Source organism: Olea europaea, chromosome 6, assembly GCF_002742605.1.
Source record: "Olea europaea var. sylvestris chromosome 6, O_europaea_v1, whole genome shotgun sequence".
In the NCBI taxonomy this organism is placed as follows: Eukaryota; Viridiplantae; Streptophyta; class Magnoliopsida; order Lamiales; family Oleaceae; genus Olea; species Olea europaea.
This window is the reverse complement of record NC_036242.1, coordinates 20359087-20430775: the sequence shown is the minus strand read 5'-3', so window position 1 is coordinate 20430775 and position 71689 is coordinate 20359087. Positions and strand designations below refer to the sequence as shown.

General features: G+C 36.1%; 4 protein-coding genes across 10 annotated transcripts; 2 read left to right on the top strand and 2 right to left on the bottom strand.

Moving 5' to 3' along the window:
* Positions 1–16281: 16281 nt before the first annotated feature.
* Positions 16282–32272, top strand: LOC111396120 (ADP-ribosylation factor GTPase-activating protein AGD3-like). 4 transcript variants are annotated; one of them, XM_023022430.1, is made up of 20 exons: positions 16282–16300; positions 16687–16893; positions 17845–17921; positions 18498–18598; positions 20403–20473; positions 21645–21707; positions 22635–22679; positions 23334–23399; positions 23493–23540; positions 23635–23730; positions 23815–23856; positions 28275–28490; positions 28613–28744; positions 28843–29067; positions 29235–29321; positions 29416–29751; positions 30240–30385; positions 30499–30592; positions 31220–31677; positions 31858–32272. In XM_023022430.1, exons 2-20 carry the CDS (start codon positions 16849–16851, stop codon positions 31970–31972), a joined length of 2463 nt encoding a protein of 820 aa, XP_022878198.1. In that variant the 5' UTR covers positions 16282–16300; positions 16687–16848; the 3' UTR covers positions 31973–32272. The 4 variants fall into 4 exon arrangements, with proteins under 4 accessions (XP_022878198.1, XP_022878199.1, XP_022878196.1 ...); XM_023022431.1 differs by lacking the exon at positions 16282–16300 and adding an exon at positions 16320–16470 and having other exon boundaries at positions 30508–30592; XM_023022428.1 differs by lacking the exon at positions 16282–16300 and adding an exon at positions 16320–16470.
* Positions 32273–35851: 3579 nt separating this feature from the next.
* On the bottom strand, positions 35852–39295 carry LOC111395261 (protein FAR1-RELATED SEQUENCE 5-like). Its single transcript, XM_023021246.1, has 5 exons — positions 39267–39295; positions 39147–39209; positions 37983–38076; positions 37807–37882; positions 35852–37485 (listed from the first exon to the last, which is right to left on the bottom strand). The coding sequence occupies exons 1-5, from the start codon at positions 39293–39295 to the stop codon at positions 35852–35854; spliced, it is 1896 nt and encodes a 631-aa protein (XP_022877014.1).
* Positions 39296–39766: 471 nt separating this feature from the next.
* On the top strand, positions 39767–42213 carry LOC111395260 (inactive leucine-rich repeat receptor-like protein kinase CORYNE). Its single transcript, XM_023021245.1, has 5 exons — positions 39767–39868; positions 40467–40606; positions 40830–41187; positions 41309–41436; positions 42060–42213. Exons 1-5 carry the CDS (start codon positions 39767–39769, stop codon positions 42211–42213), a joined length of 882 nt encoding a protein of 293 aa, XP_022877013.1.
* Positions 42214–61740: 19527 nt separating this feature from the next.
* On the bottom strand, positions 61741–63840 carry LOC111396118. 4 transcript variants are annotated; one of them, XM_023022423.1, is made up of 8 exons: positions 63433–63840; positions 63190–63307; positions 62991–63108; positions 62839–62906; positions 62581–62691; positions 62357–62449; positions 62141–62247; positions 61741–61990 (listed from the first exon to the last, which is right to left on the bottom strand). In XM_023022423.1, the coding sequence occupies exons 2-8, from the start codon at positions 63279–63281 to the stop codon at positions 61851–61853; spliced, it is 729 nt and encodes a 242-aa protein (XP_022878191.1). In that variant the 5' UTR covers positions 63282–63307; positions 63433–63840; the 3' UTR covers positions 61741–61850. The 4 variants fall into 4 exon arrangements, with proteins under 4 accessions (XP_022878191.1, XP_022878192.1, XP_022878193.1 ...); XM_023022424.1 differs by having other exon boundaries at positions 62839–62882; XM_023022425.1 differs by having other exon boundaries at positions 62839–62852.
* Between the last annotated feature and the right edge of the window lie 7849 nt (positions 63841–71689).

Below are 71689 nucleotides of genomic sequence, written 5' to 3'. Positions count from 1 at the left end.
CTTTAATTGGACAATAAAAGGGTTAAATGGGCCAAGATTCAAAGCTATCCAATAGAAAAATATATATCAGTCGTGAACAACATTAATTTCTTAAACTACTTCCAATGTTTACATCATAGCCTGGGACCTCTGAATTGGTTGTTGATAATCAATTCACCAATGATCGAGGCCTGTAAAATTATATTCCTACATTTACATCATAGCCCAGATTCATTGGGTATTAAAACCTAGCAAAACTTACGATAAGTTTATTCATTAGTCAATTAATGTGTCAGGTCCACATTGTTTAGCATAAACTTTGAACCGATGCATCATAGATCATTATTATTAATGATTCATAGAATATGTTCGCTTGTAAAAAATCGTAATTTGTGGATAGAACTATTACTCTGGCATACCCTTTGATACGTGTAAGTTTGATACTTATTTAGGTCATTAAAATTGAATATTTAGACGTTTATTCAAATAAATTACTACTTAATTCGTTTAAATATCGATTATTGTAGGAAAAACTTGAATTTGGATGCAATTGTAGTGAAAATAAGTGAAATTGAAGCTTAAAATGAGTCTTTTCAGAGTTTGGAACCAGAGTGTAAATACTCAAAGTTGACTCAAATCTCACATTGAAAAATGTGAAGAATGAATTAGACGAGAATAGAAGACAACGGACAAAAATTGCAGGAAAAGGACTAAATCAACTCTCAAAGAAGTTAAGGGACAATATAACTTTCTTTCTTTTTTTTTTATAACCATGGGTGTTTGGGCCAGCTTGCGCGCACCTCAACTAATCCCACGGGACTCTGAAATTTATAGCCGGATACTCACCTCAGTCGTTCTGAGGGGACTTGAACTGGTGACCATTGGGGAGTAAACCCAAAGCCTGACCACTGAGCTACCTTTCAGGGTTCAGGGACAATATAACTAAACTTGCGCATGATGTAAATGGGAATGCACATGCAAAACCTAAGGCCAAATTTGTTGAACCATGCATGAGCATGGAGTACTTTCCTGGAAGACGAGAACTTTCGTTCTATGATTGAAACTCCTTTTGGAAACTATCTTTAGACAATTTTTTGATCTAAACTCGACACTTATAAATACTGGACATTTCTTATAACCTTAGGGAACCTCTCATATCATATAATTTATGAAATATTGTAATCAAAGAATGGCAAACCATCATTCTTTTAGGAAAATCAAGAGTCAAGCTATAAGAATTCACTCATTTGAAGGTTCAACCTTGAGTTTTGGGCAAAGAAGAAGAAAGTGCAATTGAAGACAATCAAGAAACTGTCGAGAGATTCAAGAACTTCAAAATTTTTCATATTTTTCTTAATTCATCAAAATCCAAGTGAAATTCTACAAAACATTTGGCCACCTAATATGTATTTATTCTTGAATGATTGTTTAAGGCTTTGCAATTACTTGATCATTCATTGAATTAGTGTGTGAATTTTAATTTTATTATTATTGAGAGAGACAATAAGATAGATAACACATTATAACAATTTTGTGAGGTCCGATAGATGATAGAGATATACCTTTGTGCCTTACATAATTTAGTAGACGTTCTAAAATTTTTAGTTCATGATCTCTTTGCATCTTTCATAAAGATATAAAAATGTCACGTGATAGATTTAATTCTACTCGAGAGAGATTATTAAATAATTTAAAAACATTTATCAACAAGAATGAATATATATTGTCATGATGTCGATTTGCATTAAATTAGAATAATAAGAGGATTCGAAGTTTTAATAAATATTCAACCTAAGTTTACAAAAAGCTTTCACAATTAGCTCATTAAAATATTTAGTTTAAATAGTTATTTAGTATAATTTCTTTATACAAACTTAAGTATTCGATTGGAGTTAATATTAATTGATTTTAAATTAAAACATAGTTTTCGTGGGATGCTTATCTTATATACTGGGTACTTGCAAGATTTCATACGATCACCCTCCAAAAAAGATTCGAACACAAGTTAATAAGCTTCACTTTTACTACTTGAATTAGACTTGATCTCATCAAATTCAGATTTGAATTCATTAAAATATGAATACAAAATCACGAGTTCTTGAGAGAGAGAAAAAAATTACTAGAGGAAAGTGAACTCATTAATAAACAGTAAAATAAGTACGGTTAAGGAGAGAATCAATCTTTCAAAATTGTCTTTCAGAATTGGATTGGTGAAGGCGTCTTGCAGAGTTGAGAATCATAAAATTCTATTAGATATTAAATATTAAAAATATTAAAACATAAATAATCATTATTTATGTTTGGATAGTTACCTCAAAATGTGCCAAATATTTTCATCCCAATTTAAATATGAAACAAAAGAAACTTTGTTAACCAATTACCAAATTAGATATAACTCCGTGCTTGATTTTTGCTATTGGAAATGTTCTGAATGTGGTAGCAATAGCAAAAGATGCGAGAAAATGTCATAATTAAGTGTTTATGTGGAAGAGATCTTCTCGAAAAGTTTTTTTTTAAGAAATGTAAACATAAAAAGTAAGAAATGTAAACAGAAAAAGTTGAAAAAAAATATGAGAAACGTGAAAAATGATTTTCTTTAAAATATGTAGTTGAAAATGAGTTTGGAAAAAAAAAGATTTTCGAAAAACCACTCCCACACAAGGGCTAAACTGGTGACCAATTAAATTGAAGACTTTCCTTGGGCACACGAATTTGGGGCAATGTTGAAAGCAATTGTTTATTCTAAATTGATATGTTATTTCTCTTTTATGGACTTGACTTGAGGGTCTTATCGTGAGTTATACAAGGAGTAAAAATTGGTAGAAGCAATAAAACTTTAATGATTTTTTCTCTAGGATACTCGTTGCTGTTTGATGAGGGAAGCTTATACGTTATTGTAACAGTTTTTCATATAGTGAAAATTTTTGAAATTTAATATATATATATATAGATATATATATCCATCCCCTTTTTAAATATTTGATGAGAAATTGCCGCAAGACACCTCCAAAGATCCATTGCATGTTCCAGTTTGGCCCATTGCAAGAGCTAGATCCAAGAAGATCAAAGAAGTACTTAATGGGCTGATTCAAGAGACTCGGCTGATTCTGAAACGGCGCATTCGAAGCTTGGCCCAGAGGGAGATGAAGACATATTAAATTTAAGGGAACATCGCATAAATCCTCCATTTCAAAATCACATTTCAAAATTAACAAATTTCTAAAAATCTTTCAAAAATTATGTGATAATTAAATTTATTAAATATTAATTATAGTATAGTATAATTAATTTACTTATCCACCCTACCTCACCTCCAACCCCACCCACCCATCACATCAAACCGTTCTATTTCTCTCTCCACCCCACCCCACCTCTCGCAACTTCTTTAGCGACGGCTCCGACAACAATTCCGGCGACTGCTACGATGACAATTTTGACGATCGCTCTGGAGACGATCCGTGGACCTCCCAACGATGCTCCAACAGCTGTTCGACGAATATTCCGATGACCGATCACCTTTCCAGTGACTACATTTTTCTTCTTTTTTGGCTATAACCTGTTATCAGTTCCATTAGATCTGTGACTAGTTCTATTGAATCTGTGACCTAATTAAGTGGGATGAATATGCATATGATCAATTTCAATATTAAGAAATAAAGTTTGAAATTTCACGTGTTATTTGTGACCATACTTGTGTTATATGTGACCAATTCATTGACTTATGTTATTTGAAAATCACCGTGACCAACTTTGACTTTGATGTAACTAATTGTGATCAAATTTGTATTCATTGTGACTTTCTGTGACCAAATCAATCTCAAGTCACAATCAATACAAAATTGGTAACAAACAGTCACAACCAAATCTCGAACAGAAAAAACCAACTTTCCAACTACCACAGCAGATATGTTCGGAAAAATAATAACCACCACCACTACTAACATCTTTAACTCAAATTGATGACCATAAATACTACATTCACCTCAAATCCACAACAATCATCACTACTATAACTTCCACCAACCCTTCAAAAAACACCAACCAGCACTACCACACTTTTCTCGTGAAATTCCGATGAGAGAAATGGTAGGTGGTCGGAATCTAGAGGGTAGGCGGAAAGAAGACGCAGATCTGATTTTTGGGTAAGAGAGTGCCGAACTAACTTTTGGGGGAAGAAATAGAGTGTGTGGATTAAAAATTGATACAAGATCTGGGGTAAATTAATACGAGATCTGTGACCAAGTTTGTATTCAATGTGACTGTCTATGACCAGATCAATTTTAAGTCACAACACAATCAACACAAAATAGGTCACAAACAGTCACAAGCAGATCTCAATCAGAAAAAACCAGATCTCCAACCACCACAACAGATCAGTTCAAAAAAATAATAACCACCACCACTACTAACATCTTTAACTCAAATCCACAACAACAATTATTACTACCATAACTTTCACCAACACCTTGAAAAAAAACACCAACTGATTGAATCAAAATTAGAAGAACAGGCACACACAATCGAATCAAAATTTTGGTTCGATTAATAGAAACCCACGACTGCAGTTGTGGCGAAATGGGGTGGTAAAGTCATGGTTGTAGATTTGTCATGATGGGTCCCATCAATGGCGCCTGACTTTGACATTTTTGATATTTGTAATTTAGAAATCTTCCATTTTTATCAATCCTTGGAAGACGCTAGAGAAGGAAGAGAGACAGAAAAAATTTAATTTGAGTGAGTGGATGGTTTTGGCTGGGGAAGTTATAAAATATTTTCTATTATTAACTATGTATTAATTAATTTAATAAGTTCTAATTACCACCTGATTTGTGAAATAAAAATTAATTCTCTTTATTTCTGAAAACTATTGTTTAAAAGTAGATTTCTAGGTAATTTTCTCTAAAGGATTGGGCATAATTTCCTTAACAAATGGCATGGATTAAAGGCTGGTTATTGCTTGATTTGAACATAGAATTAGAAGGAGAAAGTGGCTAATTACTTTCCAATCTCAGACCAATTAAGTGGCAGATTGACTTACTTATTTCAAACATTCCTTAAAATATTCCTTAAACGTGATTTCCTCGACCATTTCAGTCTCTTATTGGCATGGAGGAGTTGCTAAATTTCATACCAAATTTAGTGTTAATTTAGGCGTCTATTTTTAGTCCTTTTTATCTACTTTCCTATTGTCAAGATTCCTTTCGTTATAGTGGACGTGTAGGGCTGATTGTAGTCTTATTTTCGTTATATAATAGTATGCACACTTTGTAATAAAGAGACATTGAATTGATCTCAAATAGAATGTGAGGTTGCTTCACTTTTGGTTCTTCGGAGAACTTGTGAACTTATCAAGGATTTCTCCTTGTGGCGTTCGAATCTTAAACCTTTGTTTATGATTTTTTCTATTCAATCTAATTTTTACTTCCTTGGAAACGAAATCCCAATTGTGTTGTTGAGTCCCATCATGTGTTGGATGAGTTTCACATCGTTTGGTATCAGAGCAAGGTTCAAAAATCAGGTCTACTATCCTTTATCTTTTGTTAACATCCTATCTTGATCCATTTGTGTCCATTGTTCATTGGGCTTTGGGTTAATTGATAAGTTTGTGTTCAATTATCAAGTTCAATCTTCTTATTCCATTTTGAGGTTATATTTTCCTTGTTAATTACTATTTTGTATTCAACACCAAAAAAAAAAAAAAAAAGACATCAAAAAAGGAAAAAAAGAAAAAGAAAAAAAAGAGACGTAATGCTGAGGCAACTAATATCGTCAAAGTTATACTTTGCTTGAATTGTGATCTTTGTAGCATCGATTCTCTAAAAATAAAAAAATAAAAAAAAATCTGATATCTATCCTTTGCCGTTGATTCATTGTCCTTTCCTTTGATTAGCGATTTTTATAAATTCTATATTTTCTTTGAATTAATTGTTCTAATATTTTCTTCTCATAGTTGGTATTGGTTTAATAATAAAAGTTGGGTTTTCTTGATCGAGTTTATTAGTTTGATAAAGAACTGAAAAGGGAAAGCTATGAGTGGAAAAAGGCAAGAGAATGAAGACTAATTTTGAAAAAAGCCAATTCAAGAGTGAAACAAGAGCGTCAGTGACATAATTTGAGTGCAAACATGTAAGAGAGTGTTGTGAGGATGTATTTTTAACATTTTTTTTCAACATTTTCAAGAAATTCCTTCCTAGGATGGCACACCAAACCAAGAAGGATGAGAGGGGCAATTCTTTACGTTACAAGCTATACAACAACATTTTGAATGCATGAACATGTTGTTTAATTAGATTCAAGATCGAATGGATAGGCAATTCCTACTTTGCAAGAGAGGCATCCCGGTAGAGTCCCTAATTATTGAAGGCATGAGAGGTGTTCGCCTGGGGATGGTTTTGATGTTGACTACAGGGAGGAGCTTGAAGATAAGGAGGATCATACCTCATTAAATGATGAGGGGAGACTCATGCCAAAGAGAAGGAAGGCGTGGTAGAGGTTTCCAAGGAAGTCTGAGAAAGAGGGACAGATTTAACAAGAAACTAGAAAACATCAAAATGAAGATACTATCATTCTAAGAAAAAATGATCCTGAAGCATACTTGGAATGATAGAAGAAAACGGAGTTGGTCTTTGAGTGCCATAACTACTCCGAGGGAAAATGTCAAAGCTTGCTGTCATTGAGTTTATTGATTATGCTATAATATGGTGGGATCAACCTGTGATGAATAGAAAGAGGAACCATGAGAGGCCTATCGGGACATGGGGAGAAATGAAGGCCATAGTGAGGAGACGGTTTATTCCTAGTTAGTACTATAGGGACTTACATCAATAATTACAAAGTCTTATTCAAGGCTGTTGGAGCATGAATGATTACTACAAAGAAATGGAGATCTCCATGATTCGAGCTAATGTAGAGGAGGATAGAGAAGCTATGATGGCAAGATCTTTGTATGGGCTAAACTGGGACATTGCTAATGTGGTGGAATTGTAACATTATGTGGAATTGGAATATATGGTGCACGAGACAACAAAGGTGGAATGACAGCATAAGAGAAATGGAATCGAACATCCCAAAATATGAGCTAATCTACTCCATGGAAGATAACTTAGAAGAATGATAAAAGGGGTTGTCTTTAAAAACAAAATCAAACCACCGAAGAGAACATATAAAGTGCTAAGTGTCAACAAAGGTAAAATCGAACCCTAAGCTTATGATTGTGATATTAAGTGTTTTCGTTGTTTGGGAATAGGTCATGTTGCTTTACAATGTCCAAATAAGAGAACCATGATTGCACGTGCTAATGGAAAGGTAGAAACTAAAAGTGATAATGGTGATGAAAAAATGCCACCACTTGAGGACACTTGTGACGAAGAAGTGGAGTATGATTTCCTTGACCATTTCAGTCTATTATTGGCATGGAAGAGTTGCTAAATTTAAGACCCTAATTAGTGTTAATTTATGGTTCTATTTTTAGTCCTTTTTTATCTACTTTCCTATTATTGAACCAAGTTAGTCTCTTTTCTTTATAGTAAACGTTCAGGGCATGCTACTATATCTTTGAGAAAAGATGTTGAATATGGTACTACTTTCTAGATACGTGAATCATGAATTTACTGTTTAGAAATTGACTTTAGAACTTATTTTTTTGATTTAAAATAGAGAGGGAACGTGCTAATCTACATTGTATCGTCATGTTAGCTCGAGACTTATATTCTTTGTAATAATCTAACGAAAATATAAGTGAAGTTAAGAAATGAGTTTGTAAATTAAAATAAAGCATTTGCAGTTAAATACTTTGAAATAACCGATATTTGAAGTTATATTTTTTCAAAGCTCACAGGGAGTTTTAGTTTTATTTCAACTAACTAACACTCTATTAACAATATAGCAAGCGATGTTAAAAACTTCGACCAAAAAGTACTTTGGCATGTTATTTTCATTTAACATGATCCAAGTCATTTCTTGTAATGTGCGATTCTTCCTTTCTACTACACCATTTTATTGAGGAGTTCTAAGAGCTGAGAAATTATATTCATATCCATTTTCATTACAAAAATTATTTAAAACGATGTTATCAAATTTTCTACCATAATCACTTCTAATAGTTGTAATAGAGTGTCATTTTTCATTTTGAACCTTTTTATAAAGATGTTTAAATACATTTAAAGTTTCATCTTTTAGATTTGAAAAGAGAACCCAAGTAAATCTAAAAAAATCCTCAACAATAACGAAAGCATAATGTTTTACACCTAAACTAGCAGTTCTAGAAGGTCCTAAGAGATCTATGTGGAGTAAATGAAGTGGTTTTGTAGTCATAGAATATAGTTTAGGTTTAAAAGAGCTTTTTCACTTGTTTATCAAATTGACATGAGTTACAAATTTTATCTTTAAGAAACTTTTTAGTTAACCTTTGACAAGATAATTCTTGGAGATTTTGGAAAGAAGATTCATGTTAACATGATCTAATCGTCTATGCTACAACCAAGTATCCTCATTTAAACTTGATAAATATTTTTGATTACTTTCAAATTCATTATTTATGATATAAACATCTTTGCTTCGGCTCCCTATAAACATTACCTCGTTTGATATAGCATCCTTAATAGGACATTTAGAATAATCGAATTTAATATAATATTCTTTATCACATAATTAACTAATACTAAGCAAATGATGTTAGAGATTATCCACCAGTAGCACATTTTTAATAGAAGAAGAATGATTACCAATGTTTCAAATTCCAATAATTTTTCCTTTTGCATTGTCTCCAAATGTGACATGGCCTTCATTATTCTTTTTGAAATTTGATAGTAGCATTCTATATATGATCATGTGTTTTGAGCATCCACTATTCAAGAACCATTTGTTTTTCTTCTTCTTTGTTACATACAAAAAATAATTTAATTTTTGATCTTTGGTACCCGTATAAGTTTGGATCCTAGTTTTGATGGATTCTCGAATCCATTTGCTTTTACTTTTAAAGTGTAGCCTCTTTTTGGTTAGATAATTATAAGCAATATGTCTATTTTTGTTGCAAAAGCTACATGTCGTTTTTGAAGGAGTGATATTTGAAGTTTTGACGAATAGATTTTTGAAAGAATTTCGTTTCAAAAATGTTTATATTCAATTCATCCTTTATCAAAAACACACTTTTGATCACCAAGCATTAAATCAAAATTTCTTCTTACCTTGAGTAAATTTACAAATAATTTTAGTTAAATTTTCAACCTTTTCTTTTGAGTTTCTAATACTTCTTCATTTTACTTTTGCTTCTTTTTAACAATAGAGTGATTTAGAGCAAGCTTCTCAAATTCCTCAAAAATTCCATCACAGGAGGTAGATAAATCATCGTATGAACATATTTCAATAGAGTTTACTCATCTTCAATCGCCACGAAGCACATATTGACAATTTCTTCATGACTATCATTTTCATCGTGATCATCATCATAGCTCTTATCCCATATTGCTTGTAATACCTTTTTCTTGATATTTCTCTTCTTTTTTGGGTACTCAGCTCTATTGTGATCAAGTTTGTCACAATCATAGCAAATGATTTTCTTGTTTCGTTTTTCCCCATTTTATTCTTTCTTTAGGAATCTTCGATTACTTTGAAAACCTCTCCATTTTTTGACAAGAAGAACTAGATCATCGAGATTTTTATCACTCATATTTTCACTTGTAGTTCCTTCTTCAATTGCCGATTTAAAAGCAATTGGGCGTTTAGGAGGCTCATTTGTTTCCTTTTTGCTTTTCTTTGTTTTCTCAATAGTTTTTGCGTTGTTGAGCTAGTATGTCATCAAGGTTCCATAAAGTTCTTCCAAAAGATATGTGTTGATATATTTGGTATTCTCTATCAATATCCTTAATGAGCTCCAATCTTCCAATAGCAACCTAAGCATTTTAGTTACAAGCTCACAATTAGAAAATTTGCAATTAAAGCTTTTGAGGCCATTAACAATATCAGTGAAAATAAGTAATCATGTCAACAACAGGTTCATCTTGTTTCATAAAGAAGTTTTCAAATTCTTTAACCAAGAGATTAATTTTGGTTTCCTTTACTTTACTAGTGCTGCCAACATGAATAACTTTTAATGCATGTCAAATATCATATACGGAATCACATGTGCTAATACGACTAAATTCGTTTCTATCTAATGCATAATAAAGGAGATTTTTTGCTCTACCATTCAAGGATAATTTTCTTTTATCATCTTCGTCATGTTTCTCTCTAGGTTTTGAAATGGTTTGTTCGGCTTTGCCATCAACTTTAATAATTTTAGTAGGTACATAAAGACCATATTCAATAACTACCCAAATATTGTAATTGATTCATTGAATTTAAATCATCATCATAGCTTTTTCATTTATTATAATGCGTGCCATCAAAGAAAAGAGGTTGATTTGTAGAATGCTCCTCAAGATTTTGAAGGTTGTGTTAGCCACTTCTCAATATTGTGAAATCTTTTACGAATGAGTACCTTCCTCTGATACCAACTGAAAGTCCAAGAATAGCTAACCAATGGAGTGGTAAATTGGTTTTGAAAACTTTTACGAAGATTTATTCAAAATTACACAAATTGAGAATGAATAAGTCAATGAAAAATACACAAGTATGAAAGCAATAAGGAAAAAGAGATTATGCAAACAATGTAATTGTAGATGTTCGATTCCAACCAATGATTTACGTCTTCCATTTTCAAGCTCTCCTTCACAAAGAAAGGTATTTTCACTAAATTTTGATTGACTTATGGTAAAATCCAAACATTTACAATGCTTTTGGTAACTTACAAACAAGGAGCATCGAATCTTATATAATATAGAGCTTTTCGGGACTTCAATATGACCCAAAGATTTAAAGAGAACTGATTTTACAATTTGAGACTTCTATCTTAATAAATGATATAATCAAAATTAAGTACAAAGAAAAAAATAGGCTAACACTTTAATAAACAGCAATGAATAAAGCTCTCAAGTTTTAGGTGATAAAAACTTTAATGAGAAAAATGATTTTCGAAGGTTGATTCAATTAAAAGTTTTTCAGAGTAAGAGAATTGATAAAGATGAACAAGATATATTGATTTAATTTAGCTCAAAAGTATTTCACTTAAAGTGCTCTCAAAAGTGTATAATGAATGCAGAGTGAAATTATATTTATCGTAGTCAAAATGTTAAACTTTCTGACCAATCGGACAACTCATTCGGATGTCTGCTTTTTGAAAAGACGGTCAAACTAGCTGTTGTACGTCAGAATTCAAAATAGTTAAAAAAGTGATCAATGGGCAAACCAAACGTCCGCTGACTCACCCGGACATCCGCTTAGACAAATTTTCCAGAATTTTTCTTTCTTGGTTGTTTTGAAAAATGTAGGCTTTTGAATGACCATTTTCAATTTATTTTCAAGGCAAGTGATATTGTAAAAAGTTTATATATCAAGTTGAAATTTTTTAAAAATAATAATTTTATGCAAGTAATGTTATGAAGTGATTTTTTCTCGTGCATGAAAATTCGTTCTTTGAGCTTTTAACGATTCATTGCTAAATATTAAAACATTTTACTTTTACATACAAATTCAAAATGTCTTAAGTCTAATATCTTCGATGTTTGACTGTTAAAGTTATTTTTCTTCGAGTGATTTGTTTCCATCTCGATTTTTGTTGATCGTACAATTTGAATCTTTTGGTAGTAATTTTTTGTCTCTAATTGGCAATTTTACAACAATAGCTATGAAAACTTGAATTCAATTTGTTAGAGATAAAAATAATTTTTTGGTTATAATCAAAATATGAANCTTCAAAATTACCTCTACACTTTAGAGAATAGCAGAGCATACTACATCAGCTTTAGCATTAATAGCATTGCAAGGCCTCGAATATAAGACCACTTCGAAGCCAACAGCCTCCAACAAAATGCCTCAACTGATGCTCCTTTATCTTTTCCACAAGTTGAGTTTTCACATAGCTTCGAATAGCACCCTCTATAAGTACCTCAAACAATTCATAATGATTCTACTTTCAAATTCTAATTATAATATAAGTATTGATATTTAGACTTGGGGGACTATTGTGATGTCTAAATGATTACCTGTCCAACAAAATTTTCTATACAAGTCCATGCAATACATTAATGATCATGTAGAGACTTAGGGACTATTGTTACGCCTCACAATTGAAGCTCCAATCAAAGTCTACGCCACAGACCATGTAGAATGTAAAGTCAACAATCAGTCAGAAAACAAGCTAAAAAATGGAGCCGATGCTTCCTGCCCCTGAAGTTTCTCACATTGTTGGCCAAAGCTCCCTCTGAATTAGCCAAAACCATCCCTCCATCTGAAGCTCCCTTTAGTTGAAGCCCTTACTATCTTTTAAAAGATATGTAGGCAATTTTTAGGAATGACAGATGTAATGTTTGTAATAATATAAATGTTAGAACTGTCGACCTAGGATGTAGGATAACTGACACTCAATATATTAAATACGTAACAGACTGAGTGATGTGAAATCAGTCTGTGAGATGTAGCCATGTGGTACCAATTCAACGGCAACCATCTCAATTGGAACCTTATAAATGAGGATCTCTTTTAATATTTGTTCTTAATATATCTCTATATACTTAAAACTACACTCAATTTCTCCTCTCAATGATTCCACACTTATTGACTTGAGTTTAGTTTGTTTTCACTTTGGTTGAATTATTCAAAATTGTATGCTTATGTTAAACCGCTCTTGATCGTATTGTCGGTGCTCAAACTTTTTTGTCTTGTGTCCTCAAGTATCTCCTGCGTTAATAAACATTGTTCATCTCTATCTGGATTTTCGATCAAAACACATCGAAACTTGCTTGTGTATACATGAGTGCGCCTCCACATCCGTTGTCCACGTAATCACTACAATGCGGGTTCAACAGTCTTCACACCCTATTTTTTGAGAGTTGTTCCTTCAGTGTTTACGTTTATGCATAAGATGAAAGGCCCAAGCAATGTTATTAAAACTGGCCTTGCCCGGCTGGTTCAACCGATAAAACTGGGAACTGAGCACAAAGCAGGCCAATTATATGATATAAATCGGATATATCACAAATTGTTAAAAATTCACTAAACCGCCCGGTTGAACCGCTAACTGGTGAACCGGTAACACTTATAACTGATTTTCAGGTTTGTTAATTTATATTTTTCAAACTTACTTATTGGTTTCTCAAGTATCTTCCGTGTTCATAAACATCGTCCATCTCCATTTGGATTTCCGATCAAAACATGTTGAAACTTGCTTGTGTAAATGTGAGTGCGGCTCAACATCTGTTGTCCACGTAATCACTACAATGTGGGTTCAACAATCTTCACACCCTATTTTTTGAGAGTTGTTCATTTATTGTTTATGTTTACGCATAAGATGAAAGGCCTACGCAATGTTATTAAAATCACCTGGCCTCACCGGTTCAATCGGTAGCATCGGGAACCGGGCCCAAAGCCAAGCCAATTACATGTTATAAATTGAATATATCACACTATTAAAAGTTCACTAAACCTCGCGGTTGAACCGTTAACCGATGAATCGATAACAGTTATAACCAGTTTTTATGTTTGTTAATTTATATTTTAAACTTACTGGTTTTTCAAACTTACCTATTGGGCCTTGCAACAAAGTGAAAGCCCCTTTCATCAAACAACAACTGTTGGTTGGTTTTAATTTTTTATACTAGCACCTTTCCTCAGGTTATATTCAAACTTCCAAAGTGGGATATACGTTATGCCCAAAAAAAAAAAAAATAAAAATAAAAATAAAAATTCCAAATGCCTGTTGGCTTTTAGATTTTTAATTTGATTTTGGGTCTAACAAATATAGAAATTTCCACTTCAAATTTTTTTATTTATCCAATTTTCCAATTTAACTTAAAATTAAAAATTAGCACAATAATTTTAGATATTATTTTCAATAAGCTCATTTAACAAAGCAAATTATTTCAATATAAGGGTTAGTTCTTGAAGTGTCGATACTAATTGTATAGTAATAAATCTAATTAAAAAAATTGATTTGTGTTTAATTTGTATTAATAGTATGAAAATTAAAAAATATATTCTAGATTCTGGATCCTTAACTTTTTTCTCGGGTCAATGTACGGGTAGATTTTCAAAACATTGGGCCAAGCCCACCCTTGAGAGTTCAGTGATCAAATTTTATCAGGAAAATTGCAAATTTGTGTGCGTTAAAAGTGAAAAAAGCATCCCTCTCATTTGCATTTGGTGTCCCCATGGCTTCCACTTTTCCCTTCTTTCTTTCATCACTTTCTCTTTTTCTGCCCTTTTGTGTCTGATTTAATATTATTAAGTCAGTGACAGTGAGGCTTTTCTTGTGTCTACAAACTTTCAGGTTTATTATTTGTTATCTCCCATCATTTTGTCTAAAAAATTCTACCAATTAAGATTAATCCAGTTTAAGAAATTGAAATGGCTAGTGGTCAAAAAGTGGCCAGGCCATACCTCCTTGATTGATATAGATTCCAAGGCAATGCTGGGATTACTTAATTAATCCTTTTTTTTTTTTTTTTTTTTTTGACAATACAAACTTTGGAATCTATCTTTCTCGAACCAGATCTATCATTTATCTTCTATCAATCTTAATTTTGGGTATATTACTTTTACTATCACGACTAAAATATGGACCAATAACTTCTTCGTATAGATTTTCGCAACTTTCTATATAGAAAAAAAAATGAATGAATATTATCTTTCTTAATTCGAACATATCCACCATTCATTTGGCAAATGGTATTTCTTCCTTTACAAAATATGACTTTATACTTTGAGTCAATAAATACCTAAAAATCTCACGACAAAAAATATTTCTCACGAATATGATTTTATTTTTACAGTTTCATCTCGGTATCATATTTTTTTCTATTTTTTTTCTTGTAGAAGATAGATTATTTCACAAGTCAAAATACTCTAAACTCAATTGTGGTAAGAACATTATGTTCTTGTTTGGTTTAGCTAAAAAAAATAAAAATAAAAATAAATAAAAATTGATAAATATATATGCTAAAGCCAACTATTAATTTTAACCCCATATTTTATGGGATACACAACTTTTACGCGTGATTAAAATGTAGATGAAAGTTTTTGATATATGTGTAGAATATTTTATTATGCGAATGTGTGATTGTAAATGAATATGTAGAAAAATAAATTTGAAAATAATGGTTGTGAAACATTGGCTAACCTTGACTATACAATGCCTATATTTGATTTTAATAAATTTAGATAAAAATTGTTGAAATGTGTGATTGAAAAATTATGAACCCATAAAATGTGTAATAAAAATTAATTGTTAAGTTGGATTCAAATTAAAAAATTTTGTATCAAAAAGGGGCTTAGTCAAACTTCACGAATCCCTCCCCCGTCCCGTCCCGTCCCAATTGATAGATATTTGATTTTATTCATTTAGGTGCAGTAATGTAAGACAAAATATTGAAATCACGTGACTAGGTTGTTAGAAATTATTTTTTTAACATTTTAGTACTCTTTTTAAATTATTTATTTATTTAGGTTGATTTAATATTAAATGGAGGAAAATGAGTTGATTGGTTGATGAAGGCAATAAGAATGTTGTTAGGGAGGGACCCTTGAAAACTTATCAAAATTATATAAAGACCTGTCCCCTCCTTATATTTCACCTATCAAAATTCTTCTCTGTATGCGAACTTAGAATCATTCCGTTGTTTGATTTCAGAAATAATTTTTTTTTCTCTATTTTATTTTCACATATACGTTTTTTAATAAAATAATATTATACTCAAACTCAAAACTTTTTCTCACATCCTAATTACATATTTTCCATTAATCTACTATTTCAAATTACATTTTACACCAAAAAATGGGGTTCAAACATGCTCCATAACATTACGAAATAAGTGGAAATATCTAAAGACTGAACAATAATACAAGAAAACAAATTTTTTTTAGTCCATAAATTTTGAAACTCATTTATAACTTTAAATTCTTTCAATAAAATAATTATACACGTAAATTTAAAATTTTTTCTTACTTTCTAATTATAAATTTTCCTAAAAATAAAATAAAATCATTATTTACAAAGTCGTTATCTGGTTTAGATAAATAATTGATAAAAATTTAATTAAAAATCAACAATTAATTTTAATCATATATCACACTAATTTATATTGAAATTTACTATAAATCTGATTTTTAGTAAAAACAAATGAATGCAAAATAGAAGAAGTGAGTCCATCTCTTTTTCATCAATTTTTTCTCTTCTTTTATTTTGATTTGTCTAAAGCAGATGGTGATGGTAGCCTCAACAACTTATTTGGTAAGATGCTTTGGAAGTTTACAGACAAATGAAAATAAAAAGCTATCATCAATCACTCCAAAAAAGCCAAAAAGAAAACGAAAAACATTTCAATTAGAATCTATACTGGAAAAAAAAAAAAACATTCATCAATTCCCAAGACTTTCCATTTACACACAGGCGATTTTCATGTAATCTTACTGCCAACACTTCACTCTCACTCTTCTTCTTAACCTTGTTTTTTTTTTTCCTAGGGTTTTGTATAAACACATTCTTTTTACCCGTCCCAACATAAAATCATGCTCACATTATATTTTTCACAAAAAAATCATGCCCTGCTTTCAAGATTTTCTTTTTATGTTATTTAGCCTCTGATTTAGAGCAACTGTTACTGTTTTCTTGTTCAGATGAAATTTGAGATCGGAGCAAAAAGTGGAAGATTTTTCTTTTATGTTAAACAGTTAAAGATTGGCTCAATTAACTCTGCAAAAGATCGGGCCTTTATCTACCAGTAAACGTTTGATGTTAATTAAGAGTTGTCAATCCGAAGAAGAATTAGTTTTACAAACATGCATTTTGATAAGCTCGACGACTCTCCTATGTTTCGTAAACAGGTCAGTTAATTTCTTCTTCATTTTTTCGTCTCCCAGAAATTCAGTATAAGAGAGATAATTTAAATTTACGTTTTCAGCTCGACTGGTGTTTTAAGTTATCAATTTTATTTTTGTTGCGCAAAACTTTACCGGAGATTCTCTTTTGAAGAGCGTGTTATTTTTTTAGTTTTTATTTTTGTTTTTTGGAAAATTTTGTTAGTAATGTGATTTTAATTGTCAGAATTGTACAATTAACTTAAGCGAATTATGGAAGAGTAGCCACTATTGAGGTTTAAGTTTTCGCCAACTGCTAATATGCATTATGTTAAGTCTCTCCATGAATTCTTGAACTGTGCTGATATTTCAAGAAGTGAGAAGAAAATATAGGCTCTTTTAAGTTTTGATATCGACTCTGTACTGCCTAGGCTAACATTCCTTTTAGTTTGAGCTTCTCAAGTGTAGCAAGCAGGCATAATTGTGCAATCATAAATTATTCTAACTGTTCCTGTATTACATTCTCTCAAGGTCGTTCCTGTCAAGGAAAAACTGAAAATTTTGTACTTGACAGACCATTACTATCCTCCATTAATTTATTGGGATGAATGCATGTTTAATTAATGAGTAAGAAAGTAAGTCAAGTTGTTAGTTATCAATTGAAAGAAGTATGAGGAGTTGTAATTAACTTGTGACTTACTGTTCACTTATCAACATGTGCTGCATTCAGAGATCAACTAAAACTTATACGAGTTACCGAAAATTTTGCAATCCTTTAATGGCTGACATATTGTTTTGGAGAATCCAAGCTCATTATGTCGGCATATGAAGTGGTCTTAGACGTGTGTTCTACACATTAATTTCTAATATCTAATGTGGCAGCCACTTGCTTTTCTTTTACTAGCTTGTAGGTTCTAATTGCCTATTGGTTATTTTTGTTGTGGTTTCCTTACATTTATGGTTTCTATTTTTTAACAGATACAAAACTTGGAGGAAAGTTCTGAATCCTTGAGGGAGAGATGTCTGAAGTTCTACAAAGGATGTCGAAAATACACGTGAGTACATTTTGTCGTATTCAGCTCTCTTTTTGGAACTCATCTTTGGCAATTCTTTTGTCTGTCCTCCTTTTATAAAATCAATACAATGTTGTCTTTGATTTAACTAGCATGTGATGTCATCATATTTGAAATGGCGACTTATACTTTAGACAATCTGGTTAATTTTCTTTATCTAATTCGTGCTAATGATTAATCATTCTCCTATCACACCTTTCCGTTAAAATAATTTATTATTTCCTTGGATGTTAATGGTTTTACAGTGGATAATGGAATTACTTGGAATTGAAAGTGGAAAGAACTTCCGAACTTTTGTTGGCAAAGCCTTTTGAGTTTGTAATTCCTAATTTATAAATGTTATGTGCTACTAGTTAAAAATTTGAGCAAAATGATTCGCCAAGGTTCTACATGGATTCTAGTGTTTGGCATCATTCTTCTGTTTTTTGGAGACTGGAAGGCTAGACTAACCTTGTTGATTTTGTACCTCTTATTCATTATTTTTGCCTTCCCTTCTCTTATTTTTCTGTGGTTTCTGATGTTCATTGACTTTCCACAATCTTGTTATTCCACTTGCAGTGAAGGGCTTGGCGAGGGATATGATGGAGACATAGCTTTTGCTAGTTCTCTGGAGACTTTTGGTGGAGGGCACAATGACCCCATTAGTGTAGCTTTCGGAGGTACAGGAATATTTTGGAAATTTGACTCACTGTGTACACGAATCAACTTATTCTTCTTTTATTTGGCCGTGAAACTCAGTCTCTCTCATTATTATTTTTTATTATTTACTTCAATTTTGGGAGTCACAATGCAGATATAACCAATATTTTGAAAACCGGCCCGCTCATTGACCTAGAAAAGGTGAAGGGTCAAGGGTCAAAAGGTTAAACCGGGGTCAAACTGAGATTGAACCGGATGCAATAAATATATACAAAAATAATAAAATACTATGAAAACAGTAATTTTTATTTTCATATTAATAATTTGTTAACATTTTTGTTATGCCACTATCCCACCTTGGAAGTTCATGAAACCATTGGAGAGAAGTGCCTCTATAAAATGCACTATTTAATATTGGAAGTTTATAAAACCATTTAAGAGAGGTATATCTATTAAAGGCTCATATCATCCAATATTTCTCTTTGGGCATTTGAATTATTGTTTATGAGGCCCATTCATGAAGTTTAAATTTTTTAAACTAAAAAAAAAGGGGAAAACCACAAAATCGCGACCGGTTTATGGTTAAACCTGCTGGTTAGGTGGGTTTTTAAGTGGTTTAGTCATAAGTAGTAAACCGGGCATCATTGGCCTGGATTTACTGGTTGAACCGGCCGGGCCGAGCTGGTTTTGATAACATTGGATATAACATCACTACATGTGACAACCTTCCATATTAGTCCATTGGATTATATGTGTTGTATTAACTTTTTCAAGTTGTGCGATATAAAATATTGTTTGTAATTTTTATGCATATAATGCTTGGCTTAATGCAATCATCGTGGAATCAAAATGGAGCCTTACATGGGTTAAGAGTCCCTTTATTTCCGAAATTCTTTGATACCCCCTAATCATGTAATTAATCACAATGAATCTATAGTCAAATTTTCATTGTGCCAGAAAGTTACATGGTTCATAACTTGAATTTGAGCTAATTAATTTTGATTTGGTTCCTTTCCAGTTTTTTTTTCGCTTAAATTTTTTTGATTGGTAGATCCTCCTCGACAATTTTGGCCCTTGTGGTATTGACTATCCCATAAATGATTTAACACTAAGGTAAATGATGCAAAAATCATTTCTAGAGGATTAGAATATATTAATTTGAATCAAAACTCCACTCTTAATGGAAAAATGTTTTATTGTGTGAATGTGTAGTTGAAAATGAGTTTGAGAAAAAAGAGTTTTAATTAAATGGAAGATAAACAGGGGCTATATATGCCCCTCTTCCCACCAACATTACCCCTCACATTCTTGACCTCCATTCTCTGCTAACCAACTGTCAAGGTCCGTAGCATCAATACCACCACACTAGAAAACCTTTCTCCTCCGTCAAGTTAAACAGCCACTGGCTCAACAATAGCGTCTCAGCATCAATCCATGCAGCGATCATTGCCATACCTGTGTGCATGTCTCTTGCTTGCCAAATATTTGCTCTGTGTGTATGTTTGGGAAGTTAGTCATGTGGCAGCATTATAGGTAATGCCATTTCTGTTAATGAATTTTTTTCTATCATCCATAGAAACTAGAAACTACTACTGTCCCGATAGGTAAATTTTTAAAGACTTGGACATACTTTTATAATTTGTGGTTATGCACAGCATATGCCTAGTTTTATGTTATTTTTTATCTGTCTTCTAAATATTTCTGTTTTGATGTTATTGATGATAAATTGCTACTTACTAGCTTATTTTTATATTGGTGTATTAGCTCCCATCTGTGTTTTGATTATAAGGAATGACATTGAGGGAAAATATGCTCAACTTGTAGGTCCTGTTATGACAAAATTTACAATTGCACTGAGGGAAATCGGGACTTATAAAGAAGTTCTTCGATCTCAGGTGAACATTGTATTGGTTCTGTTTTCCTAGATTTTATTTTTCTCTGTGAATCTATAAATTTACTTGAGAGACTGGAGATATATAAAGAAGTTCAAAATATTTTTAAAATTTTCTGAAATTTTGGAACTTTGTATCAGTGTAACTTAAATGATAAAACTTTGCTTAAAAAGTTCACTTGTAGATTTTATAGTAGGTCTGTTATTGTTTCCTACTAATTTCTTCAGGACTGCGGTTCATATCTAAAATAACTAATGTCAATCACTCAGGTTTATTAAATTTTGAGCTCGTCACTTTTCGCTTCATAGTTTTCTTATTTGATTCTTCATTATGTTAATCTTGAAATGGATGTATCCATCTTTGTGAATTTTCCCATATCTTTAAAAGGTTGCAAAATTGATGATGTACTGACCTGCCTTCATTTTAGTTTTCTATCACAATTTTAGACTTTTCTTCAGTAACATGTCTTCTTGTTTACATTTATGTTTTAATCTGTAGCTAACACCAATATGATGTGTAAGGATTTTTGATAAACATTGTTTTTCATTCACTTTTGGTTGCCAACATAAATTTCCATGCCTCCATTCTATTAAAGTAAGGGCATCTCTAAAAGATCCTTTAAATACAAAATACTCTTTATTTTAGAGTCAACGCTTAAAAAGGAGCTCCAATAGACTCTCTATTTTAATCCATTTGGCTATCAAAATTTAGAGAGCTAAAGTCACTTTCTATTTATAATTACAGTGATTACATTTAATAAATCACATATTCCTTCTTAAAGTATTCAAACCACATTTAAATTGATTAGTCAATTGACAAATAAAAAATTATGTTAAATAAAATATGAAGAGAAATCAATAAACGTTTCTTGAGAAAAATAAAATGAAGTGCTAAAATAGAGAGTTTATTGGAGTGTATAAAATTTTGCCTATCTAAATTTAAAGGTGCCTATAGTACATAAGATGCTCTTTATAAATAAAAAGTCTCTTGGAGATGCTCTAAGAAGTCAATATCCACTACCTATTCCTGGGTTTTGAAGCAATCTCTTTTCCCAAGGTCAATATTTCCTTCGAATAGAAGTTATAAATAAGTATAAGAAAGGGGAAGACATGAACACTCGATTCTAAGTAATGATATATGCCTGCATATAAGATTGCTCTCTTTGTCCGTTCAGGTTGAGAACATGCTGAATGATCGATTGCTGCAGTTTGTCAACTTAGATTTGCACGATGTAAAGGTACTGTAAATTTGTAAGTTCTATCTTTTTGTCATTATGGTCTCATGTGCCTGAAGCCTGTAATAACGGAATCTGCCTGTGACTTTAATTGTTCAAGTTAAGAGCATTTTGGGGAGTTTTTGGCGTGAAATTCAAGACACAAAACCCTTACCTATGTATAAAATAAAACAATAAAAAAATAAATAAAATTCAAACATAATTTCTCGTGTAGGTTTTGACGTAGGAAGAAGCAGCACGATAGCTTGAAGATTTGACATGGAAATAAGATGGAAAGAAGCCAAATTTCTTGTTTCTATGATCTACACGTTCTGTGTTCATTGTTTACAAGTGACTCAATTTGCTGGCAGGACGACTTTGTTTCTGTATACTTGCAATTATTATCTATACTACTTAATTGTAGAGATAAGACACAAAAATATGAAGGCATTAGTTTAAAAAATTATTTAATGGAAGATGAGCCGTGGATCTTGGGAACCTGTCAAACTATTTTGAAGATACGAAACCATACTGGATGGATTCGATTCTCGAAATTTATGGTGTATTTGAAGATGACAGAGACGAGAAAAGCAATTCCTATTAAAGTCTTGAAGTGTCTTGGTGAATTAGATATCTTGTGGTTAATGACTGAGATAATGAAATTTTAGGGTATAAAAAGATATGTCAAGAATGGATGAAGAGTTCCGTAGTAAAGGAGAAACTCGAGATTTTACAATAAAAGATTCGTTCAGCTGACCTAAATTTATTTTGATAAGAGTAAACTTGTAATTGAAATTTGTATGATTTAAGTTGGCTTCTATATGATTTTTGACGTTTAGTTTACTGAATTTGTTTTACTTACGAGATTTCACACGTCATTATATATCAGTGATGTTGTTTTAATTTCAAAATTTATATTTTATTAGTTTCTCTATTGAATTTCTTATGCAGGAAACACGGAAACGCTTTGACAAGGCTACTCTTCTTTATGATCAGGTGATCTTTTAATACAGCTTCTCAAATTCTCCGCTGCACCCCTTTTTTCTCATGGTTAATTATTTTGTCCTGTAGGAATTTGTTTGAAGGTAACAACTTGTTGAAGCACTAATTTATATTATGTCCACACTATTTGAAAAAGATTTGTGTTCTTGACAAAATTCACTATTTGTCTAATTGTACAACGGATCTTTGATATTATTAATATATGCTGCAATATGTGACCTATTGCAAAACAGGATTTATTCACATAAACAGTGATGTTAAGAATTTGTTGTGACAATTCAAACCCTCCATACTGTTTATGCTTCATTGAATCTGCGCTGCCAATTTATTGTGGCTTCCTTGGAATTTCCACAAACAATAACATTTAGTTGTCCAAGGTGAAGGAAATAATTTCCAGCATTTGTAACTGACATTCATGTAGACAAGTAGATTGGAAAACCAAAATAGTTACTGTAAATACTATAATACCAGCACCATCTTGGTTCTCTTCTGATTCTAATGCAGAAGAAATTTTTGTAAACAGTTTTTCTTTATCGAGGAGAAATTTATGGTCCTTTTGTATCAATAACCTTTTGTAGATATTGGATTGCTAACCGGATTGTTATTGCAACACATATTTTAGTTCTAATACATATGCTATGGTTTTAGGCTCGAGAGAAATTTTTGTCATTGAGGAAAGGAACAAAAAGTGATGTAGTATCAGTCCTGGAGGAGGTAAAATATGGAGATTGAAGCTACTTATTCATGTGTGTATAAGAAGTAGCACCTATATGCTACATATTCTCATGTTGTCCGGAACATTTTCAGGAGCTCTATCATGCTCGGTCAAATTTTGAGCAAGCTCGTTTTAGTCTGGTGGGTGATGTCATTCCCTTCTGACTTTCATTAGATTATTTTTCAGCCTGCAAGCACTTCTTTCATTTCTCTTATTTGGATGTACATCAACCAGGTAACTGCTCTCTCCAATGTTGAAGTGAAAAAAAGGTTTGAATTTTTGGAAGCCGTTAGTGAAACAATGGCAGCTCATCTTCGTTATTTTAAACAGGTAACTTTAAATGCTTGAACTTCATATTTTTCTTTTTTCTAGCATTTAATTTCTCAAGCTTTTTAATAATTTGTTTTCTTGTAGGGTTATGAGCTGTTGCATCAGATGGAACCATATATAAATCAGGTTTGTTGTGCGTTTACATGTTGTTTCTTGCAGATTCAGTTTTTGGGATTGTTCACTGTTGTTGTATCGACTGCTTTCTTACTTTGTATAGTTAGAATAATTCAACTGATTTACCTGTTTTGAACTTGGAGCAAGATGTGCTTGTTACTGTAGGTTAAAGAACATAATTTCCCAATGTTTTACCATCTGGGATAATCCTTCTTGAGTTTCTTAACAAGACTTCATGACGCAGGAGCGTAACAATTCGACGACGAAAAAGAAGATATATGAAAAGAAAGGGGACCAAAGAAGAGAAGAAATTAGGGCAGGAGGCAATTTATCACATATAATCAATGCTAGTTGAATATATATTTACGGATGATTATTGTATTTAGGGGATAATCGATGTCAATATTTTATATCTAGTATAAAGTTATTTGTTTCCGTCTAAGGTAGGTGTAATTGATGGAATAACATATTATTGGCCTTCTAATTTTCTCAACACTTTGTATTTAAGGGAAGGAACTCTCAAAAGGAGAGATAGAATCCAATTGACATGGTATTAGAGCGAGAAATTTAATTTTCAATTTTCTGGAATTTTACTTTGGTTAAGGAAACTCAAATTTTCAGTTTCCTTTGGTGTTGAAACTTTCTGGTGTTCTGACGTGAGGAGATTTTTGAGCAATCGACATTTACCTTTATGGTACGATTGCTGGGATTTTAATTTCGTGGTGCCAGTGATTTTTGTCGAGGAATTGTCAGTGATTTCTTGGTTGTGTGGCTTCGGTGACTCTGCTGGACTTGATTGATAGACGGCGGGTTCTTTTGGTGTCATAATAATTGATTGTGTCTTTTGGTTGCAAAATGATTCCAGCTTCTTCCTTTTTGGTAAGCAACCTTCAATCGCGTTGCATGAGATTGGGACAGCTGATCTCTGTTGTTGAATTGTGTCGTGGGCTGGAAGGGAGTTAATAATTTGGGGCTGAAATCTTGGGCTTGTTACTATAATTTGAGTTTGGGCTCTTGATTTCTTAAATTGGGCTATTTTGTGTTGGTTGTCTTATTTGGGTTTTAATATTTCTAGATTGCTTTTGACGTAGGTAAAAGTGCATTCTTTGTAAGGTTGACAAAGGTTCGGTTCTGCCAAAACCATCACCGAACTGCCAATTTTTTTATCATACCATAACCGCACCATAACCACGCAAGTCGGTTTCGGTTCGATTCGGTTTGGTTCGGTTAATAACCATGAAAATAAATTATTTTTCATAGGTCTAGTCATCAAATTAAAAAAAATAATTATAAAAAAATCACACACGATGGTTATCAACTGATAATCGAGTGATTTTATTGGAGTACTTCAAACAATTTGCGTTGTTGATCACTTACCAGATCAAAATTGTACGAAGGACCGATAAAGGGTACATTTGTAAAAAGGCGACGATTTATGGTACCAAGGGTGATGTCTAGGTTACTGATGACCAAATTAAGAAAGGCAAATGCCGTGTATACTTAATTTCTAGTCAATCCAGATGTCTAAAACTAATCAAATGATCAAATTTACCGTAAGAGAATAAGTTTTTTGAAGCTGAAATTGTTGATTGAGTTTGCTTCAAGAGCGAGTAAGTTGATAACCATCATGTGTGACTGTAAAGGAAGAAAAAAGGCCCTTGTGGAGTTTATAAAATTAGATTTTTTTATTATCTTTTATTTATTATTATTATTTTTTTATACATGTTTTGCATTGGATTGCTATTTAGATGGAAAAAGATTAATTTAACGGGTAATCAGTTCGGTTCGGGGGCGATGGCATAAATACCATACCTACACCGCCCCGAACCGGGTAATTAAAATCAAATACCATATCCTCCCCATTGCAACATCGATTCGACTTTTTTAGCCCCGTTCGGTTCGGTTAACCACGATTTTCGATTTTGACGATTCAAATTGCCATTCCTAATTCTTTGGCCAGATTTTTGGCTTATTTATTAGCATAAATCGGGTGGCACTTGGGCTTCTTAGTATTGTCAAATTTGTTGTCTATTTTTGCTATTACGTTAATATTTTACAATGGCTTCTAGAAATTTGAATTCCTTTGGTGTGAAATTCACGGGTAAGAATTATTCTACCTGAGAATTTCAATTTCGCTCATTTGTTACTGGATTGGTGTATGAACGAAGAAAATTGACTTTGCCTCTTCCTCAGCCTTACCTACCATCTGATCCTGTTCAGATTGTCCCTTCTGCTATCGACCTACCATTTGAGCCTACTCCAATTGTACTTTTAGTAGATGATTTGGGTGCCACCATACCTTGTCTCTTTACTAGAATCTCGTCTTCCTGATCGGTATGGTTTTTCAGATACATCTCTTCATGCTACATTGTTTACTATACATATTCCTTCATGTTATTCCAAGGCTATTCAGCATGCATGTGGCGAGAGGCCATGGCAGAGGAATTTAGAGCTCTTCTGGATAATCATACTCGGGACGTTTCTTGTCTTACTAATGTTCAAGCCATTGGTGTAAGTGGATTTATTCTATCAAACTTCGTTCTGATGGGACTTTGGATCATTACAAGGCACGATTGGTAGTCTATGGCAATAGACAGGACTATGGGGTGGACTATGAAGAGACTTTTGCCCCAATCGCTAAGATGACTGGACTATGAAGAGACTTTTGCCCCAATCGCTAAGATGACTACAATACGGACTATTATTTCTATTGCTGCTTCCCAAGGTCGGCCACTTCATCAAATGGATGTCAAAAAGGCTTTTCTCCATGGTGATCTCAAAGAGGATATTTACATGGCACTACCTCTAGTCTGACCACCATTTGTTCATCAGATGTCCTAAGATGAAGTTTTCGTCATATGGGCTAAAACAAGCTCCACAGGCTTGGTTTGACAAGTTTCGAACTACCCTACTTCAGTTTTCATTTCAACAGAGCAGATATGATTCTTCCTTTTTTCTTTGCCAGACTTCTACTGGCATTGTTCTTCTCGTTGTCTATATTGATGACATTGTTATAATTAGGATGGATTCCTCCTTGATTACATCTCTACAGCAACATCTTTAGACTTCATTTCACATGGAGGACCTTAGTCCTTTGTCATATTTCTTAAGGTTGGAAGTTCACACTAGTCCTTCTGGTATCCTCTTAAATCAAAATAAGTACACAAGGGATTTGATCAGTCTTTAGGATTCATCTTCTGTAGATACTAATATGGAAGTCAACAAAACGTATCGTAACGAGGAGGGTGATCATCTATATGATCCCATTAAGTATCGCCGGCTAGTGGGGATTTTAAATTATCTGACTATTACTTCACTGGATATATCTTTCCCAGTCTAGCAAGTTAGCAAGTTTATGCAAACTCCACTCAATCATTACTTATTGTTGTTCGTTGTATCATTCGTTATCTCCGAGGCACTCCTAGTCGTGGTTTATTTTTCTCTGCAATGACTCCTCTTCGTCTTCACTGCTTATAGTGATGCAAATTGGGCCAGATGTTCTGACACTCGAAGATTTTTCACTGGTTGGTGCATATTTCTTGGTGATTCTTTAATTTCCTGGAAGAGCGGAAAAAAAAAAAAGGCTTGTGTTTCTAAATCGTCTACAGAATTTGAATATCATGCAATGTCTGTTGTTTTGGGATTGCCTGGCTTTGTGGCCTTCTAACTAAGATTGGTTTTTTACAGCCTGCTCGTAGTCCTCTTCATGTAGATAATACAAGTGTTATTCAGATTGTTGCTAATTTTATTTACCATGAGCGTACGAAGCACATTAAGGTGGATGTCATTCTACTCGAGAGGCCTTAAATGCTCGTGTCATTTCTCTTCCTCATATTTCCACTGCCCTCTAGATAGCTGATACTTTTACAAAGGTCATGACTTGTCAGTGTCATCAGTTCCTTGTGATCAAATTGGTGCTTATTAATCCATCAGCATTAATTTGAGGGGGATGTTAGTTGGATCTATATTTACGGATGATTGCTGTATTTAGGGGATAATAGATGTCAATATTCTATATCTAGTATAGAGTTATTTGTTTCCATCTAAGGTAGGCATAGTTGATGGAATTTTAGATTACTAGCCGGGTAATTTTCTTGACACATTGTATTTAAAGGAACTCTCGAAAGGAGAGAGAATCCAATTGACAATCAAGGGTCTTTTTTTTTTTTTTTTTTTATAAAATAGGGTCATCAAGGGTCAATATTACAATGAATAAGCCCTCTATAGAGCCAATAAACTTAAAAGAAATTAAAACCAAACGAACTTATAATAAATTAAAATCTTATTGAAATATTAAATGTAATTTAATCTCATCTAAAAAATCATTATTTTAATTAAACTCTTATTTGAAATCCTATATAAACAATCTCTGTCTTTATCTGTATCTCCATCACAACAGTGCTTGAATGGTCGACATACATGTATTACAGGTCTCAACTTATGCAAAGCAATCAAGAGAACGATCCAACTATGAGCAGTCAGCTCTTAACGAAAGGATGCAAGATTACAAAAGACAGATTGATAGAGAAAGCAGATGGTCCTCAAATGGTTCTAATGGATCTCCTAATGGGGATGGAATACAATCTATTGGGAGAAGTTCACATAAGATGATAGAGGCTGTTATGCAATCTGCTGCAAAAGGAAAGGTTCAAAGATCACTGAAATTAATGCTGACCTCATATTGTCATTAATGTGTTATTTATCTCTAACATTCTTAATTGTTGCTTTTCCTTCTTTTATACCTCATTAAAGGTTGTAAAATTTTCAGGTTCAAACAATTAGACAAGGTTATCTTTCCAAACGTTCCTCAAACATGAGAGGTGACTGGAAAAGAAGGTTCTTTGTTCTTGATAGCAGAGGAATGTTGTATTATTATCGCAAACAAAACAGCAAACCATCAGTGAGTACATATTTGAAGTATATCTTAAAAAGTGAACTCATCAGTATCTTTTTTATTTTTTACCCCATTTTAAAGAACATTACATTTATGCACTGTAGGGGTCTGGCAGTCAACTTTCTAGCCAAAGGAATAGTTCTGAACTTGGTTCTGGGCTGCTTAGCCGTTGGCTGTCTTCTCATCATCATGGTGGCGTACATGATGAAAAATCTGTTGCTCATAACACTGTTAACCTGTTGACATCAACGATTAAAGTTAATGCTGACCAGTCGGATCTTAGGTTCTGCTTCCGGATTATATCACCAACAAAAAACTACACATTACAGGTAAAGTATCTGGTTTTGTACTCTCATCTTCAAATTTTGGTATGTTTTTCACTTTTAATGAACTAATTTTTGACTTAGCGGTTGTGCCTAATACACAATGGGCTGCCTCATGTTGATGGTTGATAGTTTGCATGGTAAAAATTTCCACCTTTTGCCTGTCAGTGCAGGCTGAGAGTGCCTTAGATCAAATGGATTGGATCGAGAAGATTACTGGGGTAATTGCGTCATTACTGAGTTCTCAGGCTCCTGAAAGGGTAATTTATCAAGAACCTTTTTTTTATTATTTTTTTATTTTTACTTATAAATTGATTTTCAAATGCTCCAATAATTGGACTCGTTGTTTTCCAGTGTTTGCCTGGTAGTCCAATGGGCAGTGGCCATCATCGATCTACAAGTGAAAGTAGTTCATTGGAAAGCCCTGACTTTGATCATGGAGCAGTTGAAGAATACATACCTGAGAGGCTTGCCTCTGTGCACATAGAACGCTCTTTGAGAAGCTCACAACACCAAAGATCTGTTCTGAAAAGTGAAAAGCCAATTGACATATTGCAGAAAGTATGTGGTAACAACAAGTGTGCCGATTGTGGTGCTTCTGAACCAGATTGGGCATCCTTGAATCTAGGTGTTCTTGTCTGCATTGAATGCTCTGGTGTTCATCGGAATCTTGGGGTGCACATATCTAAGGTATATAATATAGCATTGTCATTCGACACCAGTAAATGACTTGTACTGGATGTTTTGAGGGGATTGTGTACTTGATATGAGAACTTGCCTATTCCCCATTGTTTGAAGAAGTTTTGATTTAAATTAAGTAATGCCCTTTGGATTAATGAACTAAAGAAGTAGCCTCAACTATTTAAACCTGTTAACGTAGGTTTTCATTTTTCATTATTATTATTATTATTATTTTTTTTTTTCGGGTTTTGGAATCAGCACATTCTATACGTCCTAACATCTATTTGGCTATCAAAGTTTTCACTCTTGTATCATGTATTTTATTAGATTCTCAAGTGGGAGAGGTAGGTAGATACTCGTGATTTTCATAATTTCTTTTTGAAGCCAATAGTGATTATCTTCAAACATATCTGTTTAACTGCTATTCATATGACAGCTTTAATTTGGCTTCTGTATATGAAAAGTATTATTAGTTAGTTTCGTATTCCCCCTTGCAGGTGAGGTCACTGACTCTTGATGTTAAAGTTTGGGATCCAGCTGTCATAAATCTGTTTCAGTCTCTGGGCAACACCTTTTCAAATTCTGTCTGGGAGGAATTGTTGCAGTCGAAGGGTGTCTTCCAGGTTGATCTTGGCCCTACTAGGTAAATAGCTCCTTAATTATGAAACATGTTTCGATTTTGTATATAATAATCATTTTTCTTATTTTGAATTTCATTTTACCAATAGATTACTGATTTATTATTACATACTGAAGCTTGTACAGGCCTAATAAACAGCAAATAGTTTACTTCAGCAAGCCCAGTCCTACTGATTCAATTTCAACAAAGGAACAATTTATTCATGCAAAGGTACTGCTTTTTTCACTCTCTTAGATTCATGTCCTTGATTTAGCCCTTATTTCGTTGATCGTTTCTCTTGTAACTTTGAGGACTTGTTTGAGCCCCATTAAATTGAAAAAATGCATTTTGGAATAATTGATTGATGGAGAATGTATGGTTAAAAAATAAGGAAAAGTTTTGGATTTGCATATAATATTATTTTATTAAAGAATGTGTGGTTGAAAAAAAGAGAGAGAAGTGTATTTTGGAAAAAATGAGAACCAAACATAGTGTGAGTAGAAAAATATTTCGTATATCTGGTTTTTGCCTTTAAATTGTGAAGATATTCACAACACCCCAGGTCAGCATGGGTCTTTTGATGTTAACATGGGTTTACATTTCTAATTTTGCGTACACTCTCCTGTTGTATGACAATATTTTAAGAAGAACAAGTGGTTAAAAGAACAAGAATCAGCGCCTTTGAATGAATTCTCAATTGGGAAATAAGCTTGAAGAGCTATTTAGACTTGCCGCTTGTCTCTAAAAATGGCTATGTAATAAATAATTCAGGCAAATGATCTGTGATACCTTCTAATGGGTGATTATTCAATTTTTTTCCCCTGATAGAGCATGCATATGTTCTTTTCTTTACCACAGTATGCAGAAAAAATTTTCGTTTGGAAATCCAAGGAAAATCGTTCAGTTGCACAACAGTTATGGGATGCTGTACGTGCTAATGATAAGAAGGCTGTGTATAGACTGATAGTTAACTCAGATGCTGATGTAAATACTAGCTATGGGCAAGGAGCTTTCAACTCTTCTCGTACCCTTGCCAAACTAACAGTGTATCAAGAAGGAACCACCTTTGATCAGTGCTCTGGTTGCTTGGAGCCATCATCAAGCATGGTTAGTACAGGTGAAGACACTGTCGTTATGGAATGTCTTCATGGATGCTCGTTGCTTCACCTCGCTTGTGAAACTGCGGACATCGGAATGATAGAGCTTCTTCTGCAATACGGTGCAGACATAAATGCTTCTGATTCAAGGGGTCACACACCTCTTCATTCTTGTATTGCCAGAGGCAAAACTACATTTGCCAAGCTGCTTCTTACAAGGTCAATAATCTGCGATCAATGATTTCAATATCAGAATGTGTCTTGTATTATATTCTTCTCAGAAGACTTTTAACACCAGTAGTAGAAAAAGGGAACTGGAAAATATCTTTTCTGAAGTTTTTTAGTTTATTTAGTTGATTTTGCACTCACAAGTTAGTTGTAATTCTGTATTTACTCTAGGGGAGCTGATCCACGAGCTATGAATGAGCAAGATACAATGCCGTTCCAGCTTGCCATGGAATCAAATAATGATGACAATGTGGTCCTGGCTTTAATATCAGAGTCAAACAGGTGATGTACGTAAATTTGGGATGATGGTTGCAGTTTGAGTGTGGTGGTTTCAGGTTCCTACCGTAAATTTGGGATATGGAAGATGGCAGCTGACCTGGTTATGCAATTTGGTTAAGCTGTCCGTCTGTGTAGTTTGCTAAATAGTATGGCCGGTGAGAGTTGTTTTTTTGACGGTTTTGTTGTAATATAATTAATTAATTTAGTTTTGACTTAATTTTTGTCCTGAATGGAAGGAGGCTGTGGTGTGATGTGTTCGTCTTGTTACTCAATGTATACTCATAAGTTGGTCTGAAGAGGGGGAAAAAAATTATGAATTTTGAGCCTAAGGTTTTGCTGTTTGTACATTCAGGATTGATACATCGGATGACAGTTCCCTCACAAGAGGCAAGTCGTGCGTAATTAAAGAATCTTCGGTCCCCTCTTGTGAGAGAGTTGTCATTTGGAGCGTCAACTTTGGATGTAAACGTAACAAAACGCAAATCCAATAGGACAACGCTACTCGGATAGACTCACAAACAGATTAGAAAATAGACTGACGTGGAAAAAAAATTACTGAAAAGAATTAAAAAATAAACGAAAGATATTAGGAAAATAGTTGTTTCTCCCTTCATTTCCTCAACCAAATTCTCTCTTCCCGAACCAGAACAGAACCTAGCCCCCAAATCTCTCTCTCTCTCCTCGAACCAAAAGAAAACCCCATTCCCCAAATCTATCTTCCCAAATTCGAAACCATCTGCAAAAGTTTCCATCGCCAGCCACAATTCCAAGCAGCGTAATATAAGGGCTTCGCCATCGCTTGACCCATTGTTTCCAGTCACTATCAAACCCCTCATTGTCGATGGTCGTAGTTACCGTGGAAGGATCCATAGCGTTGCATCTTCGTGAACGACCCGTCGTTGCAAACCACCGGACCTCGCAAGTAGGTAGAATAATTTGTATTTCATCATTTTCCATTTTTTCAGCTTTGCTTAGGTACAATGTTCTGTATTTCATAAATTCTTGCTTACAGGAAGTTGTTATGTGCCTATTGGGGTAAATGGGGTTGATAGGATTGGAGGAATATATGTGAAATGAAATGAATTGGGGACTCGTATGATCAAAACTCGACGAATTTTGTGAAAATTGATAGTGTTTAGTGAAAATTGCAACTTCCATGATATTACAGTAATTCATAGAAGGAAGAGTCATTGTTATCGTTTCATCACTTGACAATGTCCTACGAAATGCTCATTTTTATAAATTCAGTTTTCTATAGAAGATTTTCTTTGTAAATGTGGTTAATTCACAGTTTTCGCCGTATTGAGAAGTTGCCCTGCAACTTGTGGCAGTCATTGTTATGGCCAGTATATTTGTGATCATGTTGTGTTGACATAGTACATATTATTGTTGTATATCGTTGTTATTGACTTCATCTTCGTTGTTGGTGGTTGATTCCCATCTCAGAATGCTTGGAAGGAATTTTGGAATATGTCACAGTTGTAGAGCTAAAGATCACTTCTTTGCCGATTGTATAAAGAAACATCAGTGCAAACGATGTCAACAAGGATTTGAGAAATGTTTTGTGGTGGAGAAGGAGAATAAGAACAAAGGAAAATTATTCCTTCGTTGCAGTAACAACTGCGGCTTTTGGGAGTGGGTTGTCAAAGAGTACTCCAGCGGTCCATCTGGACATAGTAGTGCAAACTTGATTAACCATGTGAAGAATGAAATACTTGAAGACTTGTCCCGTACTTTCCAATCTCAAATTCGAATAAACGACGAAGAACACCTCCAAATTTCGGTGGACGTGAGGATTCGGGTGGAAAAAGTTAGCGTGGAAGGCAATGCAAAAGGGAAACGACTAGTTTGTTTACTAGATAGTTATGGAACAAGTAACATGAGATAGATTTGCACATATATGACTACTATGGACGTAAAAACATGTTGTAATGCTATTTCCTGTTTTAACATTGTGACTACATTTTGCTGTTTGGGTTCAACATGCTGGCTTTTCATTTTGATATTTCAGTAGTCATTATCAGATGCTAGCTCTAAACATGTTGGCCTTTCAACATACTGGCCTTTCATTATGATACATGCTGGTCATTATTGGGTTCAACATGCTGCTCTTTTCCTGTCATATGTTTTCACTTGAATATTAGATGCTAGCTTACTAGATATAAGAAGCTATAAACAATGTGCTAAAGTCAGTTGCATGGTTTTATGTTATAATGGAAGGTAACCAAATGAATTAGAGAACAATTCAACATTTAGCTTGTACAAATCAGCATACATTTTCCATAACCAGTTAGTTCTCTGGTAAAATTCAGCATACATCTAACCAAAGGAATTAAAAGAAAAGCTAATAAAAAATTTTCGACAACCATAAGAGCTATGTTGTACAAATTCATTCACATTTTCAGCAACTTTCAGCAACAAAATCTTGACCGAATTAAAACAAAATTCCAATCATCTTCATTGAATTCCTCCCAGCAATAAGCGACTAAAACAACCAGTAACTTTGACAACAGCCTCTGAACCAATGGCAGCTTGCTTACTACAGCTGATGCACCAGCATGTTGTCTCTGCACCAGCAAGTTCTTTCTCTACAGGACTGATATATCTCTCTAGTTTTAACCCTTGCAATTGTTGTTGCATTAATAGGGAAACAGGATATGACCAGCTAAAAGAAATCCTCCATATCTAGAAGAAGAGGTCAAATTCTTAAAATAGCAAAGACGCAATGTCAGAAAACAAGAATGAACAGCAACAATACCATGGTGGCACATTATGAGATTTTTGCCATTGACCAAAAAAAAAAAAGCACCATGCCTTAGCTTCAGGATATAAAGCCAAGAAAAACTACAATTCATTTTCCTTTATGACTACTGTTATATAATAATATATCTACGAGTACACCAAAAAATCAATAACATTGTGAAACAACCCACTCAAATGCCTCTTCCACCTTCGTTCGGTAAGCTTGGATAGTGAAACAACATATTTTGACTTACAATAAAATACATTGTCAACGTTAAATAAAGCAATCATGAGAAAATGATTTTTCAATTTACATCAAAGACATAACTTTATACCTTGCGAATTATACATAACGTTTGCAGATGGTACGTGCTGTGATAGGTGAATGGCGTGGGAATGGAATATTGTGGAAGGGAGTTTGGCGTCAACATGGAGTTGGACAAATATGGAACGGCGTCAGCATGGAGTTGTGCTTGATGAAGCTGGACGTCAAATCCTCCATCAAGCATACTAGTGTTGCTCTTTGTCGATCTCTTACAAGTGGCTGACTTCGAACCGGACTGCATGTGCAACAAAGTTATTTTTGATCTTAATTCAAAACAACTGAGCAAAATACAATCAAAGAATAAAGCATACTTCCGCTTTCTTTGATACAATCTCCAACGGGCTTTTTCTTCTAAGTTTCTTTGGCGCTCCCTTTCTTCAAGTCAACTTCGGATCCAATATGCTAACACTCGTACTATTTGCCACATCAGTGCACTGATTGAGGACCTGAACAGTGTTTTGCGCTGCGACCTTACTTCCAATACTCGATTTTGTAGACGTAAGCTCTTCGCATTGACATTTTATCCACTTTATTATTGCAAGTGAACGCCTTTCATCATCTGCAACAAGGTTTGCTAGCTGCGCAAAACCAGTAGACATCTCTTCATATCTCATTTGAGCTGGAGTACTAACCAACCCATTGTAGTTTACAGCAACCCTCGTGTGTGCTCTACGCACATCTCTCCTCCATCTCCTCAGTATTTACTTGTCCGTAATATGTGTGACGTCATTTAGTGCTAGCACTGTGATAGCATGTCTGCAAAGTATTTCCCGAAACTCGAACAAGTGACAGCTACAAATAATTTCACATTCATCTCTCTCATAAGACACGGTATACGTCTTGTTTCCTCCGATGGCCCTCACACATAATAGTGTCTCGTACTTCGTACATCACTTTGGAACTATCTTTCGAAGTGGATTGGATGTCACAATACACCTTCCCCGTGAATTTGGCTTGAACTTCACGAAATTTTGAGATGGTGTAAATTGATTGATATTGTTGCTCCATTTCAAATTGTGTCGCACAAGGTACCATCTGCGAGAATGACTTAAAATCAGCTTGAAATTCCTTTTCAACTTTATTCCTAAGAGCACGTTCGTATTGTTGGACAAACTGCTTCAACGAGGTTTTTGAATGCACGTAACCGTCGAAGAATGCATTCATACTTTCACTTTTTTGTGTAGTAGACATACCTGCCCAGAAAGTGATTTTGAAGAAGTATGGAACCCAACGCCCTCTATTCTTGTACAATCCAGATAACCAATCATTATCATGCAACTCATATGTGTCAATCATTGTTTTCCAACCGACTTCGAATTTCCCAGTAGACTGTAAATCATATACCAAACCATGTATAGCCCCAAATATGGAACCTTTATCCACGTGGTAGCCAAGTTTCTCCGGCAACTTCTTTAAAATGTGCCACAAACACCATCTGTGTTTCGTATTTGAAAAAACAACCTGAATTGCATTTTGCATTGCTCTATCTTGATCGGTAATTATACCATGTGGAGCATGATAGTGTATGCATTGAAGCCAAGTCCTAAATAACCATATAAAAGTATCTGTGTCTTCACTGGATACCAAACCACATCCAAGCAGTGTTGATTGTCTATGATGATTTACTCCAACAAAAGGGGTGAACGACATCTCATACTCGTTAGTTAGATAAGTGGTATCAAACGTAACGACATCACCGAACTCCTTGTATGCCTGCCTACACCGATTATCTGCCCAAAATACATTTCCGAGTCGCGACTTGTCGTCCAAATCCATACTAAAGTAAAATCCAGGGCTCTGTGCTTGCATTTTTGAAAAGTAGGTTTGAATTGCTGCAGCATCTCTTTTTCCAAGTCTTAAACGCCTTACTTGTTCTATGTAGTTACGGCAATCTTTTTCAATACATGTCATGTTTTCATATTCATCTGCTTCTACAACAATAGAGTTGTAACTTTTATGCAATGGGATTCCCGCTAAATCATTCACTTGAAGCTGTTGTTTCACATGTGCACTCAAGTGCTTGTTGCACCTATATAACCTGGATTTAGAAGGACTTGTTTCATGATTATGGTCGAGATTTACTGCATTAATTCTCCAATTTCCAAAAATACCGGAAGATCCAGATATCCTAGCCTTACAACCCATTTTAACTGTGAGTTGCGGCTTCAAAGAACCGCTACTATTACTGATTATTCCGCCTTCACGACTACATGTCAACGTCATGTATCTCACAACTCCACCGTCTCCTTTTTTTGAATTCCTTTTCTTAACTGAAAAACCCACCGCATAAGCATATTTCTTGTAGAAATCATACATATCTACTTCACTTTTAAACAACATACCCACTTCGGGCACAATTACACCATCTCCGCCTGATGTTACACCTTCCACTACGTTCCCGGACTCCAGCAACTCAACATTATTAGATTGCACTAAAACATCGTCCTGCTTGTCTTACACATTCAAATCCATACTTTATTACGCTGTGAAAAAAAACACCATTCATGTTCAGTGAACATATACAACAACTATCTATTGTACGATAGAAAATCAATCTATTTAACATACGAAGAATTTTATGTTCATAAATTACAGGTTCAAATCTTTGGGGCACCCATGCTTGTTAAACTATGAACTGTTTTCATAATTAATCAAAACATGCTAGTTGCTGAAGATAAAGAATGTGGTAAATACATTCACGCTAATGTTTTACCTCAGGCTAATCAATCTATTCACGCCAGTTGCATTCACGCTAACGTATCAGGCTGCTTTACCAAGAAACAATTTATATTCATAACGAGAAGGATATTCGATGTTAATCACTATTTTCATCCAGTCTAGATAAACCCTCTAAATTATAACAGTAGATGTAATGGCACTTTTTCCAGTTAAAGAACATATTTAGATGAATAAAGCTACCTTCAAATATGCAAAAATGGAAGATCTTCACCCGTATAGTGTGGCTTTCCTTCCACCTTGCCGGAAGTAGGAAAAATGAAAGGAATATCTTCCCAATATCTTCACTCGACCACAACAAGAAGCTCCTGAACGTTGGGCTTTGGCGGACAAGAACAATTAAAAAAAAAATTGGGCGGCTCTCCTTTCATGTTGCCGAAACTCGAAAGTAGCAAAATCGACGGGAATATCTACCACAAAATCGGAAGTAGCAAAAATGAAAGGAATATCTTCCCAATATCTTCACTCGACCACAACAACAAGCTCCTTAACGTTGGGCTTCAGTGGATAAGAAAAATTGCAAAAAAAAAAATTGGGCGGCTCTCCTTTCACATTGCCGAAACTCGAAAGTAGCAAAATCGACGAGAATTTCTACCACAAAACCAAAGTATTGAACTTTGTCAATTTGGGGAAACTCTGTCTCAGAAATAGGTTAGAAATGGACGTGTAATTTGGTTGGACAAGGACCACTAGAAAGAAAGATTTGGCCTTCCCTCCAAAAATTTAGCTGACGTCATTCTTTATTTTAAAATCCTGTATTTTACCCTATTTGCAAGTCTGGATGAATAGCTTAATTGCATCCAATAACGGATTGGATGAGAAATGATTGATTCGATTGTTCAGAAGATTCAAACAAAACATTCAAATTTGAAAAAGTGGTGGGAACATTTCATTATTGTAATAATTTGCCAACACAAGCCACAATTTTGGCAAATTTTTCGTTGCAGTCCCCAATGCCAAAAGCAAGGCCAAATCTACATCTCTCTCTCTCTCTCTCTCTAATCAAATCAATGACCAAACTTATTCCACATCGGCTACGTGTGCGTGTATGCCAACCAATCATATTATTTGTGAGAAGGATAACTACCACGTAATGTTCCAAGGGTAATTAACCTGTAACATTCATATCTTTCAATATTATTGTACAAAATATTTTTATTTTTTATTTTTAAGTATTTTCACCTTAATTACACCTTTGGTTGTGCAAATAGTTCTTCCATTCATTTTCTGCCAATTTCTCCTTTAGTGAACCAAAAAATTCAATTTGACCACATTTTTAAAGGGTCAAATGGTGACTCTATATTTATATCATTAAACTATCAAAATAATTAAATTTTATAATTAAAAATTAAAAAAAATTGATTTTTTTCTTTATCACCTCCACCCACCCACCCACAAACCAACCCAAACCAAAATCATTCTATCAATCTCACCACCGGAGCTAACACAAATCACAGGCGATAGTCAGTGTTAACACCCACAATCGCACTACAATCACCACACCCTCCACCTCAAATCGCCATCCATATCCCCAATTCCTAATGCCTTTACCCAAATTTTTCTAACCCGTGTATATCATGAAATTTTCAAAAAATTCCCAATGAACTTGAGATTTTTAGCTCGCCGAATAATGAAAAAATCATTTCTTCCAAATTAATCACCCACAAACAAATACAATTTGAAAAAGACTTCGCTATTTGTACATCCGGGGTTGACACCCTAGATAATACTTCTCTCACAATAGGGGGCCCACAATTATTTTACTTTAGTTTTCACATGTTTAACGCTGTTTTATGCATTTGACCACTAAGCACTAGATTCCACGGCCACGACGGATGCATTTGACGCCTGTTTTTCCATTTGCAAATGAAAGGGATTAAGAGTTGCAACGGAAACGATAATGGAATGATTAACTTGTAGCATTTAGAAATAGGAGAATGAATATGGGTGTTGGTAATTTGCTTTGGATTTTTTTACCTATTTTTATTTTTTGGAAAAATGAATATAGGTGCTGGTGGCGATATGGTTACGTGCGTGTATGGGAGTAGGCGGCATTGGCAATCGTCGGCAATTTGCTTTGGCATCAATGGTGAGAGACGAGTATAATGATTTTGGTTTGGGTTGAATTTTGGCTGAGGCTGACAGGAAAATCATTTTATTCTTTAATTATTTTGATAGTTTGATGTGATAAATAGTAAGTTACCATTCCGTCCTTTAATACTGTGGTAAAATTGATTTTTTTGGGTTGAATGGACGGAAGGACTATCTGCACAATCAATGGTTAAGTAAGGATAAAAATATTAAAAAATAGAAGATAATAACTTTTTATACAGTAACATTGAAAGAAAAAAGAACGTGGCATCCTAATTACCTTTGTGAGAAACAAGAGTTATCGGGGCCGCTGGTTTATGCGTATTTGAACGGATCTTTGGAATTTTCAATTTGGATTTGGTGGGGTTCTACATTTTTCCTTCTTTTCTTTATTTCTACTCTCGATTCGAAGGGGCAAATATTTCGGAGATAAATGGTGAAGATTTGAGGTGATATTCTTGTGGAAACGTTAGAATGTGTGATACAGAAATGATTCCACTTCTCTTCCTCTTGAAGATTTTCCGACGCCATTATATGATTTTCATTCTCAACCTCAATTCGTGTAATTTCAAGCCTTATTTGGAGCTTAAAGGTTGGCCTTTTTCAGCTCAAGAAATTTACTCTTCATCTGGATGTTAAAATTTTGAGTAATTTGAGGTTACGCTCGACATCAAGGATTCTGCTTTCTATGGAGAAGAAGAGGCACTTTTACAAGACGAGTAGCAGTAAAGCCCTAAAGCAAGTCTTGTTACTTATTTTCTGCTTCAACATTATCTCTGTGCAATGCTTAGAAAAGATCAGCAAGAATGTCTCCCTCCACAGTGACCCTCCATGACAATCTGAGCCTCCAGAATTCAAGAATAGGCTTAGGAGAATTTCTCTGAGCATTTTGTTTGGAGTCATAGCAGGATTGATTTTTTGCGGTTTTCGCTGCATTTCTAATAAGGTGCTTTATCAGATGCATTAACAGGAGCCCAAATCTTAAAGGCCCTGTTGTGTTTTCTCCCAAAATTCCTGCCGAGACTTTACAATCAGCTCTTGCAAATGAAACCCAGTTGCTAGGATCAAGTCCCAATGGGAAGTACAACAAGACTGTACTGGACAATGGCCTCATTGTTGCAGTCAAGCAGCTCGAGCCGTTTGAGAATGTTTCTATTGAAGCTCAGAGTCAGTCAGTCGAGAAAACGATACAGCAGGAGCTCGAAATTCTTGCTAGCTTAAGGCATAGGAATTTGATGAGTTTGAGGGCTTATATTCATCAATCCCGCAGGTATTATTTGATTACTGATTATGCCCCAACTGATAGTCTTGAAGATGTAATGAGAAGAGTAAGGGAAAATCAATTCCAATTTAATTGGGAATTACGTGTCGAATTGCAGTTGGATAGTTTAGGAGCTGCAGTATCTTCATTTCACTTGTGATCCAAGAAGATTGCATTGCAACTTGAAGCCCTCAAATGTGATGTTGGACTCACGATTTGAACCAAGGTTAGCAGATTATGGCTTGGCTATGATTATTCCCAATGTTTTTAGAGCTGCTTCAGGCTACAGTGCTCCAGAGTGCTCTCAGAATGACGGGTATTGAAATTTAGATATAACTACGACAATTGGTTTGTTCTACTTTAATGTACATTATAGGTTAATAGTTTAGTCTGAAATTTAGAACAATTGTTCATCATCATTCGTTTAGCATATTCATGTTTGTTAGTTTCAGTTGTTGGGTTCTATTATGGCCTTTGATGCACTTGGTTTATCTAGCTTGATTAGAGGTGATGGTTACTTTATAAGTTAAAAGAAAAAAAAAAAAACCGAATTCAAATCGATAATTGGTTTTTCTGCTAGTCTCCCATCAGTTTTCATTATCTGCACTTCTTCAACAATTATTATCTTGACCTGTCAATATATACAGAGGAATCTTAATTGATAGCATGATCTTTATAAAAAGCTAGATGAGAGGCAATTTTTTTTTGCTTCTCTGTATCAATTAAAATTATTGTACTCTACTGGAAACTAAGAGTGCTTTAAGCACTAAAGAAAAGTTAAAATAGAAGGCATCACATAGATAAAAATTAATTTCATCTTGATTCTCGAAGATAAGGCATTTGTATCCTTGCATTGGAGGAGAAAAGATAGGGCATTTTCACTGTAGTCTTTTATTTTATTTCTGAAAATTTATTTATCTTTATTATAATTTGCACTAGGTATACAGATAAGAGTGATGTGTTTAGCTTTGGGGTAATCTTGGGTGTTCTATTAACCAGTAAAGACCCATTAGATCCTTTTTCTGGGGAAGCAAATGTTGAAAATAATGGCAATGGAGAAGAAAATTATAAAAGTATATCAATGAAGGCTTGAACACGAAATTAATCTCGCTTTCCTTATATGTTACTTGCCTCCTTTCCAATGCTTTTTAAGGATTTCCGGCAAATAGTTTGTAAGATTAAACAAGCCTTGATAAGAAGAACACCAAAAAGCAAAGGTGTTTCTTCACAATGAACAAGTGAAAATGGAAGAATTATGTAATAAATTTTTTCAATATTGGAAGTATATTTGGGGATAAATTTTAATGGAACTCAATATATATTTCTTGCACTTGGATCACCTATTTATAGGCCTTGGCAAGTTTTTCACGAAGTGGTGCAAAACAAGGATTAAAAGCCACCAATTTCAAATAAAAAACGATAAAAAAAACTAATCTAGCGGTTAGTTTTGATAACCATGTGATTGCATGGGCTATACCCATGCGGTCGCATGGTTATAGCATTGCTACCCTCCCAGTCTCGGGAGGGCCTCATGCGACCGCCCCCCTTTTTTTTGAACAATAAATTTCCAATAATCCCCCACTTGTTCAAAATCTATTTTAATCACATAATCAAATATCAACACTTATGCACAAGAATTAGATATCTTTTGAATTGAATCTATTCATAGTGTAAATCTCATAAAGTATTATCAGAATTTCAAGTGGCTAGTGTGTCTTGAACCAATTATTCTTTGTGACAATATCGATGAAATCACACACACAAGTGTTATGATTTTCATTGGTTCTTCTAACTCGCTTAGTATTAATATGGCCTTGCATTAATCCTATTTCATTGAACTTTTAAAGAGAGAAAACTCCAACTCTTTAATGAAGCGGCACCACCTCGAAGTTCACATAGGTGAAGTTCTTATAGTATCTTTGTTACTTTTACGTATACTTGTATTTCGTACTAAACTTCATTAAGAGTTTATTTTAACTCATCCTTCTAACAGTAACAACCAACACTATTTTTCAAAGATAGTATTAGATATTTATTAATAGTGTTGAATCTATTCATTTATCGAATAACTTGTTGCTACCTCTTGAACCTATATATATACTAGTTTAGTATATTTTGGTGAGGTTGCAGTTATTGGTGGATCTATTTGAGGAGTTTTAATCCCATTTTACTTAATGTTGATCTCACTAACTCTTTTGTGAGAGGTTTCGTAAATGGATTTGCTAAGTTTTCACTAGACTTAACAAATGTAAGAGAAATTATTCCATGTTTGATTAATTTCCTTACATACTCGTGTCTTAGACTCATGTGTCTAGACTTTCCATTATATATTTTGTTATATGCTCGAGCTAGAGTGGCTTGACTATCACACAAGATAGGTATAGAAGAAATATCCTTTATATCTAAAGGTATTTCATATAATAAATCTCTTAGCCACTCAGCTTCTTTCCCGGTTTCGGCTAATGCTACAAACTTTGATTCCATAGTTGAATGAGTAATACAAGTTTATTTCTTAGATTTTCAAGAAACTGTACCTCCTCCAAGAGTGAATATTCAACTTGAAGTAGATTTATTCTCTCCTGCACTCGATATTCAACTTGTATCAGTATATTCTTCTAAGATTTTAGGAAATTTTGTATATTGTAGCTCAAGATTTTTGGTTTTCTTTAGGTAACCAAGAACCCTACCGATGGTCTTCCAATGTTCTGAACTTGGATTGCTAGTAAACCTACTTAGTTTACATACAGCAAATGCTACATCAGGTCTTGTACATTGTGATGCGTACATAAGACTTCCAATTGCACTTACGTATTCTATTTGTGCAATTGCTCTAACTTCATTTTTTATTAATTTAATATTTGGATCTATGGGAGTGTTAGGCTCCTTAATATTCAAATGTTTGAATTTATTTATCACACTCTCAACATAGTGTGATTGACTTAATGTAAAATCCCCACTATCCTTTTTAACTTTGATACCAAGGATAGTATCAACTTTTTCAAGATCCTTCATTTTGAAAGTAGAGGATAGAAACAATTTTGTTTCTTTGATCCCGTCTATATTATTGCTAATGATTAGCATATCATCAACATATAGACATACTAACGTGAATATATTTTCATTCACTTTCGTGTAGAGGCATTTATCTACCGAATTGTGATTAAATCCATTTGACATTATTTTAGAGTCAAATTTCTCATGCCACTTTTGGGGAGCTTACTTTAGTCAATATAAGGATTTAATTAATTTGCACACTTTATGTTCATTTTTCGGTAGAACGAACCTTCTGGTTGTTCCATATTGACCTCTTCTTCGAGATCTCCATTTAGGAATGCCGTCTTGACGTCCATTTGATGATAAATGGATGCTAATGCAAATAAGATCCTGATCGAGGTTATCCTTGCTACGGGTGCATATGTGTCAAAGTAATCAATTCCTTCTTTTTGACGATACCCTTTAGCCACTAATCTAGCCTTGTAGGTATTAAAAGATCCATCGGAATTGTATATCTTCCTAAACACCCACTTGCAACCAATAGTCTTAGATCCTGTTGGCAAGTCAACTATTTCCCAAGTGTTATTTGAAATAATAAAATTCATTTCGTTGTTTATGGCTTCTTTCCAGAACATGCAATCTCTAGATTACACCGCTTCCTTATAAGTTTTAGGATCACTTTCCACTTGAAGAACAAAGGGAATTGTTCTTACAACATCCTTCCTATCTCCTTCTACTAAGTAAAAAGAAATAAGTTGGGGATCTATTTCATCTGATCCTAAGTTCTTTTCTTTTCTAGTTCTTTTACTTCTTCGAGGTTCAATTTCAACATCTTTTATGGATGTTTCTTCTGGTGAGCTTCTAAAAATTGAAATATCTTTATTATTATTTTCAGATTTCCTAGCCACCATTATATTCTCGAAAATTTCACATCTCTTGATTCTATTATAACATTTGTTTCTAGATTTAATAATCTATAGGCTTTGCTATTAAGGGCATATCCCACAAAAGCACATTTGATACTTCTAGGACCTAACTTGATTCTCTTAGGATCTATATTCTTACAATAGGCAAGGCACCACCACACTTTAAAATAACTAATATTTGATTTTCTATTTTTCCAAATTTCATATGGAGAAATTTTATTCTTTTTCATAGGAATCCTATTTGTTATATGGCAAGCACTAAGTAAGGCTTCACCCCATAGATTAAAGGGTAATTCAGAATTTAACAATATTACATTTATCATTTCCAAAAGAGTTCTATTTTTTTCTTTCTGCTAATCCATTTTCTTCCGATCTTCTAGGTGCAGAAGCTTGATGTATTATTTCATTTTGTTCACAAAACATGTTAAATTCATTAGAAAAATATTCTTCACCTCTATCACTTCTTAAAGTCTTTAATTTTCTTCCTAATTGATTTTCAACTTCAATCTTATAAGTCTTAAAGGCACTAAAGGATCCTTATGTTTTAATAAGTACACATAAGCATATCTAGAACAATCATCAATAAAAGTAATAAAATATCTATTACCGCCTCTAGTTAACAATCCATTCAATTCACATATGTCGGAATGAACAAGTTCAAGTAATCTTGTTGTTCTTACTAAGCTATGAAATGACTTCTTAATCATTTTTTATTTAACACATTTTTCACATTTTTCAAAGTTGTCAATATCATATTGTATTAATCCACATTTAAATATACGCAAAAGATTTAACTTTATTTGAATTATCTTCAATAGTACATAGTTTGACCATTCCTTCGGTGGAGTAGCCCTTTCCAACAAAGGGCCCATTATGGGTTAATACAAGCTTTTCAGATTCAAAAATAGATTTAATTCCGGGTTTTTCCAAGAGTACAGTACTTGCTAAGTTTCTATTCATTTTCGGTACATGCAAGACATTTGTTAAAGTGATCTTCTTTCCCGAAGAGAAAATGAGTTCCACATTTCCTTTGCCAATCACTTTTGATCTTCCTTCATTTCCCATTTGTATTTCTTGATTGTCTTTAATGTTATGATAAGTTTTGAAAAGAGACTTGTCATAACATACATGGATTGTAGCGCATGTATCGTACCACTAGCCTGGAATTTTGCCTTAGATTGAATTGATTTCGCTCACTGTGGCGATAATATCATGTTTTCTATGTCTACAATCTTTGACATAGTGTCCCGATTTTCCATAAACTTAGTAAGGTCATTTGGCTTTGTTTTTGAACTTTCCTTGTGTAATGTCCTGAAAATTTTGGTAGAATGGAATTTAATTTTTGTATGCTATATTTTAATGTTTTGAAAGTTTAGGGACTAAAGTGCATATAAAGTAAATTTTAATTTAATTTGGATTAAAATGTAGATATTGACGGAGTGATAATAAGTATATGAATATTGAGCTCGTTGGATAGATCGTAATTAAAGATGCATATTAGGTTCGAGAAAAAGTTAATTTGGATTACCGAAACCTAAGTTATCGAGGTCGAAAGATATAGAATTAAATATTATTATTAGTAATATTATTTTAATTGAATATGTAATGAATTTAGAAATTTCATGGGTAACGTGCTAGATTTCTGGTAGGCATTGTTTTGTTTATTAAATAAGGTTTAAAATAATAATAAAAAAAACGAAAAAAGAAAAAAAAAAAGAGAGAGAGAGAAGATAAGGGAAGATACGTGAGAGAGAGAGAGAGAGCAGTTTTGATCTTTTCCTATTAATTTGTTTTAAAAGGTGCCACATGGAAGGAATGTATTTGTTGAGTGGTATAGTTGGTTGGCAAAATCTAGTCAAACATTTTGTTTCAAATACGGTTTCCCCAACTTCATCCAATTACCCACTATCTCTCACACGTTTTCCCACATCACACCTTAGTGGTTAGGGTATTAGTACCTATGTAGATAAATAAATCACACGAGGAAATATATATATATATATATATATATATGTTTGTGCACGACTCACAGTAACATAAGAGGCAGAAAGAGGAAAAGGAAAGAAGGGAACGTGATTCTTTGTCTTCCAAAAATTTAAAGCAGTTTAACAAGGTAGGATATGAGGTGCAGTGTTTATATGTCCCGTTTAAATTTTTTGTTTTTTTTTTTCACGTTGATGAATTTTTGTACTCATGATATGGAATATTATGATATGAATGATATGATCATTCGGGTACAATGAAATGATATGATATGAGCTCTTACCGGATTTTTAAAGATATGCGACGGTATGATATTCTGACACATGTTTTTAAAATTATTATTCGGTATCGCACTATTGAATCTGATATCCTACTGAGTATTCCCTTGTAGTCACCCTTTTCCCTACACCTCACAGGTTAGATCGGGTCCTGTCGGAGCGTGGTAGTTCGATGGTGTGGTTGTGTCTCGTCTCGCTTGACAAGAAATTAAAGAATTTGGCACGTAACTTTATTTCTTTGCCGTAAACATTTATTCACAACTAAATTATTGTTTATGCTTATTTATTATATGGTTATTTATTTTAAATTGTGCTTTTATTTAAAAGTTCAAAATAAAATCCTTCGATTTCCTTAGTGTGTTATATTATTTTAATCTCCGTGGTTTCATGAAGAAAAATTGAGAATATTGATACAGAATATTATCTTTGTGTCACTGCTTGAAGGAGCATTAAATAGTCCAGTTTACGTGTAAATGTTATTTTACTTTAGATAAAGTTGAAATTAAATATTATTTTATCCATCAATTTGTACTTACTGTTAAAATAATAAATGTTGATAGCATGCCCCATAGCCTAGTGATGTAGGGTGGGAATTTCTTTAATAAAATAAGACAAATTTGGTAGTATTTTCACCATTTGGGGCCGTGTCCACACATTGAAGAAAGAGAAGAATATTATGCTTGAATTGGAATTGTGATTAACCTAGAATTCATTACTGCAAATGTATATGGGTCCGTACAAAATCAATGGTAATTATTCCACAAGCGTAGAAAGCATATTTGTCTAATTGCAAACTAATTTTTATGTGCGCTTTTTCCTAGTGTACACGTGAAAGATATGGCATAGAAAAATATTCTTTCTAACAATTAATATATATTTATTTTTCTATAAATTTGAGAAATTACCCTTTCATAATTTTTATATTATATGGCATGCCACATTTTTCAAAATAATAATTAAAAAAAAATTAAATGAAAATTTGGTAACGATTCAAGCCTTTAAATTTTGGCTCGTTACACCTTGATTCTTTCTAGGACCAAGAAATTTTCCTTTCTTTTTAAATTTGTTGGAGTTGTCCACATTGTCCACGACATTGGCCTTTGAAGAGTCATCATAAGAATTTTCAATCTTATCTCTTGTCCTTGATTCTTCCGCAATACGAAGATATTTTTGTATATCTTCCAAAAAAAAATCTTTGGAATTGTGAAAAATCTTTTTCCTATATCATTTCCAAGAATCAGGAAGTTTAGCAATAATTGCTCCCACTTGGAAAGTTTTGAAAAGTTCAATTTTCACCGCTTTCAGTTTGTTTACAATTTTTTGTAACTCATGTACTTGACGCAATAATGGTATATTATCCAAAAATTTGAAATTAAAGTATTTAGATATTAAGAACTTTTTGGTACCTTCCTCTTCGACTTTGTATTTGCTTTCTAACGCATACCAGATTTCTTTTGCCAACGTAGTGTTGGTGTAGAGATCATAGAGGCGATCGGATAATGCATTTAGGAAATGGCCATGACATATCAATTCGTCCTCTTCCCGTTTCTTCCTTTCCACGCGAATTTCTTCAGTATCCTTGTCAGTTGCATCGAGAATGGGCTCTAATTTTTGATCAAGCACATAGAAGATCTTCAAGGCCTTTAACAGAAATTTAAGTTTGTCTTGTCATCCTGTGAAATTTGCACCATCAAATCTGTCCAAGCGTACCAGGTCTTGATTCATCATTTTGATAGTAGCAATTGTAGATTCCATCTCCATTGCAATAATGGTAACAAGTTACCGTTTGAGATTGTTGAAAATAATAGCAATGGAGAAGAAAATTATAAAAGTATATCAATGAAGGCTTGAACACGAAATTATTGTCGTTGTCCTCAAACGTTATTTGCCTCCTTTCTAATGCTTTTTAAGGATTTTCGGCAAATAGTTTGTAAGATTAAACAAGCCTTAACAAGAAGAACACCAAAAAGCAAAGGTGTTTCTTCACAATGAACAAGTGAAAATGGAAGAATTATGTGATAAATTTTCTCAATATTGGAAGTATATTTAGGGATAAATTTTAATAGAACTCAATATATCTTTCTTGCACTTGGATTACTTATTTATAGGCCTTGATTACTTATTTAACGGTTAGTTTTTGATAACCATGCACCGCATGGACTATAGCCACGCGGTCGCATGGTTATAGCATTGCCACCCTCCCATTCTCGGGAGGGCCTCATGCGACCGCATGGGCTTAATCCATGTGGTCGCATGGTTAAGCCTCCCCCATTTTTTTTCTTTGATTTTGAACAATAAATTTCCAACAGCAAATAGTGGAGGAAGTTTGGAACAATGGCTCGGTTGTCTGCAGTAGAGGTGGGCGCGGGTCTAGAACCGAATCGAACCAAAATTTTCGGGTATCTAGTAAATGGAACCGTTGGGTCCAAATATAATTATGGAACCATTCGGGTTGGGTTGGTTCGGTTCCATTCGGTTATGTACTATAATTAAATTTTTTAACATTTATAACAACATTATATAAATACAACTAATGACACATTCAATGATTTTGAAATGTTAGAGACTAGTAGACTACCTTGTTCAAATGATCACTACGGTCAAAGTTTCGATGTCGGAGGTCACAGTTTCGATCGGAAGTCACAACGTCGGCCGACGATTGTATAAGTTTTGGAATATCAGCGAGGCTGCAAGAGTGAGTGTGAGAGTCGAGACAGCGTTATGCACTTTAGTGTAAGTGTTTATGATTATTTAATGAGTTAGATCTTGTTGGGTTAAGAAATGAAACAATAAAATGGGTAATTGGGCCAAAAATTAAAAAATTAGAAAATGAAACAAATTATTGGACCAAAAATTTGGATTTAGAAATTGTTAATTTGTTTAGAAAAAATTAAAATTAAAATTAAAATAGTTTGATTTATCTAATATAAAAAAAAAATTAGAAAGATTCGGTTCTTATTCAATTTTTCGGTTCTTGGTCCAGAACCAAAAATCGAATTGTACCCGTCGGTTCTCAATTCAGATACCCGTTCGAGTATTTAATTTGACAAGAACCATCGGGTTTGGTTCAGTTCGGTTCGGGCTCGAGTTCGGTCGGTTCGGTTCGGGAGATTTGCCCAGCCCTAATTTGCAGCAAGCAGGGGAGGCGTCTGTAGCACTAGTTAAGAGTATCCTTGGGGAAGAACTTGAAGAAGATGAAATGTTAAGGGCTGTTAGAATTGCTGTTGTATGCCTATCTGACTTGCCTGCAGATCGCACTTCAAATGATGAACTTGTGTCTATGCTCACTCAATTGAACAGTTTCCGAATGAAGGATTTTGGTTCCGAACATTCTTCAGACGTCATGGAAATCAAATATACTTTGGTGGCAACTCCCTTGCCAGGGAGATGTTTGTGTCATCAATTTGGATGGAGTTGGTTCATGCAAAATATATGATAAGCTGAAGGTACTTTGACAGATTTGATTTCTCATTTTTTAGTTTCTTGATTTTTCCAGTTGTGAACAAGTAATGCTGATGAGAACGAGCTGATGTGATCAATTAGAATCCTACAGAAGAATGTTTCAATCAAAGATTTATGAAGGAGAGATCTTTACTAATTTGCTTTAACCTATTGATGGTGTGGGTTTAGTTTTTCATTATTTTTGTAGACATCTTTTATCTGGAATCACCAAGTTTCTTTCTTTTTTACATCAACGTCAAGCAGATCTGTTTGTTCTGTGCACCAAAAATCACTCACCACCACAGTGTCTTTTGTGGAGAGATTTTTTTTTCTTCTAATGCATAAAAAGCTCATAAACTAGTGTTGAGGAAAGGGCAGTTCGAATTAGTATGGAATCCCCATTACTCCCAAGGCTTTTGTTCTTAATTTCTTCTGGTAAAACATGCCATGTGGCTTCTATCTGCTGTGCTCAGCAGAAACGATGATTATATGTATTACTAGCATTGAAGCACAAATTGAAGAAAAATAATAATAGTTATTTCTGCTTGACATTGGTATCCCCATTGGTTCCTTGATAAGTTGCAAAGGTCTAATTAAGTTTATCGTTGTGAGATGTCATTAACAGTGAGTGGACTGGTGATGCTGTGCTTTTGGGAGCATGAAAAGTCATTCTGTCTGAGTGTTGATACCAGTTCTAGCAAGCTCTTCCAGAAAGGATTCCCTCAAGACTTCATTTGTTTGTCTTCTAGTAAACCTTGTTTCATAGTGTTAACACATAAAAATTCAGTCCAAATCAAACAGCCCAACATTTGCTCCCAATGTACTCCCTAAAATCAAGAAAGAGATAGAGCGATTATTGAAAACAGGTTTCATTAGAACAGCCAGTTATGTCGAACGGTTGTCCAATGTCGTGCCAGTACTAAAAAAGAATGGTAAACTAAGGGTGTGTATAGACTTTAGGAATTTAGATGCCCTGAGTCTCTAGGATGTTTTGAATGGGTGGTTATGCCTTTCGGCCTAAAAAATGCAGGGGCAACTTATCAAAGGGCAATGAATTTAATCTTTCATGATATGATAGGCAAGTTTGTTGAGGTGTATGTAGACAACATAGTAGTCAAGTCCATTAAAGAAGAGGACCATTTCGTACAGTTAAGATGTTCGTTTGAACGAATGAAGCAATATAAGCTAAAGTTGAATCCCTTAAAGTGTGCATTTGGTGTTAATGCAGGGAACTTTCTTGGTTTCTTAGTACACAAGAGAAGGATTAAACTTGATAAAAATAAAGCGAAGGCTATTTTAGAAGCCAAACCACCTAGCAACAAAAAGGAGTTGCAAAGGTTTCTAGGCCAAGTAAATTTTTTAAGACGCTTTATTTCTAACTGTGCAGGGCGAGCTAAAGTCTTTTCGCCGCTATTAAAGCTGAAAAATCAGGATGAATTCGTCTGGAAAGAAGAACATCAAAAGGCTTTTAAAAGCCTGAAAACATATCTATCAAGTCCACCAGTGTTGGTGTCATCAATCCAAGGACGGCCAATGAAAGTGTATGTATCGGTTGAAAAAGAATCAATAGCTGGAATGGTCGCACAAGAAGATCAATTTGGTGAAGAAAAGGCAATTTATTACTTAAGTAGACGGTTAACGAAATGTGAATGTAATTACTCTGCTATTGAAAAATTATGCCTTGCATTGTATTTTACATGTACAAAATTAAGGGCTTATTTACGGCCCGTAATCGTTTATTTAATTTCTAAAGTAAATTTAATTAAGTATATGTTCTCGCGCCCTATTTTACACCAAAGGGTAGGCCTTTGGACACTAGTTTTATCAGAATTCGAAATACAATATATACCTCAAAAGGCAGTCAAAAATCAGGCTTTGGCTAATTTTCTAGCCGATCATCCATGCCTTGACATGCCTGAAGAAATCGAACTAGAAATCAATTCGTTCGAGTTAAAACCTTAGGTGTTGTATTTCGATGGGTCAAAAACTTCTAAAGGTGCAGGAGTAGGAGTAGCATTGATTAATCTTTTAGGGATTTGCTACAAGTTTGCATTCACCTTAGACAGAATGTGCACCAACAATCAGACTGAATATGAAGCCTTAATTGTAGGCCTAGAACTAATGATAGATATGAGAGTAAGAAATGTGATCGTTAGGGGCGATTCTCAATTGGTGATACATCAATTGATCGGTGATTTTAAATGCCAAAGTGATTCCATTATAAGTCAATATGATATCGCCTAAGAATTATTAGAGGAATTCGATCAAGTAGAACTTCAATGCGTTAATAGGATATATAACGACGTGGCAAATGAGCTAGCCCAAATGGCCTCAAGGTACTCAAAGGTCTTGAATTGGAAGTCTACTTGTGAGTATGAAATCATATTGCCCATGACTCAAAGAAGGGCGAGAAAAATTGAACTTCACTGCATACAAGATGGAGATACAGTGGATTGGAGAATAGAGATTAAAAGGTTCCTTAAAGAACCTAATGGAGGGATTAGTAGGAAAATGAAGCTATGTTTGCTGAATTACACACTAATAGATGAAGCGTTGTTTAAGAAACGCTCTGATGGTATATTACTAAAGTGTGTAAGTTTGCAAGAAGCCAAGACGATCATGGCTGAAGTGCACGAAGGGATATGTGGAGCTCATCAATCTGGCCAAAGGATGAGATGGTTAATTATTAGGAGTGGATATTTTTGGCCAAAGATGGGAGAACTATGCGTTCAGTATGCAAAGAGTTGTTTAGCATGCCAAAAGTATGGTCCAATACAAAGGGCGCCAGCACGAGAGATGGCACCTATTATTAAACCTTGGCCGTTCAAGGGTTGGGCGATAGATCTGATAGGAAAAATTTATCCCCCATCGTCCAAGCAACATACTTTTGTTATAGTTGCAACCGACTATTTCACCAAATGGGTGGAGGCGGTACCTTTGAAAGAGATCACCCAGAAGAATGTTATAGAGTTTATCCGTGATCACATTATTTATAGGTTTGAAATTCTACAAACGTTAATGATAGATCACGGAACATCTTTGAATGGGGATCAAGTGAACAAATTTTTGAGCGAGTTTGAAGTTAAATTAGTAAACTTCACACCATACTACGCTCAATCCAACGGACAAGTGGAATCTTCTAATAAGATTCTAAAAAATATCATCAGAAAGATGATAGATGAAAACGCCAGAAATTGGCACGAATGTCTGAACAAGGCTTTATGGGCTTATAGGACATCACCTCGATCAAGTACCAAGGTTACTCCTTTCCAACTTGTTTATGGACAGGAGGCCGTTTTGCCTATGGAAATCAACGTGCAATCGATTAGAGTGTGCTTGCAACATAAATTGAATGATGATGAGTATGCCAAATCACTAGTTCAAAATTTATTGAGTTTAGACGAATTAAAGTTGGATGTCTTAGATAGATTGCAAGTTCAAAAGCAAAGAATGGCTAAGTTTTATAATAAAAAAGTCATAGCCAAGTCGTTCAGCCTGGGTGAACTAGTTTGGAAGACGATACTTCTTTTGGATAGCAAGGATCCGAAGTACGGGAAGTGATCGCCTAATTGGGAAGGACCATACAAAATAAACAGTGTGTTGCCCAATGGAGCGTATCACTTGGAAGATTTAGATGGCACCAAGCACGTGAGATTCACTAACGGCAAATATTTGAAAAAATATGTTCCTTCTTTATGGAAATGTGAACAGATAAAAATATAATCAAATATTTTGAACGATTAAAAGATAACAAGGTCAGAGCGAAATACGTTCAAATGAAGTCCTTTATTATCAAACGTTCATTACAAGAATACAAAAAATACAAATAATTGATGTTACAAAATACAACTAAAGTAAGATAATCTCCCGGTTGATTGCTGAGTAAGCTTCACACCGCCTTCCTAAATGTATCGCTGCAATGGTGGGATCGCCGAGTAAGAGGGTGTACTGGCCTCACCACTTTCCTAAATGCATCGCTGCAATGGCGAGCAAAAAGGCTGAGAAGCACTCTCAGCAGGCAAGTTGAGAAGCACTCTCAACAAGCAGAGTGGCTCACAAGCAGTCCAAAAATTGCCTTCCATCATCGACTCCTTGTGAAAAACAAAGAGACGATGGGAAGAATTTTGAAGGTAAAAATTTCGCTACTGGCCAGAAAATATTTCCTATACCGCCCATAGCAAAGGTGACATCAAGGCAAATAGTAAAATGGGCTGACTAAATAGTCCATTTTGGGTCGGATTGAGTGTCAGAATGCCAAGCAATGACAACAAATTAGTTTCGAAGAAGAAAATGAAGATGAAGACGAAAGATGGAAAATGCGAAGTATTTATAGGGGGTGGAGATGAAAAGACAGAATGTGAACAGCCACATTTCTGCCTAATAAACGGGATTAAATAGCCCAAAGTCTTGGGAAAAGTGGTGGAAATATCAAAAGAAAATGGACAAGATTTTAGCACAAAGCAGTTAAATGCTTAAGGAATTGACGACTAAAAAATAAAACGTCAAATAAATGCACAAGAAGTTAATGTTCATTGATAATGAACAAAGTTACAAAAGGAAAAAATCAAATTACAAAAGAAAGAAAAAAAAAGACATCATATGTCTTAATTACAGTCCACCCCATACTGAACGAATTCGTTCCCTAAGTCTTTCCAAATCCTCGTTCTGCCGAGAGGAAGTGATGTTCAATTCAGCCGCGACATCGTCATCAACTTCCAACTTCTTGTACTGTTCGACCAAGGACTTAGTTCGCTCAATTCCCTAGGAGGCGTTGCGCTTTTTAGCAGCCATTCTCGCCCTGCAGTCGTCCATTTGGGCTTGAAGATCTTTCATCTGAGCAGCCAAATTAACCATCAAAGAGTCTTCAACCATGACTTCGGAAGAGATTTCTTTCAACTCGTCCTTAGCCTTGTTAATCTCCATGCGCAAAGACTCTTTCTCAGCTACAGCTCGAAGATATTGAGTACGTTTGGCCTTTAGCTCAGCATTCTTGGCCAGTAAAGAAAGGACCTCGGAATGGATAACCTTCAACGTCGCTTTAAAATTGGCAGAAAGATTGAACGACGGAAGCGTCAGTGCTTGTTCCAACTTCGCACTCAAGTGCTCAAGTTCATCCTTGTGTCTGGCAGCACCAGCCCTTCCAATATCCATATCCATGAAAGATACGTACTCAAGTATCAACTCCTAAAGGAACTTCAAATCTTCCTCTGAAGAAGCAGTATGATGATCAGATGAAGCAGGGTGAGACGTCTAGACTTGCCCCCAGGAAGTGAATAAGTCTTGGATAGAACGCACAATGTTGTCAGCATCCTGTAAAGAAAATTGCCAATATTAAAAATCCTCACTACAACGAACAAGATGGAAATAGAAGTGAAGCAAAGATCACCTCATCAACAATCGTAGAAGATGGCATGCCCTCAGCCAAGCTTGCCACCAACGACTCCTCCATTCGTGAGGACTTCCCCTTGTCTGAACGAGAAGATGTTACCACAATGGGCGGACTCATAGGAGTATCTGCAAAACTCAAGGGCAACAAATCAGAAGCCAACAGCACGAGCAAAGGTAAGACATCAAAAGACTGAATTACCTTCTGCTTCAATGATTGGGGGGTTGACGCTCTGGCAAGAAGGTGGCTCATCCATGGGTTGTGATGAAGATTTCGGGACTGAAGATGTCTCTTTAAGCGTAGCCCCCTCATCAACCTCTTTGGATGAAGTAGCCTCAGCAGAAGATGATGGATGAGGAGCTGTCGGTGCCAAAGCCTTAGAAGGAGAGGCTGAATTTTTCTGAGAAGTCCAAAAGATCATCAGCACACAGAAAAGTTTCAAGTGTAGAGAAGTATACTTTTGAGTAAACCAATTTAGTTACCTTTCTCCTAACGATAAGAGGGGCATCATCATCATGATCAACATCATCCTCCAGAATGGGAGATGCTGAGGCTGGCCGTTTGCGGCTTGGGGTACTCTTGGCCGTATTAGGCTTGGTAGGGAGAGAAGAAGATGGATGAGCAGACTGCTTAGTGCGACGAGAAGGAGAAGGACTCCGAACAGACAAAGGAGTGACCAAAACAGGAGGAGGAGAAGAAATGCTCGGTTGGTCTAATGAATGAAAGACACGATTGGCGTCAGTCGCAAATAATCTGCGCTTCACCGGCGACCAGAGTTGTTCAAAAAGATGGTGAATGGCGTGGCTAGAATTGGAAGGGGCTAATGAAAAATGGCTGGTTAAAAGAAGATTACGAGCATCTATAGCCTCTGCCTTCGCCTTATTAATAGTATAAAAACGGTCAACTAAGTTCCTTGAATAGCAAGGAGGAACAGGCCAAGTTTGGCCGAAACCAAGCTGACGGGCAAAAAATTGGAGAGCATAAATCTTTACCCCTGCCTTGGCGTTGGTCCCAGTTAGAATATCATAAAATAGCTCCTTCTCGGTTAAAAACTGGATCCAAATGAGCAGGGAGGTGCTCGCGCCATCTATAGTGGAAGGGGGATGTATATAGTTTGGAGTCAAAAAAGGAGGAAAAGGAAAAAAGGAAGGGATTGAATCCAAGGAATAAAAGAATGAAAAAATATCATTTCTGGACATATTTACAGGAGCTAAGGGCTCCATGGCTAGCCTATAACAGCTAGCAGAAGAGCGAGAGACTGATGGAGCACCAAGCAATGGAAAATAGGATCTCAACCACAGTTGAGTGAACCAAAGAGGTCCACTACCAGTGGGAGATGCACCATTCTTCAATTGAGCTTGAAGAGAGGCCATGCCTCTATAAAGGGCAGCCAAAAACAAAGAACATAAATTCAAAGGCCTGCCACGCGCCAATTCGTGCGTTATAGGTAAATAACTTAGGGAAGACTTTATACTTGGCACACACAAAATATATTTATAAAGCCAAACTAAAAGGAAGGCCACTCGCTCAGTATGGGAAGGCTTAGCGCTCGAATGATTGTGAAGAGTTTGCAGGCTTGAATAAGAATCGGGGTAGTTTTTACCAAACTTTGGAGCGCCAGCAGAAACTAAGATACCAGGAAAAATGGTATCGCCCAAAGGTGGTAGATTCACCAGGGCTCCAACATCCCTTAAGGTAATGGACATGGGGCCTAGAGGGAAAATAAAGGTGTTATACTCAGGAGACCAAAAACTCAAAACAATTGAAAAGAGTGCTGAATCAAAAGTAGGGGAGCGAATAGAGATTTTTAACAAATCAGAAATCCTAGCGCTATCAAAAAGTGCCTTAGTAGGACCATGACCCACAAGGCGAGTATGCCACCTACGAAAATCTACATCAGATTTTGGCCAAGTGCGAATACCTCTTTCACGAAATGGCCCCAGCGATAGAGAGTTTAGAAAAGGAGGGCCATGAGTGCAAGGAAATAGCTGACCCACCGCCGTCTGTTCAACTGCCTCTGCATTGTTGAAGAAAGGACCCAAGTAGAACTCATTACGTTCGACATCGACGAGCTCGAGAAAACTTGGGGTTATGTATGGGCGACTCAGAAGTCTCTGAAAGTCATCAAAACTAAAGAAATCGCTAGCTTGAGATTGTGAAGCAGCCATTTGAGAAGGAACGAAGCTTTTCAGGGTTATGTAGCAGGGAAGCAAAAAATGAAAAGTGAATCATGAGAGAGACGCAAAAAATTTGAGGCGTGGTTTGATGGTGCAGTGAAATGGCGTGTTTGGGGTTTATAAGGGTTTGCAAAACGACGCACCTTTTCAAGTTATAGAAGAAAACAATGATTGAAATTCTTGAGAATTTCGAATGTTGCTGGAAACACAAAGTGAATATGGCAAAATTTAATAATTATTATTAATTCTGCCATATTGGGGGGTAATTGTTGACACATAAAAATTCAGCCCAAATCAAATAGCACAAGGAATGAAGCCCAATTGAAGGATCCCCAAATCAGATAGTCCAAAGAAGGAAGCCCAATCGAACAAATCAAGATGAAGGCCCAAATAGGGAGGCCCAAGAACGCGATAATGCCATCGCCCAAGTTTGCAAGTCGCCCAGAATCTGAGCGAATAGAGTGTCATACAGTCGCCCGGAACTGTTACTCTATTCTCGCCCAAACCTTCAAATCGCCCAAGATCTTAACAAACATAAAGCGTCGTGGTTATCAAAGAGTGCAGTTATCAAAGTAGTTATTAAAGCAGCCCTATCACGTTCCACGATTCAAGGGATTCAACCGAAGGCGGTTGAACGATGAAGAGTAATGGCAGCAATTAAAAAAGGCAGTTTTCATGACAAGTTGACCATTACGAAGAAAGTGGGCAGTTATAGGACGATCAAGCAGTTTTTAGGGCGGTTGATCAAAAAGAGATCGTCCATGAAGTATAAAAGGGAGAAAGGACATAGAAGCAAGGGACCGAATCCAAAACTCTCGAACAGAGAACATGTAATTTTCATTTCCTTAGTTTTTAGACTTAAATACTTTTCTTTCAGTAACTCGTGTGCTTGCACCCCTTGGAGGCACGTTGTTTTTAATTTCCAATTGTAAAGTCATCGCCAATAAAAGAACACCCCTTTTTGGGACTTTGTTTCAAGAGGTTTGTCCCTTACATAATCGTCTAATCCTTTTTAATTGTTAGCGACTAACCCGCGCGAAACACATAGTTAAATTAGGACCATGCATTCCCAATCCGGGTAATCTCTCTTTTAGAAAGAGCCCAAATCTTTGAATATATTGTGTTTGCTACTATGGGTACCATATTGATTACAGAATGATTATCAAGGCAACAGATGAGAAAAGAATCTATAAAGCAATTGGTCGTACACTCGTACAAAGAAGAATGGCATCGGAAAAAAAATGTCCCCCAATGCTACGCAGTCGACAATATACTTTGTCCCCGTTTGACAATCATTGATTGTGAAAAACAAAGTTTTGAATAGTATTTTTTAAGAGAATGTGCGATTAAAAAGTACGAAAAAAATTTGAATTTGTATGGAGAATATTTTATTGTGTAAATGTATGTTTAAAAAGAAGTATGTAGAAAAAGTTTGAAAATTATGATTGTCATTGTACATAGCCAACAAACATTGAGAACCTTATGCCCTTATGAATTCAATAGTTTTTTGGATTAGTCTATTTGTACACTTTTAGTATATATAATCATTTACGCTCTTCTCAAATTGAGGGGGTTCGCATATAATTTATTATGGGTGTGCCCCTTCCATGTGAGGGGAGTGTAAACGATTATATTTAGTTGGGCATCTACTCTACCTATAGATGCATAGAGATTGCATCAGCTTCTCTCTCGAGGAATATCTTTAAAAAAAAGCCTTTCTGAATGGCCTCCTTTTACATTTTCTAATCAAAAGGTCATCTTCAATGAATTTTTGTAATAAGTTTCACACGCTTCTTGACAAAAAGTTCAGAACACAATATAGTTTGTTAATTGTTATATTTAAGAAATTATTCAAGTTCATTCGGACTCTCTCTCCCATAAATTCTAGGAGAAGACTTAGACCCCGTTTGTTCCACATTTTCCCAACAAAAATGCATTTTAAACATCACATCATGGGTCCTACCTTAGAGTGTTGAAGTCAAAAATTGTAAACTGATTTGATGGAAAAAATGTATTATTTTCTCAAATAATGTGCACCAACAGGGGCTTAACCTATAATTAGCAAACAATAATCTCAATTGGAATGAAACTTGCCAACTTTCTAATTTTCATTTGAATTCGTAAGTTCTATATCGTTTGTGGGGAACATGCAAATATCTTATAGACTTTCCACTGTGGCGTTCTCTCATTTACTCTTTCATTTCTGGTATGCTAAAATAATACATGAAGCATATGCAGCCCAAGCGCGGAAACTGGAAGCATAAATACTAAAATTGATACTTTCCCTTGGGTTGCGTCATTTTGCAATCAATTATCCGAAGTTTATTACTATTGTACAAACATATTGCTGTAGATGCTGATTTTGACAATTAGAGCCTAGAGGGGTTGCATGTTTATGGGTTTGTCTTTGTTGGAAAATAAATAATTTTAAGTTTTAAACTTTCAAATTAATACTTTTAAATTTGTTGTTTTCTATTTTAATTTCTGGTTTACTGAAATCAATTATACTACACATTCAGGTTCAAATTCAGATGGGACACGTGTCAATGCATGATTGAACAACTTGAAAAATTAAAACAAAAATACCCAATCATTCTCTAGCATATCAGTTTGTCTTTTCACTCTCTTGTTTTTAAGCTTGGCTAAGTAGCTTTATTGTACTGAAATTATGGGTATTTAAAAGAGAACTTTGTTTGGTGTATAGCCTTAAAACATGTACGCCCACATAGTCCCCTAAGAATGAATGGACCCACAAATTTTTAAATCATGTTGGCCCCCCTCAACATGTGAAGGGACTGTGGTGTACAAATGGTTTAACCCTTTAGAAAAGAACTTTGTTTGGTGTACAATATTAAAAGCTGTATGCCCTTACAGCCGCATTACAATAAAATAGAGAAAATTCCGTCCATCCACTAAAGCATTTGATAGTTTTTCCTCGAGAAGAGCAGAGTTGTGATTTTGAGCTTGTTGCTGTTTTTGCAATGTTTAGAGAAGATTTTGATGGCTACTTAAGGGTACAATTAGAAGCCAGCAAGTGAAAATGAAAGTTCAAAAAGAATTTCGTAGTTTACAAAAGCAAAAGAGCGATAATTTCAGGAATAACTCACTTAAAAGAAGAGGGGGGAGAAGCTTGTGATATTGAAATGTATCAAGAAACGTTGATTTATTTATTTTAATTTTTGCAATCACATAATTTACCTTTGATAATGATCTTGGAGAAGAATTCTGCTATCAGATTATCAAAGAGGCGTTTGCCAGTAAGTTCATTTTGTAATTGAAGGAGTTCATAATTTTTAGGACAACCTATGAACTAATCTTAGTCAGGACTTAAGCACTAAGTTTGAAGCATGAATGAGAATACAAGCATATAATCCCTTACCTTTACCCTGCTACCATGATAAATTAAGAAACAAACAAATAGAAACAAGAAAGATATTGGCAAAGTTAGAGCTTCTCCATCGATATAAACAGAGTACTTAGGCCGTAGACAAAGCGTAAACTCTAAACAGAACCACTAATTAAAAATGAGTAATTAATTGGAAAATTTACTCTTGTTCTTCATCTTCTGTAACACCCTCCAGTACCAAGTACTGAAGTGCTATGGAATACTTGGCAGTTCTCATCCTCTCTGCTCTTGTAGTATCTGAGTTATTCTTGAGAATAAATGATCCTGAACCATCACCTTCTGTACTCAAAAGAGAAGATATAAGAAGAAAAAAGTTATATTTACGATAAGGAGAAGAGTACAGTTGCAGCAAAAAATCGATGATGAGACATAAGCTAGTAAGGGCAGCCATTCATAATTGCTATGCTGCAATTTCACCATGATTCTCACCTCTGATTGTGTAAATGCAGGAGATCCATCTCTTATAAATATAGAGCAACCTTGGGGAATCACCTTGGTGCGTATCGGACAATAAAAGATTACAAGGACCCTTTGATCTGTAATGTGAACGATTGAAGTCAAATAATCGAATGGTGATACTACAGTCAACAACAATGATGAAGAATCGAGTACTGCACTGAACACTGGCTGTAACAATTTTCTCACTTGGCATGATTAATGGCATTTTGACAAAGAGCTAATGTCCGGGTCATTGCCAAGTCTCTTCCCCGAGGATTGTTGTATCTCTCTTGACAATTCCTTATGAGAAATTAACAACAAAATCGAAATAAAACAAACAACACTTCGAATCATACAATGTGAGAAAAATGTACATATATCACAACCACATCACCCCAATACGGTCAAACAATGGATTGAGAAAATCTCACCTCCCATCAAAGAAATCTGCAAAATTGTCGATGATAACTGAAACAGGAAATATATCGTGTATGTGAAATGCAGCAAAATAATTCTTGATCCCTTCATCGTCATCCACATACCTTCAAGAAGGTAAACATACTGCATCAACAACAATCAAGTACAAACTAGAAAAATCTCAAGAATAAACAGACTTGGCAAGACTAATTAACTAATTGCTGGATTAATGCTGCATTTGATACAGTATGAGGTTTGATTATTTGTCTTACTTCATCTGAATGTGCTGAAATATGTCAGAAGATGGATCAACGCCCTGAAATTGCAGTCTCGGAACAAACTCAATAGGAAAAGTAAAAATCCATTATGTATAATAAATGATTAATAAATTAAAATCTTTGAGAATAAGTGGGTTTAGGGGTACCTGAGAGAGAAAGGGGGGATTGGTTTCTAATCTGCGCCGGTTGCAGATGATCACCACGGTTCCATTTTTCTCTAGTACCGAGTTGAATGCGAATTGGAAAAGCAGTGAGGTTTTGCCACTGCATAAAAAGTAAGCAAATAACTGAGCGCTTGAGATTCTATCAGTGTGTAAAAGCAGGAAAAAAATGATATGTTATTACGAGGAAGGCGGCCCAGAAATAAGAATGACCGAGTCTGGTTGAATCGGTGGCTGAGAATTGGTTTTGCCTGTGAAGAAAAATCTTTCTACCATTTTTTTTACTGACAAGTAAGCTCAAGCTGCAGAAAGAAGAATATATTCAGATGCTAGTAAATTGGTAAAGTATTTATGGTTTGGCTGTTTGAGATTCGGCTGGTCTGTGCAATAATTTACATGTATTGCAATTAGGGTTCTTTTATCAAACCTCTCGAACATCAAATGCACTAAATCATGGCAATTCTCCAATTACTCAATGCAGCATTCCCGCAAGCATCACTCCTTCCGGACAATTATCGAACATAAAAACTGCAAATTAAGCCCAAATTCCTTGATGGGTCTCCCTAAGCCGCAAACCCAAAGATTTTCCACTGAAAACCCCAAACTCAGCAATGGAATCTTGAAAATGTCCACTTAATTTCCCTTTCCAAACAGAGAAAACTCAAAGAAGCCTTAAGTTCCTTCAAGAAATGTACCGTTTAATATACCCGTTACTCCTTAATCATACAAACACTTGCTTGAAAGTTGTGCAAATGAGAGGGACTTGCGTTATGGAAAAGTAGTTCTTGAACCGATAAAAAGATTAGAAAAATACCCACCCGTCTTCCTTGAAAATATGTGTTGACCTCGAAAATTGGACCTTCTACGTGGTCAATCGATAGCTACTCCACGTATTTTTTCCTGCGCACAATCAACGCACTGTCAGACGCACACGGTCGGAACCAACGAGGGTGGCGGCGACCGTATACACTCCGACGGTCAAGTCAGGTTTAGGTGGTCGGAACAGTACCCAGGGGTTGTGCAAAATACTAATAAGGGGGAGGAGAAAATATATAAACTTGTTATGGAGTGCTATGTAGTAAGAGTTTCATTACCTTTACCTTTTGCCAAACCTTGGGTATTTATATGTGGGATGGACCGTTAGATGTGGGACACGTATCTACATCTGACGGTATGAGGCGTCCGCTCATAGGCGTCAATCAGCTGCGTCTGTAGAGTGGGCGGGCAGCTTGTCTTTCCTGAGTTGAATTGACATAAAGTTGATAAGTCACATCAACTAGCCTCATGGAGACGTCAAATCAATTTAAACCTTAGGTGCAGAGAGGATCTTGACACAAATCTTTTTCTAAAATTGGCGACGGATCTTCTGACAGGGGTCCACTTGGCCTCGGCCTTGGAGGCGAGGAGCTTCGGTCAGTTCAGCAGGATCGCCTATATCTCGTAGTGTGCTATTAGGTTGTTGACATAGGTGATATCACTTCGGAAACACTTCGGATGGGCGTCTATTAGGTCGGAATATGTGGTGGTTGGCGTTCCAAAGCGGTTCAGATAATAGGGGTATAATAGTGGTCCCCCAAGTCCAGGTATAAATATTTATATAATGGGTGGATTTGCTTTCCTGACTGGATGTGTATGTCTCGGTACTGGGGACCGCGACTCGTGGGAGCTTGGGGATCGATCTTTTGCAGTAACCGAAGCCATGCTCTTACGCAGATGCGTCAAAGTTTCGTTACTGCATAAGGGAATCAATAACCGATGTGAGGTCGAAGCGTTGCAAGACAGCATGATTAGTAGGAAAAGAGGATAACGCGACGACTGAGGCGATGACCCACAGGGGACTCGCGTCAGGCGCGTGTAGGCTATGCAAAGTTGAGTGAGGAACTCATCTGCCACCGGTGCGTTGACCCGCATGGGGCGACGCATTGGGAGATGATTAGAACTTTGTAAAGCTTAGGAGGGAACGCAGCTACCGAGACAATGACCCATAGGAGACCTCGCGTCGTGTGCGTCTAAACTTTGTAAAGTTGAGGAGCTCATCTGCCACCTGTGCGCCGACCCGCATGGGACGACGCGTTGGGAGATGACTAAAACTTCATAAAATTTAGGAGGGAACGCAGCTATCGAGGCAATGTCCCACAGGGAACCTCGCGTCGGGTGCGTCTAAGCTTTGTAAAGTTGAAGAGCTCATTTGCCACCTGTGCGCTGACCCACGTGGGACGACGCATTGGGAGATGGCTAAAACTTTGTAAAGTTTAGGAGAGAACGCAGTTACCGAGGCGATGACCCATAGGGGATCTCGCGTCGGGTGCATCTAAGCTTTGTAAAGTCGGGTGAGGAGCTCCATTTGAGGCGATGCAGGCGTTAAATGATTTGACAACTGTTGCGTATTTTCAAGGTGACAGTTGGGTGACATGCCCATTCTCCTAAAAGGCTGCTGCAGCTACTTATTATTGACGACTGGTGGTGACCGATGTGAGGCGTTTTAAGCGAGCGTGAAGGTCACAGCGACATCTTGGACGTAGATCAAATCTGGCATTTCATTTCAACGGCCTAGATTGAAGATGCGACGAATGGCTTAGATTGATCGCATTTGAATTCAATGGTGGAGATCGGATGAGTCTTTTTATAAAAAGCGGACTCTGAGCTTTTCTCAAGCTTTCTACCCTTGCGAAACAAACACTATACTTTGCTCTCAAGTCATTTGCGATTTTCGGCGTTTTCTAAGTAATTTCGACGAGAAACTTGAACCTCCGGCGAGAAAAACCAACATCCGGCAACTTTACACCATTTTCGGCCAGGAAAACCTTCAAACTCGTAAGTTTCAGTACCTTTTAGGATTTTTAACTTCTGAAAAATAGCTTCTGAGGGGAGTTTTGGTTCGGGGATGGGGTTAGAATTAGTGAGGATGGACGAGCCCATTGTGGCGACCTCCTCAGAAATAGCCGAGGCGATAATAGAGGAAAAATATATGGAAGCAACCAGATAGCCCAGCAGATACTTCTGTGCACTGGGGGGGCATCGGACTACCCATCTAAATTAAGAGAGGCCGACCTGAGGAGATTAGGGTAGAGTATAGGATCCCTGATAGCATAGATTGGATCCTCCCCGGGCCCGAAGAGAGGGCCTGCTACCCTAAGCCGGGTTGTGGCAATTAGCGAGGCAATCCTTAGGGCCGGACTTAGGCTGCCAATTCACTCATTATTTAGGATGGTGCTTAGATCCTATGGGCTAGCCCCGACGTAACTCAATCCGAATTCCTAGAGCCAAATGGTGGGCTCCTAGATGTTGTGGAAAGAGATGTCATTAGGGGTGGAGATGCTCCTCTCCGTCTTCCAGACTCTTTACATACCTAAGGTAACTGTCGGGAGGATAAGACCCGGGGGTGGTACTACCTTACTTCATGGGGTTCCCACACTCCATTCGTGCTCGATTTGTCGAGCTCCATCAAAGAATGGAAGAGCTTGTGGTGCTGGGCCGCAGGGCGATGAGACACGATGGAGGGGGACCCCCTGGCGCCTCTTACGGTCCCGACGAAGTATTCAACACTTAGTGAATATAGTAGTTGTTTTTCTTTATATTTCTCTTCGGTTCGAATCGTGCCTAATATTTGCATTTCTTTTGTAGGTGCTCTTCCTCGGTGCGAGCTGTCATTGGAGGACTTCGATACCATCTGCATCATCTATCAGCTGCCTCAAAAGAAGAGGTCTTACTATAGGCTGATCCAAAAGAACATTCACTTCGTTACCCAAGACCTGATAGCATCCCAAGGTAACTGGACCGAAGTCTTTATCCTTTATTCCGAACTCCTAATACTTGTACTAATTCGTAATTCGTTCTTTACATACAACTTTAATAAGAAAATGCCTGTGCGTCCCGACTTTAAAACCATCCAGAGGATGATGGTAGAGGTACGTGCATTGAAGGCCTCCTCTTCCTTTTACAAAAAGCAAATGGAGGATTTGGTGGACGTCAGTAAGAGGCTTCAGCCTCCGACGGATGAGGAGGTACCGAAAGACCCAGAGGCTGACCTTCGGAAGAAGGGCAAGAAGAGCGCCGCCCCTCCAAAACGCCCAACTGTGGCGAGGCCACCCCCAGTTCTGAAGCAAACCACAATTCCAACTGGGGTGGCCATTCCAGAGAAGAGGCCCGCTCCATCTGAGGCTGCCACTGCCCCGGCTACAACACCACTTGCTGCTGTGCTAATTGCTCAAGTGTCGGGGTAGCAGAAGAGGAAGATGCCCCGTCCCTCTAAGGAGGTCGACCTTTTGGGCACAAATTCGGGGGAGCTAGTGAGGGAAGTGTTGGAGGCCCTTCCTCCAGAAATAGCTGCACTGGCGGTGGTCTACAGCAAATACTGGATCGAGGAGTGGATGGACCACACCGCCTCGTGCACAGCTGAGGACTTGGTGGCTGCAAATAGCGCCTGCGTGGCTCGGGCCTTGAGTACAAGCATCCAACTTGAGGGTTTGGTGAAGGATCTGAACTCCAAGAGGGAGGACCTCGCCAAGCGCCTTGAGGAGGCGATGCACTATAGGGATGCCGTGTGAGAGGCCCAGGCCAAGGAAAAGCAGGCGGAGGAGGGAAAGACGGAGGCCAAGGCCTAGCTAACTACTGCCAAAGCAGAAGTGGAGCGGTTGAAGAAGGAGTTATACGAGGTGGAGTGCCAAGTGGCTGTTGTGACTCGGCGACTTGATCACGCCAACGAGCACCACAAGCTCGCCACCGAGGCTCTGGAGGCCTCAAATAAAGAGAAGGCAGAGCTGAGGTAGAAGGCAGAGGTTTAGTCAGAGGAGATTGCCTCTTTGAAGGAGGAGTTGAAGTCTGCAGGAGAGGTAGTAGTTCTGAACTTCATTGACCACTTTGAAGACCATCCCCTGTATGACGACTTCACCAATTTTTGGGCCTCTTAGAGTGCTCAAAGCTTATTGGGTCAACTGAAAGAGGTATACCCACTTTGGACATCTCCTCATCGGAGGCAGAGTTCGGGGGACTAACTGGAGATCGGCCTGATAGGCTTGCTGAAGAAGCTTCGGAGGCGGCCGATGCAGAAGTCCCTCTAGTAGAATAGGGCCATCTTTTGTAATGGCTTCGGCCTTCTTATACTTCAATTCATTAAATGAAATGAAATTTTTTGTTAAGTATTTGTGCTTCTGCATTTTTTTTAAAATTTTTTTTTACCTTTTGGATCTGTTTATACTTCTATGAATGACAAATATGAGACTATGCGCCTCGTAACAATAACCAGTTAATAATTGAGGTTCGGACCACTCAAGTTAATATAAGTTGAACCACTTAAGCGAACATGAAGCGACTCTTAACGTTAATCGGTTAACAATTTGAGATCGGACCACTTAAGTTAATATGAAGCGGACCACTTAAGCAAACATGAAGAGCCGCTTAACGTTAATCAGTTAATAATTGAAGATCGGATCACTTAAGTAAACATATCAAAGGACTGAGGAAACTATTTACTAACCGATGTGGCACAGAACCGAAGTTTCATTACTTGAGATAAATTACACCACACTTTACCAAGACAATTCCCGCGCTTAGTAAGCTAGGGAACTTACAACTGAGACCATATCAGAACAATCGATTCATTAGACCATATTGAGATCGGATCGGAACAAAGGGTCATCATTGATAGTACTTCCTCAAGTGTTCGATGTTCCATTGATGAGGCAGTGCCTTTCCTGCCATGTCTTCAATTTCAAAAGTACAAGGTCGGGATTCCCTACGGATGCAGTAAGGGCCCTCCCAATTCGGGCCAAACACTACTAACCCAGTTGGTTTTGAAGATTGGAAGACCTTTTTGAGGACGAGGTCGCCTAGGCGAAGAGTTCTGCTTCTGACCTTGGAGTTATAGTATCGGGTCATCTTTCGATGATACTTTGTCAAGTTCACTTGGGAGGCATCCCTCATTTCCTCAAGGAGGTGCAGTTCGCTTATTCGAGCCTCGTCGTTGCTGATCTCATTGAAGCGTATCCATCGATGTGATGGGACCCCGACCTCGACCGGACTCATGGCCTCGGCTCCGTAGGTTATGGAAAATGGTGTTTCACTTGTTGCAGTTCGGCTAGAAGTTCTGATAGCCCAGAGGACGTGGGGGAGTTCGTCAACCCAGGCCCTCTTTAAGGTGTCAAGCTTCCTTTTCAGGGTGTGCTTGATAGTCTTATTCACTACTTCAACTTGCCCATTTGCTTGGGGGTGATGATGTGTTGAGAAGTCCTTCTTTATGTCTAGTTCATCGCATAAGTCTCGCATCTTCCTGTTGTCGAACTGCCTTCCATTGTCAGACACTAAAGAGTGGGAAATGCTAAACCTACAAATGATGTTCTTCTAGATGAATTTGGTAGTATTCACCTTGTTGATCCTGGCAAGAGGTTCTACCTCGACCCACTTAGTGAAGTAGTTAATGGCGACAATGGCGAAATTTGCACTTCCTCTTCCTTTTGGGAGTGGACCAATGAAGTCAATGCCCCACTTGGCGAATGGCTAAGGGCTGGTTACTACGGAGAGGCTCTGAGCAGGTTGTCTTTGTATGTTTGAGAAGCGCTAGCACTTGACACATTTCTGGACAAACTGGCAAGTATTCCTTTTCAGGGTCGGCCAGAAGTAGCATTGAAGGAGAACCTTGTGTGCCAGAGCCATTCCTCCGGAGTGATTTCCCCAGATTTGCTCATGGATTTCCCTAAGTATGTAGGTGGCCTCTTTACCTCTCACGCATCGAAGAAGCAGTGAGACGAAGCCTCTCTTGTAAAGAGTATCTTCTTGCAGGACGAAGTGTGCATCCCTTCTTCTTAACTTCCTCGCCTCGCTTCTAGAAGAAGGTAGTGTTTGATCCTTCAGGTAGGCGATGATAGGTTGCATCCACAATGGGGTGCCTTTTATCTATAGTATCTCTTCACCTCCGGAGGTGGAGGGCTTTGATAAGTACTCAATAAGAACGACCTTTAGCAACTTTGAATCCTTGCTGCTGGCCAATTTTGAAAGGGCGTCTGCATGTACATTCTCTAGAAGGGGGACTTGAGTCAGTTCGAACCTTTCAAAATGAGGATCTAGGTTCAGAATCAACTTCAAGTATGCAATCATGCTACCATCTTTGGCTGCGAAATTTCCATTGACCTGGTTCACTATAAGTTGAGAGTCACTGCTCGCCAGGAGCTTTCTGACACGCATCTTCTAAGCAAGTCTAAGACCTGACAGAAGGGCCTCGTATTTAGCAGCGTTGTTCGAGGCTTTGAAGCCAGACTTACTGCACAATTTAGCTTGTGACCTTCCGGGCTTTCCAATACGATCCCTGCCCCTGAGCCAGTCTCTCCTGAGGACCAGTCTACGAATAGTTTCCATATTGGGGGCTCGACTGGTTCCATTATCGCCTCCATTTCTGGGGCTTTGACAAACTCAACCATAAAATCAGTAAGGGCCTGGCCCTTGATGGCGTGTCGAGGTCAGAACGTTAGATCGAATTCACTGAGCTCGATTGCCCATTTTAGCATGCGTCCTAATGCATCTGTTTTATGCATCACCTGCTTCAGTGGGAAGTTGGTGAGAACTAGAATTGAGTGGGCCTGGAAGTACAATCTCAGTTTTCTTGAGGCTGTGATAAGGGCGAGCGCCAGTTTCTCCATGTCTGGGTTGCGTGTTTCAGCTGGGAGAAGTGCTTTGCTGACGTTGTATACTAGCAACTGGCCCTCACTTTCTTCTCTGACTAGGACGGCGCTGACCGCCATGTCCGAAACCGCTAAGTACAGCAGTAGTGACTCATCCGGTTGAGGTTTCAACAAGAGGGGCGCCTCTCCGAGGTGTTTTTTCAGCGCCTAGAAGGCTTCCTCACATTCTGAAATCCATTGGAATTTCTTTCCTTGTTTCAGCATATTGAAGAAAGGCAAGCTTTTATCTGTGGTCCTCAAGATGAAGCGACTGAGTGCGGCTATCCGACCATTGAGGCTTTGGACATCCTTTGGTTTCTGAGGTGACCTTATCTCTAGTAAGGCCATTATTTTCACCGAATTTGCTTTAATTCCTCTTTGATTGACAATATACCCCAAGAACTGACCCGACGCCACTCCAAAGGTGCACTTGAGGGGATTCAATTTCATATTATACTTTCTAAATATATAAAAAGTTTGGTCGAGGTGACTTACGTGTTCGGCTTCTTGGAGGCTTTTGACTAGCATGTCGTCCATGTAGACCTCCATGGTTTTGCCAATGAGTTCGACAAACATCATGTTGACCAACCTCTGATATGTAGCTCTAGCATTCTTCAATCCGAAGGCATGACTTTGTAGCAATACAGACCTCTGTCCGTAATGAACGATGTAGCTTTCTCATTAGGTCGGAACATAGGTATCTGGTTATACCTTGAGTATGCATCCATGAAGCTCAGTAGTTCATGCCCAGCAGTAGAATCCACAAATTGATCTATTCTTGAAAGTGGGAAGCTGTCTTTAGGGCATGTCTTATTTAAGTTTGTGAAGTCTGCGCATACCCTCCACTTTTCGCTGGGCTTTTTCACCGGGATCGGGTTGGATATCTACTTCGGGTAGATGGCCTCCCTTATGAAACCACTGTGGCTGAGTTTGTCCACTTCGTCTTTTAGTGCCTCGTACCTTTCCGAATTGAGGGCACGCCTCTTCTGTCTATGGGGGGCACAGGAGGGGTTGATGTTAAGGTGATGGCAA

What these genes read in the sequence shown, in the direction of transcription:
- LOC111396120 (XM_023022430.1), top strand. Translation starts at nt 16,849, where the DNA reads ATGCATTTTGATAAGCTCGACGACTCTCCTATGTTTCGTAAACAG. An exon ending in TAGTATCAGTCCTGGAGGAG is followed by an intron (nt 23,400 to 23,492) that starts GTAAAATATGGA and finishes GAACATTTTCAG; the next exon opens with GAGCTCTATCATGCTCGGTC. An exon ending in TTGGGGTGCACATATCTAAG is followed by an intron (nt 29,752 to 30,239) that starts GTATATAATATA and finishes TCCCCCTTGCAG; the next exon opens with GTGAGGTCACTGACTCTTGA.
- LOC111396118 (XM_023022423.1), bottom strand. Translation starts at nt 63,281, where the DNA reads ATGGTAGAAAGATTTTTCTTCACAGGCAAAACCAATTCTCAGCCACCG. An exon ending in TTTCAGCACATTCAGATGAA is followed by an intron (nt 62,692 to 62,838) that starts GTAAGACAAATA and finishes ACCTTCTTGAAG; the next exon opens with GTATGTGGATGACGATGAAG. An exon ending in GCAGATTTCTTTGATGGGAG is followed by an intron (nt 62,450 to 62,580) that starts GTGAGATTTTCT and finishes ATTTCTCATAAG; the next exon opens with GAATTGTCAAGAGAGATACA.
- LOC111395261 (XM_023021246.1), bottom strand. Translation starts at nt 39,295, where the DNA reads ATGGATGGCGATTTGAGGTGGAGGGTGTG. An exon ending in TTGTGGGTGGGTGGGTGGAG is followed by an intron (nt 38,077 to 39,146) that starts GTGATAAAGAAA and finishes CCCAACGTTCAG; the next exon opens with GAGCTTCTTGTTGTGGTCGA. An exon ending in AGGAAAGCCACACTATACGG is followed by an intron (nt 37,883 to 37,982) that starts GTGAAGATCTTC and finishes GTTATAATTTAG; the next exon opens with AGGGTTTATCTAGACTGGAT.
- LOC111395260 (XM_023021245.1), top strand. Translation starts at nt 39,767, where the DNA reads ATGAATATAGGTGCTGGTGGCGATATGGTTACGTGCGTGTATGGGAGT. An exon ending in AAAGCCCTAAAGCAAGTCTT is followed by an intron (nt 40,607 to 40,829) that starts GTTACTTATTTT and finishes ATGCATTAACAG; the next exon opens with GAGCCCAAATCTTAAAGGCC. An exon ending in GAGTGCTCTCAGAATGACGG is followed by an intron (nt 41,437 to 42,059) that starts GTATTGAAATTT and finishes AATTTGCACTAG; the next exon opens with GTATACAGATAAGAGTGATG.